This window comes from Mytilus galloprovincialis, chromosome 6 (genome assembly GCF_965363235.1).
Source record: "Mytilus galloprovincialis chromosome 6, xbMytGall1.hap1.1, whole genome shotgun sequence".
NCBI classification, from domain to species: Eukaryota; Metazoa; Mollusca; class Bivalvia; order Mytilida; family Mytilidae; genus Mytilus; species Mytilus galloprovincialis.
This window is the reverse complement of record NC_134843.1, coordinates 66,666,619-66,735,084: the sequence shown is the minus strand read 5'-3', so window position 1 is coordinate 66,735,084 and position 68,466 is coordinate 66,666,619. Positions and strand designations below refer to the sequence as shown.

At 32.8% G+C, this 68,466-nt stretch overlaps 3 protein-coding genes across 4 annotated transcripts; all 3 read left to right on the top strand.

Annotated features, from left to right (window-relative positions):
• The first annotated feature begins 5,891 nt into the window (after positions 1-5,891).
• LOC143078273 (uncharacterized) lies at positions 5,892-23,547 on the top strand. The gene is made up of 4 exons (XM_076253183.1): positions 5,892-5,973; positions 14,670-14,775; positions 20,740-20,862; positions 22,321-23,547. The coding sequence occupies exons 2-4, from the start codon at positions 14,675-14,677 to the stop codon at positions 23,513-23,515; spliced, it is 1,419 nt and encodes a 472-aa protein (XP_076109298.1). The 5' UTR covers positions 5,892-5,973; positions 14,670-14,674; the 3' UTR covers positions 23,516-23,547.
• A 5,681-nt stretch (positions 23,548-29,228) lies between these two features.
• Positions 29,229-33,943, top strand: LOC143081006 (tyrosinase-like protein 1). Its single transcript, XM_076257239.1, has 4 exons — positions 29,229-29,237; positions 30,100-30,495; positions 30,705-30,823; positions 32,278-33,943. The coding sequence occupies exons 1-4, from the start codon at positions 29,229-29,231 to the stop codon at positions 33,941-33,943; spliced, it is 2,190 nt and encodes a 729-aa protein (XP_076113354.1).
• A 4,815-nt stretch (positions 33,944-38,758) lies between these two features.
• Positions 38,759-62,441, top strand: LOC143080152 (uncharacterized). Of its 2 annotated transcripts, none has more exons than XM_076255879.1 (10): positions 38,759-38,904; positions 42,726-42,808; positions 43,522-43,549; positions 44,114-44,280; positions 49,766-49,926; positions 56,036-56,163; positions 58,068-58,152; positions 59,546-59,708; positions 60,082-60,208; positions 61,072-62,441. In XM_076255879.1, exons 2-10 carry the CDS (start codon positions 42,758-42,760, stop codon positions 61,578-61,580), a joined length of 1,419 nt encoding a protein of 472 aa, XP_076111994.1. In that variant the 5' UTR covers positions 38,759-38,904; positions 42,726-42,757; the 3' UTR covers positions 61,581-62,441. The 2 variants fall into 2 exon arrangements, with proteins under 2 accessions (XP_076111994.1, XP_076111995.1); XM_076255880.1 differs by lacking the exon at positions 38,759-38,904 and adding an exon at positions 39,349-39,486.
• The last annotated feature ends 6,025 nt before the right edge of the window (positions 62,442-68,466 follow it).

The following is a 68,466-nucleotide window of genomic DNA, read 5'->3' as shown; positions in this document are numbered from 1 at the left end:
ATATTCTAGCATACCTTCGAAAAATTAAAGTAAATCTACCAAAAATTATAATTTTATACTCAAGAGTGTGTATTGTTCATTGTTGTTCATATTATAGAATTGTTGTTATTGCATATGTTGAAGTTGTTCAGTTATTGGATTATGATTGTTGATGTTTTATGACTTATATAAAAAGATGTATTAAATTAAAGAGTATAAACATTTAATAAAATAAAAAAGGTTGTGTTGATTCCCTTTAAAAATCATAACTGTAAACCAACTAATTTTTGCGAGAGATTTATTTTCTCAAATTTCGCAAAAAGGGTAAAAAAAAGAAATAAAGTATCCGCGGAAATAAGTTGGTTTACAGTATCAGGTTCTTAGATAAAGAACATTAAACTATTTCATCAATATTAATTTTAAATTGACTAATAATAAAATATTTCAGCATGATGCCATAGGGTTTGAAAATCACCATTTGGTACGCAGAAAAAGAAATATATTTTGTAAATTTGATTTTGAGACATTTTGAGAAGTATTTATTATTTTATTCAGATTTGATTTTTTTTTAAATAGGCACTAAGTATTTAGAAAATGTAATTCATCCTGAAGCTTTGATGAAAATATTATATAAAAGTCCTTTGAATAAGATTTGTGGTAAAAAAATGTATAGTGTCATAACGCAATTGTCATTTAGAAGCAGGTATTTTTTTTTACCTATTTTCAGCAGATTAATGTATGAAGTCAAAATGTATATGGTTCAAATGTGATTTATAAATGTTTTTAAGTTTTATATTATACTTAATACAGAAACTTTGTTACTCAGTTCCTGCATGTTTTGTATAAAAGGAATTGTTATGCTTGATTTTTGAATAAATTCAAATTTATTTAATTTTGTTATAATTGTAACATGTATAAGATAGTTATCAAAGTTCCCAGGATTAAAATTAGTACGCCAGATGTGCGTTTCGTCTACATGAGACTCATCAGTGACGCTCAGATCAAAATAGTTATAAAGCCAAACAAGTACAACATTGAAGAGCATTGGGGACCCAAATTCCAAAAAATGTGTGCCAATTACGTCTAAGGTAATCTTTTCCTTGGATAAGAAAATCGTTAGTTTTTCAAAAATTCAAAGTTATGAAACAGAAAATTTATAAAACTAACCATATAATTGATATTCATGTCAACACCATAATGCTGACTACTGGGACGATCTGTGAAAGTAATATGTTTGGAAATAAATAATTTGGCTATCCGTCATCATTGATGATAATTATTTTTAGCTCACCTGGCCCAAAGGGCCAAGTGAGCTTTTCTCATCACTTGGAGTATGTCGTCCGGCTTGGTCTGTTAACTTTTACAAAAATCTTCTCCTCTGAAACTATTGGGCCAAATTTAACCAAACTTGGCCACAACAATCATTGGGGTATCTCGTTTAAAAAATGTGTCTGGTGACCTGGCCAGCCAAACAAGATGGCCGCCCTGGCTCAAAATAGAACATATGGGTAAAATGTAGATTTTGACTTATAACTGAACTCTGAAACCAAAGCATTTAGAGAAAATCTGACATGGGGTAAAATTATTTATCAAGTCAAGATCTATCTGCCCTGAAATTTTCAGATGAATCGGACAACTCGCTGTTAGGTTGCTGCCCCGGATTGGTAATTTTAAGGAAATTTTGCTGTTTTGGGTTATTATCTTGAATACTATTATAGATAGAGATAAACTGTACACAGCAATAATGTTATCTACAAATAAGTTTTACAGTGACCAAAATGGTCAGTTGACCACTTAAGGAGGTATTGCCCTTTATAGTCAAGTTTTAACACTTTTTCATAAATTTTGGCATCTTTTACAAGAATCTTCTCCTCTAAAACTTCGAAGACAAATTTAACCAAAATTGTCCTCAATCATCATCAGGGTATCTATTTTTAAAATTGTGTTCGATGACCCCGTCCGTGAACCAAGATGGCTGACATAGCTAAAATAGTACATAGGGTAAAATGCAGTTTTTGACTCATATCTCTAAAACAGAAGCATTTAGAGCAAATTTAACAGAATAGAATTGTTCATTAGGTCAAGATCTATCTGCCCTGAAATTTTCAGACCATTCAGGTAACCCGTTGTTTTGGTTGCTGCCCCTAAATTGGTAATTTTAAGAAAATTTTGCAGCTCTTGGTTTTTATCTTGAATATTATTATAGATAGAGATAAACTGTTACAGCAAAAATGTACAGCAAAGTTAGACCTAAAAATAAGTCAACATATGCAAAATGGTCAGTTGACCCCCTAGGGAGTTACTGTCCTTTATAGTAAATTTTTAACAATTTTCATCAAATTTGCTAATTTTTACAAACATTTCCCACTGTGACTACTGGGCCAAGTTCATTGTAGATAGATATAATTTGTAAGCAGCAAGAATGTTCAGTAAAGTTAGATCTACAAACACATGACCATCACCAAAACACAATTTTGTCATGAATCCATCTGTGTCCTTTGTTCAATAAGCACATAGACCAAGGTGAGCGACACTAGTTAGTTAAGTAGTAAAAGAGAGGCGGCGGATACCAAAGGGATGATCAAACTCATAGATAGAAGACAAACTGACAACCCCATGGCAAATAATGAAAAGACAAACAGCATATACAAACCAAGACTGAGCAATCTCATGTGTGACTTAGTCAAACTCAGCTTATACTTTGGTGAATGTTGTCAAGTCATCCTTTCTGTAACTAGGCAAAATCTATTAAACTAATTATATCTTTTGAACCATGTGTTTAAGTCAAACCCAACTTTGTTTTATTATGGTCTACAGGACGACGACCATTTTATTTTGAAGGAATTGCAATGGGCATACTAAAATTTGGTCTACATTTGATTTTCCAGGAGATATCTCTTAAATCATATGTCCAACTTTCAGCAAACCTGACTTGAATATGTTCCTTGGCAAATAAAAATACTCCTATCGATATTTGACAAATGCAAAGTCACTATATCTTAATATAAGAAGACTTTAAGGAAAAGATTAGTTTCATATCAATATCTTCTCAGTTTCAATCTTTGAGAATTTGTGGTGGCTACTATGCATTGATGTAAATCATCTTTGTTGGTTTCTCTTTTTTTTCTCTGAAACAACTGGAGCTAAATTTTTCTGTGAACCCCATCCATGCCTCTTTTGCACCCAATTGTCTATAAGTTTCTCCAAACAGAAGAATCCTTTACGATATCTTGCCTACATGGTAGCATTCTGGAAATAAGCTTTCCCATCACATGAAATTTTGCACCGAATTTTACCTTGAGAGTCAAAGAGTCTTAAAAGTTTTAGCTTAAAAATTATCGTTTAAAATAAAAAGAACCAGAAGGCCTTAATATACAATAGGCTTACAGTCAAAGATCTTTGTTTAAACCTACAATGGCAATTGAATGCTATTAACATTTTTATATTATTCTTTTACTATCTTGCTTTATATTTATATCCTATTAACCTCTGTGACAACAATGAAAAAAGACAAACAGGAAACAAGCTCTTGGTACAAAAAAAATACACAAAGTACTAAAGGTTAAACAATGTGAAAGCTCCTAGAATGAAGGGTGCTAGGGAAAGGTCAAGTGTTCCTTCCTGTTCTTCTTGCAACACTTGTACTGTTGGTCTCGTTTCATGAATATTAACGCCGACTAGTCTCACATTATCTCGTTTAATGTAAAAATTTGTCCAGGTATAATCCTGCTTTACATTTACATACCGACAAAACACAACTATAGGGGATCACTATAGAACCACCCTCTCCTAAAATCACAATTTGACGAGAGAAAAAAAATCCAAAACGACAGGGTTTTTAAATGTTTCTCAAGCTTTCAAAATCAAATTTCGACTATTTCCCTAATAAGAAAAGAATATCCGTACGTATTTGGTTGTTTACTAGTAGTTTCCTCGAGTGTTGGTGTTCGTTTGTGCAATCAACGAAAAGCTTGTATTGCTGCTTCTCCGCTCAGCATAACAGCATAACTAAGCCTGAAGTAGGAAGAGCAAGACGTAAAGCTCGGAGTCGGAAGCATGTGTATGGCAGGGTGACATATTTTGCAGACTGTAAGCTTGTGAACTGCACGCTTAATTTTCGTGTTGCTTTTCAGTCTTGTTCACACCAGATTCATATCAATAACACATTTACATGTTTTTGTTCTCATATGTTTGTGATATTTGCCACTGCAAATTAAACATCAATTCGTCATCATCTTTGAAATGATTGAGTGAATATATTTCTGTGAAATTTATGAATATGTTTCTTTACAGCAGCTGTCATGTTCTCTCTACTAATTAGCCTTTATTGTTACGGTGTACTTGATTCTTTTTTTATGGAAGAAAGTAAGATTTCAACAGTATGACTCTCTGACTAAGCAGAGTCTCGGCAAATTACAAAGCTTTTCAAACTAAGATGACGTACAATTAGACTAAGCAATTGAATCATAAATATTTGCGTAAAAAGATGGTAGGGCCAAATTAAACTGATTTAATTTCATACGAGAGCCTTATTCAAAAATTATATAAATTTGTATTTTTAAAATTCATAGTTTCACAGAACCCAATGTGTGCATGTAACGTTTTTTACATTATGGCTTATTTCTTAGCGGGTCATCATATTACAAACACCTGAAGATTGCCCAAATCCTTCATTTTGAGAGATTGGGACACATTTTTGGTATTTATCCCTTAATGTACACGAAATTGCGAAACAATATTTTAAATATATGAAAAAAAGTTAAACTATTTAATATTTAATTTGCAGAATATGATTGACAACGTTTTTAAATTTTACTGTTTGCCCTGTGAGTGAAACAACTAAATAGAAAATTGGCCAAATACTTTAGACTTATTTCTGTTTTTATAATTTTAACCACGAACAAAACTTGTTTTCGTTATTAAACCGTCCAAAAAACTAAGCAGCATCTCAGTAAATTGGAAAATTCGCGAAAACTTGTCGATAAAACAAGTCATTATGATATACAGTCTTATTGGGAATTTTTATTCGGATGTTTTAGGATGTGTATGCCAACAGTCGACTATAAAATCATTGCCGGATGACTGAGATTACTTAGTTGAACATAAAGGACACATATCGGTTAATTTGCTTTTATTTCTTTAATCGTGCCAAAAACAAGTCATTATGATATACAGTCTTATTGGGAATTTTTATTCGGATGTTTATGGATTTGTATGCCAACAGTCGACTATAAAATCATTGCCGGATGACTGAGATTACTTAGTTGAACATAAAGGACACATATCGGTTAATTTGCTTTTATTTCTTTAATCGTGCCATTGACAAAACATTGAATTTCAGATACCATTTAAAGAATACTATTCATGCATTTTAAAATATGAAAGGTCTCTTGGTCTCAATCCCATTTCTGCATAATTATTTGATACTGAAAAGGGAGATAATTTTTTTAAATTATTTTTTTTTAAATGTCGAAAACTATTTCCGTTATATCAATAAAATTCTTGATTTTATTATTGATCATTATTAGTTTTGTACAACGAATAAAACCTTTTAAAAATACATTTGTTAATGATTTCAAGAATTTATTTTTTTACAAATCATTGATGATTTGAATCCTAATATTTATTTTACTAAATTTATGATTCTAATTCTTTCGAAATAATTATTATTTTTTTTAATTCATTTTCCATACTTAAAATATTTAATTGTAGTCAAAACACATTGTCATCCACAAAAATCCTTTCACCTTGACTTGTCACATCTGTATAATCAGATAATGAAACCCTTAATTACTGGGACCCTACTTTACTAATACACAAATATACAATACAATATCCTGTACCTGACACGGAATATCCGACGGTTTGGCTGTAAAATATTGAAAGGTGTGGCTTCCCCCATGGTTGATGACACGGAGATAGACCATATAAACAGAATCAACCAAATTTGAGATCATTTCAATTCTAAAGACTAAAAGACTGATAAAGAAATATGTAAGTACTGCATTTTATTATTTTGATGTTGATATTTATCATTTACACTCAGTTCCTATGTAGGTTGGTTTTACCATTGAGATTGGTTTTCTATGAACATATTTATTTGAACCTTTGAATACTGTGTTCTAGGTACCTTGTATTCCTATTTTTGCTATATTTTCTTGAGAAGACAATACGAAGATAAATTCTTTCTAAATTTGATTTTTTTTTAATTTGGTGCGAGCGTACACAATATAACATCAAACGTATTTAGCATCGCCTATTTTTTTTTAATTAGCAATGCGATCTGAAGACAACAAATTAAAATGTACCGAGCGTTAAATTGTTATCAACTTGTAAGGGAAGCAAGTTAAATCGTACCACGGAATACTCGTACCACGTTAACTCGTATCAAAAAAGTTAAGACGTACCAACGTAAACTCGTGCCACTGTTAATTTGTACCATTAAAAATATATTAAAAAATATATTGTGAACTTTATGAAAATAACGTTGAATTATTGATTTTTTTTTTGTCCTGAATCGTATATTTTTAAGAAGTAAATTGTTACGGTAAAACAAACTTTGACCATACAGCGCTATGTTTTAATATAACTAAGATTAATCTAAATTATTTTTATTTTTTATCAGTACTTCTATCATTAAATTTCATATGAAATAAGTCAAATGGTACAAAAACACAGTCCTATTTTAATGCAAACAGTAGATTTGAATCAAATAAAAATTCAGTAAATATAAGGAGTTCTCCTAATACTCTAAAAATAATATCAGATATATGTTCTCCTTAATATTGTATAATATTCAGATATCTGGTATTATATATCTCTGTTAATATTAAGTCAACCACTTACTTTTCGTTTGTTTACCTGGGACTAAAACTCACGACTCTCTTGGTCCAAAATGTACTTTTTCCATTGTCAGATAAACGGATATGCAAAATTATAAAGAGATTTTTATTTTCTTATTGTTTTTAAATTTTACTGAGGATTTGTATAGTAAGATATACAAATCCTTGATTTTACAAATTTTCATTTATTTCATAATCCTAAAAAATATATTCTCTGGACTCTAATGATGTAGTCATCAATCCTTATAGTACAGTATTAGATGAGATAAAAATTATTTCAACTGAAGGGCCTGAGAAGTTTTTATTTTTTAAATTAAAAATATTCATTTTACAGTGGAAATCGTTCATAAGCCTTAAGATTTTTCAAATTCTAACCATTCCATCTGGGACTACTAATATATAATAAAACTCCAAGATTGAAAGAACATCAATTATTCTTGACACCAAGTCACAATTACATGATTATTTTTTTTTTTACAAAGTTGCTATATATATATATTGATTCAAAATGAAAACATAATATATTTTAAAATTATTGTTTTGCTTAATCAAAGAACAATTATAATCTCAAAACTGAATAGCGATTTTTTTTTGTCCTGAGACTTTCTGTTCCACATTCAATCAACAAAATCAAACGTGCATTTTATGTAATACTATATATCTTCCTATATTTTTTTATTATTTTGAATGATACGCTTAGTTCATTCTTTAAAAAAAATAATACTAGAAAATCAGGCAGAAATATTTTTTACATGTAACTCTAAATCAAATATAGGCAATTATAGTAAAACATCATTAATGTCTTCAAAACTTTAGTACAAGCATATTATAACATAGCCTATACAATTGAAAAATTAGGCGATGGCAATACACCCGAGGCCCTCAAGGGCCTCTGATGTAATAATATAGTAAATCTTCCTAATTCAGACAAAACAGCATACTTTCTGTAAATCCCGCAACTTTGTTTCATAAATTTTGTAATTATTTCTTCAATAAAATGTAATGTTGGTGGACATCCCGTTTGCATGGTTTTACATAACTATTTTTTTTTTGGGGGGGGGGGCTTTATAGCTTGCTGTTCGGTGTGAGCCAAGGCTCCATGTTAAAGGCCGTACCTTGACCAATACTGATTTACTTTTATAAATTGTTATTTGGATGGAAAGTGGTCTCATTGGCAACCATACAAAATCTTCCTATATCTAATTAGCACGGATAATTGTTTAGTAAGGTTAAGGATTTGCCTAACTATACAAATCCTTGGTAAGGTACTTCTTTTAATAATATTCTACATTTAGATTTTGTTTCAGCAGAAACATATAATATGTATTGTATCATATGTCTCGGGTTTCAGTCTGTAATACAATAAAACAGTCTTATTCTTGTTTGTTATATTATCTATCGTAGTTGAGACATGTGTGGCATCTAAATTCCATTTAAAATTCCGACATATCAATACTCTGTTCTTATTGCGTATTTTGTATTTATGATAGATAATGTAGAATTTGGAGTATCCCTATATGACACAAATCAGTACATGCACAGCGAAGGAACTGTACTTTATTGCTGACAGTCGATTAAAAAAACTCCAACTAAGTCTTAAGTTATTTGTAAATACAATTTTATTCATTTCAAGATAAGTCTTTATCAATATAGTGTAATTTTAGTTCGTAAAATGTTATGATGAAACTTCACTAATCAAATATTAGATCTAGCTTAATTTGTGTTTCCGTGTACAGCCATGCATGTATTTGCAAAATTTCAAATGTATATTTAGTCAATAAATCCCATTTGTCAATTCCTTTGATTTAAGTATAATTGTTTGCACTGTTTCAGTTTAGGCTGCGTCCCATTTTGTGATTTTAAAGACAATAGAGTAGAAAGCGCCAAATTTTCGACTCACCTATTTTTATTTCTATTTCCGGAAAATAGTGAATGTGGAGCTGAAAAATGACATTTTCAATCCTTTTTTTTTATATTTTTGGTAAAATATAGGCCCTTTAAGATTGTGTGAGAAATGTCTTGGGGATATGCATCTTTATTTACAATGTAGTTGATAAAATTAACGAATAGAAATGGACTAATAGAATTCCGTTGTTAAAAATTGTCTAAAATTATATTTCACAAATAATAATTCAAAATTTGCATTTTCGAATGATACATAGTGAAATAATATTATAATAATCGCATTATAACTTTTCGGCGAATTGAAATTGTGTAAATATTTAACTGGTTGAAAATATATTATTCGTGGTGAAAATATTTGCGCAAATTTGAATTCACTTTGTTTTGCGCTACTAAACAGTATAGCATTTGCGCGAATTTACATCTGTTAATTACCTAATGTGTTATATTTGTTTTTTAACCTGTAAAAAAAATGGGCGCAAATGAAAGAAAAATCGGCGCAAATGAAAGAAAAAATCGGCGCAAATGAAAGAAAAAATCGGCGCAAATGCAAAACGCCGGTTTTGACCATACGTATTACAGTTAACAATTTGAATCAATTATATTGATAGGTTATTTATACAAGTCTAAGCTCGTTTGTATAGACATTTAAAAAAAAAAGCACTACCAATAATATTATGTATGATTATAGCCAACGTTTTGTTTAAGATACAGCTTACCTATTAATCGCACATACATAGTCAAATAGTCTATTTGCCAATTACCAATTTGATTCTGTAATTACACACTTTTTAAACAAATTACTATAGAATAATTACTGTATGGAAAACTGACAAAATTTCATGAAATAAATCGAACATACTATTATTTCTGTCAAAATCAACACAAAAAGGCATTTCAAAAGCACACCTCCGGCACAAAATGCATAGTAATATTTAACTTATAGTTGCTTTTAAATTGAATTCAGAAATAATAGCATATTTTCGGGTATTTTAATGATGTTATCTAAAGAGAAATCTGTTCGCATAAAGAATGTATCTTCGTGGAGTATTACAACTCATATGTGCCCACATATTGTTTGCACCAGTAAAGTAAACGATTCCCCAAAAAAGAGACATCTTCGGCCTAGGTTACCCTTTGTATAATTGAAATGTTGTTAGCATAACATCCACTTTTCTTGTTTTCTCATTACAGACCCATAAATTCTGCATTTTACTGAAACATGCCCAACCAAAGTAAAGACATTTAGTAAAAATATTTTAGGACGACATGCGTTTTTTCTTCGAAAAACATCTTACTAGTAATAGTGGCAAACTTCATTATTGATTCATTCATGTTCCATGCGACTGTGTATTCATATTTTTCGACAATAACATTCCCCTTTTTTTCATTAATTATTCTTTTTAAAGGTACTGACACGAAAAGGGGATTATTATACACGATATCTAGCTTATCCGAAATGAACTCTAATTATGTATTCCGAAATAGGAATTTGGCGCGATGACATATTTTGAAAATCTTCGAATTCTAAGCAGAAGCCCGCTTACTTGATTTATGACTCTAACCTAATCCACAGACTGATATGTTGACATTCCCCTTGGTTGGAAAAAGATTTGATTTATATTTAGTATTATTAGTTACATAGTGTGCTAGTGACCTAATACGGTATATATGGGGTCAGTAAATTCCATATGGGGTGAGAGCGAAGCTCGAATCCCCATATGGAATTTACTGACCCCATATATACCGTATTACGTCACTAGCACACTATGTAACGAATTTATCTTACCGACTATCTGAACGTGTGAAATTAAGACTAGTGATTCTCAAAATGAGCAAGTCTTTAATACTGTTAGTATTAAGAAAATACTTCCATTGATCCTACAAAAACAGATGCCAACAATAACGACTTGTAAGGTTTAAATGTGTTTTATGAATTTATTTCAATCTTAGTCATCAACTTCTTCGTCTGTTGGAATTTTTAAGATTTTTTCTCTGTACCGTTTTTTTAAAGGGACATAACACCATTACTAACCGTGTATGAAATTAGCCCCGCCCCCTTCTTACCTAATATGGAATATAAAGGGACGTAACTCCACTACTAACCGTGTATGAGATAAGTCCCGCCTCCCTACTAACCTAATATCAAATATACACGGTTTGCACGCGGACGGTTTTAACCAATCATATTCCTGGAAATGTATCGGAGGTAAGATAAACTTTGTTCAAGTCCTTAATATCATGTAATATTTGTTGCTGGTCATGAGTCAATTAACACTTAGGTTTCGTTAGTATATTAAAGTTTAAATATCAAAAACTTCACAGTCATGGCGCAAGTTCAGTTATAAAAAGAACCTACACATACATTCTACAGTACTAAAAGAAATTGTTATGTGTCTTTATAAAAATGATAGATGTGGAGCGATAGAAAACTTGCCTCTCGTAACTAAATGTCAGTTTGTTTTAGATTTATGAGTTTGACTGTCCCTTTGGTATCTTTCGTCCCTCTCTTGAATGACGAACATGTACTAGTTTGCACTAACATTATTGTCCAAATACGAATTTTAACCATGAACAAAACATATACCTTAGATTCAGCTCTAAACGGCCTTGAAAAGTGAGTAAATACAAACGTTCATGTGATCAAATTTAACCAATCACAATCCCCTAAAACTATTAATCCCTTATATGAATGCTAAAAGGATACAATGATCATACATGTACGTATGTACGTGTTCTTGGATGGTGAGGCGACGAAGTATCTAACCTTTTAGCCGAATCCAAATTAAACATGATTATTTGTGATCCACATTGAACCCTGTTGCCGAGTTGTATTTCAAAACTCCGACACAACTAATCGTTGGACATTATCTCTGTCAAGAAAAAGAAAAAGACAAACATGGGTTAACGACAGACACGTTTTATTGCTACACATTCTAAATTTAAAGTTACTTTTATCTGAGTTATTTCCCCTAATGTAACAAAGTAGGGAAAAATGAATAAAACAAAATTATTCTTTTTTTTTTTGTTGCTGTAAAAGTTATCAAAGGTACCAGGATTATAATTTAGTACGCCAGACGCGCGTTTCGTCTACATAAGACTCATCAGTGACGCTCATATCAAAATATTTATAAAGCCAAACAAGTAAAAAGTTGAGAGCATTGAGGATCCAAAATTCCAAAAAGTTGTGCCAAATACGGCTAAGTTAATCTATGCCTGGGCTTTAAAATACAGTCCTAAATTTATATGACAAACACACAATCTTCTGTACTACCATGAAAAGTGTTATACTAGAATTAAATTAGTATGACATTTAATACTAGTTTATTGGTTAATGTATAGAGTACATTTGTTAATCATATAAAGTGTATATCAGGGGAAAAAATCTTCATCCTCTTGATAATTTTCATTTTGGCATGGCAAAATGTCATTGTTTTTTCTGGAATAGATTCTAACGTCTTTACCCTAGACCTTTGAATGTGTATTATTTTATTTTTTGATGCGGGTCCCATGTGAGCTTTTGCCATCACTTGGCGTCCGTCGTCGTCCTTCGTCTGTCGTGGTCGACTATCGTCGTAAACTATTTAAAAAATCTTCTCCTCTGAATCTACTGGGCCAAGTACCTTTAAAATTTAACTAAATGTTTCTTAGGATATCTAGATTATAAATTGTATCCGAAGTTTTGATCCATTGACAAACATGGACGCAATGGCTAAAAATAGAACATAAGGGTCAAATGCAATTTTTGGCTTATATCTCGAAAACTAAATCTATAAGAGCAAATCTGACACGGGTTAAAATTGTTCAATTGGTCAAGATCTATCAGCCCTCAAATTTCCAGACGAATCGAACAATCCATTGTTGTGTTGCTGCCATTAAATTGTTCGTTTTAACGAAATTTCGCAGTTTTTTGTTATTATTTTGAATATCATTATAGATAGATATAAACTGTTAACAGCAATAATGTTCAGCAAGATCTACAAAAAAGTTAATACGACCAAAATTGTCAATTGACCCTTTAAGGAGTTATTGCTCTTGAAAGACAATTTTACACAATTTGTTCATCAAGTTTGGCAACATTTAAAAATCTTCTCGTTTGAAATGCAGGTGATCGATTTATAACAGGGGTTTTCGTCGTTCCTGTTATATTTAGAATTCGGGGAGAAAGTCGCTGGATACTGATGAAACAAAATTAAGTTTAGCTTTACGATGGTTTATAAATAATTTCTTCAATAGTGCAATGCATGAATTACAATAAAAGTTCAGCGGTATATATTCCGAAAAGACAAAACAAATGGTAATTCTAATAAATGTTCTATACTAAACACAATGAATGAAAATGTAAATGCACGGCGTCCGTACAGCTCGACCGCTGTATCCAACTGCTCATTAACATAGAAACAATATAAAATGAATTACGTAATCTTACTTACCATAACTTCATGTAATTATGAAATTTGTCACGTAATGCTATAAACGAATAATACAATTAAAACATATATACGATAACAAGAAATAGACAATGCTAGGATTAAAATTGATTAACTTCTTGACGTGAAGGCTAACAATTTTGAGAACAATAGTCGCTTGCTGTTAGATAAAGTTTGAATTGATACAAAATAAAACAAAAAGGAAAATATCCCTGTCACAGATTTAGGCTCTTGATAGCCTCTTGTTTTAAATCTCTGCTCTATGGTCGGTTTGTTGTCGCTTTGACTCATTCCCCATTTCCTTTCTCAATTTTACTTTTAGATTAGAACCGGTTCTTTGTCCCTTATTAAATTTAGTCTTTTTTGTTAGTTGTTTTTTCGTCTTTTTGCCGGTCTGATGGGTCATTATTACATTTTTTTTAACATGTACTGTCCTTTGTAACGGGGGAGGGTTGAACAACGACAAACATGTCAAACACTGCCACACTCTGTTCTTGTCCAAGTCAGGAGCCAGTAATAAAGTGGTTGTCGTGTGTCGCTGTATATCCATACCGTTAGTTTTCCTGTTTGAATTGTTTTCCATTTGTCTTGTCAGTGCCCTTTATAGGTGGTATGGGTTTTACTCATAGTTGGATGCAGTACTATGACTTATTGTTACTAGTTTCCATGTCATTTTAATGATGTAACTTAAACGGAGAATATATAATGGGGCTATCAGAACACCACAAAGCGTCGTTTTCTACAAAAGATGTCTGCCTTTCATTTCGTAGTATGCAAAGTTGTTATTCATGTTTCATTATAACAAATAAATATTTTTAGATATAATTAATTTATTTTCGACCATAAATCATATAATCCAAGCAGAGATCTCGTATGATTTTAAATAAAATAATTCTCATATTATGATATCAACAGGTTTGGTACATTCATAACTATATGGTATGCATACATTTACTGAGTGAATGACAGAAAATCAACGTACAAAAAGTCACAGGACAAATATGAAGTTTAATAATTATTTTTCATTTAGGAAACACTTATTTAAAAAAAACAAAACAAAAAAAACTTTCTTTTCTTGTAATATTTCATATAGTGCGACTTTGTCAACTAAATTTATTTTAAAATATGAAAAATGATCAATTGTTGTTAAAAAAACAAAATGTCAAAGTGGCTTGGTACTTAAACAGCTTCATGGTACCAAGTTCTGTATCCTTGGCATGGTTTAAATTCAATTAACCTTTATTTATCAAGTATAATAAACAATTTCCTGGACTGTAAAATGAATGTATGTATTAAAAAGTAAATATTTCAAGATTTTTATATTCTAAAACAAGTGTATACATATTATTTGTGGCTTTTTGTCTCAACTTTGTGACTGTATTTTCTGTGAAACATTTTGTTCTGCGACTTCCCTCCTCTTTAAGTAGAATTATAAACAAAAAAGATTAACATATTCTCGTCATGAATATGCATTTAATATGATAACTTTTGACTATTTTTTTGTTTTGTTTTGTAGACATAATGCTTCGTCAAGAGATTCCAACTTTGTCCTTGTTGCCACCAGTGTCACCATTTAGTGAGTCATCCAATAGTAGTACAGATGAACTCGTCAGAATTGCAAGGTATGCGTACATTTTATATGTTAAAAGAGAAATATATGTCGTATGTCTCCATTTACATAAGGTGTTACACTTCTAGAGCAGAAGACTTTTGTAATCTTTTAGTTATACTTCAACCTGATTCACGAACCGCAAAATGTTTTGGAAATTTGTCAGTAAGTTATACAAATCGGATCAAAGAAGTCATCAGCCTATTAAAAGGAATGTGTGATATGATTGCCAATGAGAAAACTATCAACCAGATTTCCAAATGGATATAAGAAATCACAGATTACCCTCAACAAGGAATCAAATATGACGTGCTTCATCAAGTTCGTTTTGTGAATAGACCCATGCTCTAAATCTAATAAAATGTGTTTGCACATGCGTATATTGTCTACTGCAGAATAATGAATCAATCGCTCGGGCAAAAATTATCACGAATATAATGCATACCCATGTTTTAACTACAATAACGTATTATAGCATACATCAATTATTTCTTAAATTGTAAAACACTCACACTGTTGAGTCAGCTACAAAACGCGTTGACATGAAAAAATGTGAAACAATTCAACAGTTATATTTACTCGTAAAATATGAATTTGTTGCATATATGATCGAAATACTATAGTAGTGGAAAAAAATTAACAAGGAAACGGTCAGTAAGATACACACAAACTTTCAACCAATTTTTTTCAAATTATTGTGAAATTATTTTGTCTTATAATATTCACTGACAATTAAAGAGGTATGACCGTCAACTTCTACTTAATTTATATATAAAGACTAGGGACATTTTCAGAAAGTCTTAATATCTTACATAGGCTAACATCTTCTACTTAATTTATATATAAAGACTAGGGACATTTTCAGAAAGTCTTGATATCTTACATAGGCTAACATCTTCTACTTAATTTATATATAAAGACTAGGGACATTTTCAGAAAGTCTTAATATCTTACATAGGCTAACATCTTCTACTTAATTTATATATAAAGACTAGGGACATTTTCAGAAAGTCTTAATATCTTACATAGGCTAACATCTTCTACTTAATTTATATATAAAGACTAGGGACATTTTCAGAAAGTCTTGATATCTTACATAGGCTAACATCTTCTACTTAATTTATATATAAAGACTAGGGACATTTTCAGAAAGTCTTGATATCTTACATAGGCTAACATCTTCTACTTAATTTATATATAAAGACTAGGGACATTTTCAGAAAGTCTTGATATCTTACATAGGCTAACATCTTCTACTTAATTTATATATAAAGACTGGGGACATTTTCAGAAAGTCTTGATATCTTACATAGGCTAACATCTTCTACTTAATTTATATATAAAGACTGGGGACATTTTCAGAAAGTCTTGATATCTTACATAGGCTAACATCTTCTACTTAATTTATATATAAAGACTAGGGACATTTTCAGAAAGTCTTGATATCTTACATAGGCTAACATCTTCTACTTAATTTATATATAAAGACTAGGGACATTTTCAGAAAGTCTTGATATCTTACATAGGCTAACATCTTCTACTTAATTTATATATAAAGACTAGGGACATTTTCAGAAAGTCTTAATATCTTACATAGGCTAACATCTTCTACTTAATTTATATATAAAGACTAGGGACATTTTCAGAAAGTCTTAATATCTTACATAGGCTAACATCTTCTACTTAATTTATATATAAAGACTAGGGACATTTTCAGAAAGTCTTAATATCTTACATAGGCTAACATCTTCTACTTAATTTATATATAAAGACTAGGGACATTTTCAGAAAGTCTTTTCAGAAAGTCTTAATATCTTACATAGGCTAACATCTTCTACTTAATTTATATATAAAGACTAGGGACATTTTCAGAAAGTCTTAATATCTTACATAAGCTAACATCTTCTACTTAATTTATATATAAAGACTAGGGACATTTTCAGAAAGTCTTAATATCTTACATAGGCTAACATCTTCTACTTAATTTATATATAAAGGCTAGGGACATTTTCAGAAAGTCTTAATATCTTACATAGGCTAACATCTTCTACTTAATTTATATATAAAGACTAGGGACATAAAGTCTTGATATCTTACATAGGCTAACATCTTCTACTTAATTTATATATAAAGACTAGGGACATTTTCAGAAAGTCTTGATATCTTACATAGGCTAACATCTTCTACTTAATTTATATATAAAGACTAGGGACATTTTCAGAAAGTCTTAATATCTTACATAGGCTAACATCTTCTACTTAATTTATATATAAAGACTAGGGACATTTTCAGAAAGTCTTAATATCTTACATAGGCTAACATCTTCTACTTAATTTATATATAAAGACTAGGGACATTTTCAGAAAGTCTTAATATCTTACATAGGCTAACATCTTCTACTTAATTTATATATAAAGACTAGGGACATTTTCAGAAAGTCTTTTCAGAAAGTCTTAATATCTTACATAGGCTAACATCTTCTACTTAATTTATATATAAAGACTAGGGACATTTTCAGAAAGTCTTAATATCTTACATAGGCTAACATCTTCTACTTAATTTATATATAAAGGCTAGGGACATTTTCAGAAAGTCTTAATATCTTACATAGGCTAACATCTTCTACTTAATTTATATATAAAGGCTAGGGACATTTTCAGAAAGTCTTAATATCTTACATAGGCTAATATCTTCTACTTAATTTATATATAAAGACTGGGGACATTTTCAGAAAGTCTTAATATCTTACATAGGCTAACATCTTCTACTTAATTTATATATAAAGACTAGGGACATTTTCAGAAAGTCTTAATATCTTACATAGGCTAACATCTTCTACTTAATTTATATATAAAGACTAGGGACATTTTCAGAAAGTCTTAATATCTTACATAGGCTAACATCTTCTACTTAATTTATATATAAAGACTAGGGACAGAAAGTCTTAATATCTTACATAAGCTAACATCTTCTACTTAATTTATATATAAAGACTAGGGACATTTTCAGAAAGTCTTAATATCTTACATAGGCTAACATCTTCTACTTAATTTATATATAAAGGCTAGGGACATTTTCAGAAAGTCTTAATATCTTACATAGGCTAACATCTTCTACTTAATTTATATATAAAGACTAGGGACAGAAAGTCTTAATATCTTACATAGGCTAACATCTTCTACTTAATTTATATATAAAGACTAGGGACATTTTCAGAAAGTCTTAATATCTTACATAGGCTAACATCTTCTACTTAATTTATATATAAAGACTAGGGACATTTTCAGAAAGTCTTGATATCTTACATAGGCTAACATCTTCTACTTAATTTATATATAAAGACTAGGGACATTTTCAGAAAGTCTTGATATCTTACATAGGCTAACATCTTCTACTTAATTTATATATAAAGACTAGGGACATTTTCAGAAAGTCTTGATATCTTACATAGGCTAACATCTTCTACTTAATTTATATATAAAGACTAGGGACATTTTCAGAAAGTCTTGATATCTTACATAGGCTAACATCTTCTACTTAATTTATATATAAAGACTAAAGACTAGGGACATTTTCAGAAAGTCTTGATATCTTACATAGGCTAACATCTTCTACTTAATTTATATATAAAGACTAGGGACATTTTCAGAAAGTCTTGATATCTTACATAGGCTAACATCTTCTACTTAATTTATATATAAAGACTAGGGACATTTTCAGAAAGTCTTGATATCTTACATAGGCTAACATCTTCTACTTAATTTATATATAAAGACTAGGGACATTTTCAGAAAGTCTTAATATCTTACATAGGCTAACATCTTCTACTTAATTTATATATAAAGACTAGGGACATTTTCAGAAAGTCTTAATATCTTACATAGGCTAACATCTTCTACTTAATTTATATATAAAGACTAGGGACATTTTCAGAAAGTCTTAATATCTTACATAGGCTAACATCTTCTACTTAATTTATATATAAAGGCTAGGGACATTTTCAGAAAGTCTTAATATCTTACATAGGCTAACATCTTCTACTTAATTTATATATAAAGGCTAGGGACATTTTCAGAAAGTCTTAATATCTTACATAGGCTAACATCTCCTACTTAATTTATATATAAAGACTAGGGACATTTTCAGAAAGTCTTAATATCTTACATAGGCTAACATCTTCTACTTAATTTATATATAAAGACTAGGGACATTTTCAGAAAGTCTTAATATCTTACATAGGCTAACATCTTCTACTTAATTTATATATAAAGACTAGGGACATTTTCAGAAAGTCTTAGTATCTTACATAGGCTAACATCTTCTACTTAATTTATATATAAAGACTAGGGACATTTTCAGAAAGTCTTGATATCTTACATAGGCTAACATCTTCTACTTAATTTATATATAGAGACTAGGGACATTTTCAGAAAGTCTTGATATCTTACATAGGCTAACATCTTCTACTTAATTTATATATAGAGACTAGGGACATTTTTAGAAAGTCTTGATATCTTACATAGGCTAACATCTTCTACTTAATTTATATATAGAGACTAGGGACATTTTCAGAAAGTCTTGATATCTTACATAGGCTAACATCTTCTACTTAATTTATATATAAAGACTAGGGACATTTTCAGAAAGTCTTGATATCTTACATAGGCTAACATCTTCTACTTAATTTATATATAAAGACTAGGGACATTTTCAGAAAGTCTTGATATCTTACATAGGCTAACATCTTCTACTTAATTTATATATAAAGACTAGGGACATTTTCAGAAAGTCTTAATATCTTACATAGGCTAACATCTTCTACTTAATTTATATATAAAGACTAGGGACATTTTCAGAAAGTCTTAATATCTTACATAGGCTAACATCTTCTACTTAATTTATATATAAAGACTAGGGACATTTTCAGAAAGTCTTAATATCTTACATAGGCTAACATCTTCTACTTAATTTATATATAAAGACTAGGGACATTTTCAGAAAGTCTTAATATCTTACATAGGCTAACATCTTCTACTTAATTTATATATAAAGACTAGGGACATTTTCAGAAAGTCTTAATATCTTACATAGGCTAACATCTTCTACTTAATTTATATATAAAGACTAGGGACATTTTCAGAAAGTCTTGATATCTTACATAGGCTAACAAAATCAACGCTCCATGTTTGTACTTTTGTTTCAATAATATGACTTATCATAAACGCAAAAAGAATGAAACCGATTTTGAGTGTTTTCAAAATGAGGGACATTCTTAACTAAAACCACTGTTGTGTTCAGATTATCTATAAGTCGTGAGTTTAACAGATGTTTAACGTTCGTTCTGTTGGTTGATATATAATTTTATTTTCACAGCAACGATATGAACATATAATAAATAATTGTTGAAAACTGTTATAATGAATATTCTGTAGTCCGTTTTGATGTCAAAATGCTAGATTTCGACATTTTCGGATGAAATATACTTTATAGCTTGTTGTTCGGTGTGAGCCAAGGCTCCGTGTTGAAGGCCGTACTTTAACCTATAATGGTTTACTTTTTAAATTGTTATTTGGATGGAGAGTTGTCTCATTGGCACTCACACCACATCTTCCTTTATCTATAAACAAAATTGGACCTGTATTTCCTTCTTTATGAGTAGTAAATTTTCAACATCTTAATAAGAAAATAAACATTCTTCAATCAGACATGTCCTCACTTAGGTTTTTTTCTCTTTTCTGTTTTATACATCGATTGATCTAAAAATTAACTAACCTATAACAAATGTATATTTGATTCTTTATATGGAATCTTTCAAACTTGCAACATTATTCGCGTTTGATTACAGATACTTTTTTAGTAAAAAGATAACTACATGTACGTTGTGATATTCATTTTTTTTTTAATCTCTAATGCTGATACCATGTCCGTTCTTACATTGTTAACCTGCTTAATTTTAATTATATATTCTTTTTTACAGTCAAAGGGTTATAGCATCACAGCATCAATACATGGCTATAGTATCTGATGGAAGCCAATCTGACAACTCTGACATCTCTGCTACAACTGCATCAACTACCCAAAGTATAGAAAGTGTAAACAGGTAAGTTATCTTAGTTTTACATACATGAATCAATTCATAGGGGATAATTGTTAAGGAGGCTGCAATAAACAAAAATATACAGTCGTACATTTGCCCAACTTTACTCTGGTATATAATCGACCGTTTCGCTAATATAAAGGGAACTTGTGATTGGTCGATGTCTATCTAACGGGTTTTTCGATTGTTGTTTAGTATTTGCAATATAAATCAGGCCGATGTTGTTTTTTTTTTTTGTTTTGTTTTTTTTCATCAATTTTTCGTTGTTTTTATATATATATTACTTTTGGGGTGGGGGGGTATTTATTATACGTTTGAAATAAAATATTTGTTTGAGAAAAAATATGTGCTACAAAAGATAGATCTTCGGTTATTTAACTAATAGTCTTGTGTTGATAAAGTTGATAAAGTATCACATGAAAGAAACGACAATTATTTTTAAAAATTATATTCGTAAATGAAAATTACAAATCTAGCGATATAGTATGTGACACATTCTTCACCAACCTATGCACATGATGCTTAACTCCGTTGCAAGATATTAGAAATTGAGACCCTGATTAAAAAATCAATTACAGAGGGTTTTTTTCAAATTTTTTTTCAATAGAAAGCATTTCTACACATGAGAATATTACCTTTTGAAAAAAGTAGTACAAAAAGTCAGAAAAACTTTATCTGTATTAAATTAAAATTGTTTTTCTTTACTAGATCTAAGTAAAACTGAGTAACAGTGGCACTTTATGTCTTTTGTCGTAGTTAAGTTTGTTCTTCAAACCAATCTTATGAGTAAAGATATTTCAAATTGACCTTTAGTTTGGTCTTATGTTATACTGTTAAACACCCCTGTAACAAGTGACGGTTGATCCCGCTCGTCCGTCTCAAAGTATTCAGTATGGAACTCAGTTGTTGACGTTGGTTGTTGTCTTTCATGTTTTTCGTTTAGTACATACCGTTTCGTGTATATATACCAGGTCCGTTAACAATGCGGTATGGGTTTTGTTTATGTTTATTATTATTTTTTTTTATATACATCCACGGCATTCTGATTCAGGTTGTTTCAATAAAAAACATACCACATCTTCTTATTCTCTATAAGTGTCACCGAATGACATTATCAAATTACTTTCGCCATTTGAAGCTTACAGCTGTCATTTCGTTTAAAAAGTAGAATGAATTTGAGAAAAAATTTAAGACCGATATTGCCGATAGCGAGAATTAAATGGAATTCAAATGAGTATATGGCATACAAAAAGTAGCATGACAGTTTTAAACAACAAAGATTTCCATCTTATGATTTACCCTGCATGATTGAAGTTACAAAAAAGATTTACGTTTTGCTAGATATCATTTTTAAGACAAACGTGAATAGATTTAAATATGAAAAAAATCAGTGTTTTCCTATTCAAATTGTAGTTATAAAAATTAGTCCTTACTTTAAACATTTTTGTTTTATTTTTTCAGCAATCAGACGTCAACTACTACGAAACCTAGCTATCAGCGTCACCCTAAGCCGCCTTACTCCTATCTTGGCATGATCATCATGGCTATCGAGATGTCTCCTGATAAAGCACTTTCGTTGTCCGAGATCCATCTCTCTCTTGCCAGCATGTTTCCATTCTTCCGAGGCACGTACCGTGGTTGGAAAGATTCAGTTCGTCACACTCTTTCTTCAGGTGCTTGCTTCTTTAAGTGTCTACGTGGCCGTATCAACAAATGGGCTGTTCACCTTCACCTAGCACCTTACAACGCCCTTCTCCGACAAGACACAGCCGTCTCTAGATCCTCATACTGGCCGCCAACCATATATGACTATCTTGGTGTACCCGAAGTAATGTTGCCTGTAAAGTACAACACTGTCTCTTCGTCAGCTATCACTTCTGACAATATCCCGCAGACCAAACGTCCTACAGACTTCAGCATAGATCGTATTCTCACTCCTGAAATAGTAGATGACTCCAGACCACTTCTGACAGATGATACCTCACCAACATTCAACAAGATGACGCTTAAACTAAAGACCCGAAAGACAACTACAAGACGTCACCAAAGCTCACCACTTACAAAACTAGTTTCAGACTCAGCTTCCAAATGGGGTGTTACAGAAGAAATCGCAGTTGACCAACTACGTTCCTTGTGTAAGATTATGGACACTACTAGTGCTCTACAGCAACATCAATCATCCGAACTATCAGTAAAGTCCGAGATACCATCACCAAGTCCTACCGATACGTCTTACCATTCACATCATAGTGACCTACAAGAGTCTTCGTCTAACCGTTACCAGCTACCATCTGCATCTGATCCAAGTTATTGTACCACTACGCCATCTTTCGATTACCAGTCACAAACCTACCAGCAAACTCTACCATTCTCTACTGTACCGTCTTACACTGCTAACCATCATCATCAATCTTATGCTACGGAGTACCTACAACAACTCTATGCAGCTCATCAATACCAACAACTATATGCAGCTCATCAACAGTATGCACAACAGCAACAACTTTATACTCAGCAACTATACCAACAACAACTAGTGGCCCAGCAATGTGTTTACCAGCCTAGTTTCCAAAGTTACCAACAGAATGCTTTCTTCCAAGTACCAGCTGATTTCAACACATCTGCAGTTGACCTGTCATCCCCTTCCTGTCAGTAGTTTATCAAATATGAACACACAACTGAAAAGTTTATCAAATATGAACAATTATATAACTGAAAGTTTATCAAATATGAACAATTATATAACTGAAAGTTTATCAAATATGAACAATAACTGAAAGTTTATCAAATATGAACAATTATATAACTGAAAGTTTATCAAATATGAACAATAACTGAAAGTTTATCAAATATGAACTATAACTGAAAGTTTATCAAATATGAACAAACAACTGAAAGTTTATCAAATATGAACAATAACTGAAAAGTTTATCAAATATGAACAAACTACTGAAAAGTTTATCAAATATGAACAAGCAACTGAAAAGTTTATCAAATATGAACAAATGACTGAAATATTTATCAACTACATGTATGAACAAATAATTGAAATGTTTATCAAATATGAACAAGTATTACTGAAAAGTTTTATCAAATATGAACAAACTAAAAGCTTAATCTTGGTGCCTTGTTCAAATTAATTTTTTAACCCAAATTTACATCAAATGTAAGCAATTAGTATTATTATTGTTGAAGTAAAATTTATAGACTGAAGTTAATGAAGTAATACTATAATGTTTTAGACAGTTAAGATAATATTGTGATTTGTATATTTATTTATCAATTAAAACGAATGTATATATATGTATATGATATGAACATAATAAATAATTTATTTTGATTATGATTACTGGTTCTTCTCAAACCCCAAGTCAAAAAAAGTCAGTTGACGATTCAAACTACTCAACGAGTGGGCCTGGTGGCTTAAAATATTTATTTATTATTAAGTTATAGCCCTTAACCTAGCCATCAAGTATAAACCAGGTCTATCATCGACTTGTTTTTTAACCTATAAATGTATTATAAACTATGGAGAAAGAATTATGATATTATGTATTGAAGTACAATAACATAACAAAAGAATGTCGCAATAAAACATGCTGACCATGTGCATGTTATCATTGCAGTAAAAGTGCATTATCAAAATATAAGATCACTACTTCAAAAGATGTGTTGATTGATGGCGATGTAAAGTATCGTCAGAAGACACGAGGTGTGTCGCAGTGATCCTTTACTTGACAAATTAAAGCAAATACGTGTATTGATGTTTAGATTTATTTTACTTTTCACAATTACTAGTACATACAAAGGAAGCCTATAATGAACCATTTTATGTATAAAAAAGAAGATGTGGTATGATTACCAATGAGATAACTCTCCACAAAAGACCAATGACACAACAATTAACCAATATAGGTCACCGTACGGCCTTCATTAATGAGCAAAGCCCATTTAAGGGATGTGTAACGGTATACCGTTGTCTATCAGTCCGCCCCTCGCAGACACGTCGGATGACAACTTGGAAACGATTTCACCAATTTTCCTGAAACTCCGGTAACATGTTTCAAAACTACTGACGTGAGTTTTCTTTCGATTTAAAACAAATCTGTTTGGGTATTTGGACTTTATTTATAAAATAAGTAATTTTCTAATTGGTTTAAAAATACTTCAAAATATTCTCTTTAAAGAAGGTTGTGTGCTACGTAGCGATCTGATCTGATCAGTCAAACCATTACAAATGATTTTATAGATTAGTTAAAAGTTGAGCTTTTATGCCACTGTCTCATGTTATGATGAGAATTGAACTCTCACAAATATGTTTTACTCTGTCGCATTCTTAATGTGACTGTCCTATTTCGCGGTTGATTGCTGTCCATCAAACACATGTATTTGGTTTTTTTTTTCTCGTTTATTGTATTGTCATAAATCAGGCAGATGGTGTTCTTGTTTTTTTTTTACATTTTGCCATGGTTATTTTTTATCTTACAAATAATTGGATGTTGCACGTTGTTAAGGTCATACACTTCATTTTGACATGGTGGGTAGTGTTCTCAGTGGCAATTATGACACATCTCCTTAGATCTCAGTTATCCCCCTTTGTATCATCCATTAGAATAAGGTACTAGTATTAAAATACATAAAATAATGTTCAGAAAAAACCAACACTTATATTCATCAAACGGTATAATAGAAATAAACGAATATAGGTACATGCAACACACTATATACCTTTTAATAATTTAAGCAACCGATGTATGTAATAATCTTTTGAGGGGAAATGTTCTCGACTTGGAAAAACATTCTGATATCGGCATCTGTAGTCCGAAGATTTTTTACAGCACCATATCATGGTTGAAATTGCCGACTTCAAAAAAGACATACCTAAGTGGTTAAAAGAGAACCCGTCAAAACAGACAAAAACAAGAATGTGTCCATAGTACACTCGCACTATCATTTTACATGTTCAGTGGACCGTGAAATTGGGGTCAATACTTTAATTTGGCATTGAAATTAGAAAGATCATATCATAGAGAACATGCGTAATAATTTTCAAGTTGATTGGACTTCAACTTCATCAAAAACTACTTTGACCAAAAACTTTAACCTGATGCGGGACGAACGGACGCACGGACGAACGAACAGACGAACGAACGGACGAACGTAGACACAGACCAAAAAACATAATGCTCCTCGACTATCGTAGGTGGGGCATAAAAACCACCTTGCATAACATGCACCAAATCTTTGAACGTTTGTTTTCGATAGGAATTTCCCATACTTACTTGGTAGATAAACATTTGAACTATGAAAAGAAATAAAAGGAACAGTATATTGCATTCAAACAGCAACCAGCCAACATAACTAAACAAGAATTGTACATTATGTCTTCAATAAAACGGCTAACACTTAAAACTAAGAACCCTTTTTAACAAAACTAGAGGTGGTCTCAGCTTATTTTTTTCATAATTAAATCCCTAAAGTTTTTAGCCAAAAATACTATGGCCGTCCTCGGACACCTAGATATGTTTGTGTGTAAAGGGCTTCAATATAACCGTTGGTCCCTCATTGTTACATAATACTTATTGTACCTTGCTGTCAAAGTTTTTTTTAAAGATTCTAGTTATGCACACAAACACACACAATTTAATACAGCCTACTTTGACAAGATCTTCAAAATGTGCTTACCGTGGAGCCTACATGTACAATGATTTATGATGTATTAAATGACAAGGTTAAAATTCAATGACATATTTAGCAAAAAGTGAAACTTTGACAGAACAGTGTTTATCCTGAAAACAGCAAGCTATTATACAAATAATAGGTACACACATATGTCTTTGTTTAACATTTGTACTTGTACTTGTTCAAATTAATAAAGTTTCCTGTAACTCTCCTAACTCTCAATTATGAGTATGAGTATTTTCGGTTCGCTTTTGGGTCCTCTTCGTAGTCCGCGTTTAAATCATACTGATTTCTTTCAAACCACAAAGACAACTATTTGGATTTAAACAACTAAGCTTTAATATCCGGGTGTACACTACAGGATAAAAACAATGACATACAAAGTCAGAAAAATTAATTTAGTACTCGCTACAAAACAGGAGAAAAGCTCGACAAACCTTGCTTTTTCTTCCATTTCTAAAGCTTAAATACAAATCTATTTAGTTTTTTCCAGCAAGGGACAGAAATTATATACTATTAAGGCGCGGTTGTATAATGGCCTACTCATATAATAGAATTGAGTTGTTTGGGCGATGAACAGTACAAAACATGGATATTTCTATTATGTCGCCTCGAAAATCTTCTAACAAAATACAATGGATTAAAAAAAGAGAAGCAAAGACTAAATTGATTCTTAATGGAATTTACTCTTAAATAATTTACATTCTCCACAAAAGAAGAAAGAAATATCCATGTTCTTGATGTTCTGTAGATGTGTTTCAGACTATTGTTCCGGGGTCAACAACACAATGCCGCGTATGAGCACCGAACTACAATGTACAAAAATCAGCTATTACTAAGAAACAATGAAGACACTTATCTTGTATGTACATCATTTACACGTTCAATTCTTTTTAGTCATATTATGCGTCATAAATAATAATTATGATTACATATTTCGAAGTATGTCAAAGCAAAAATATGATGATAAGGCAGTTTTAAGGTCAATCATAAAATTATATATCACTGCTTAGTACAACTATATAGAATATTTCATTATGCCTCTTGCACATGCATGTTAAATGTTCCACCAAGGAATTCAATACTACGGAGCAACTTAAGTGACATATAAATATAAATATTTTCATTTGCCAAGAAAAAATGGTACGCACAACACTGGCACTTGCGACTTTCAAATACTGATGATTGCAATTTTCAAAAACATGTTTGCGACTTTGAAAAATGGTACTCACGAGTTTCAAAAATGGAGCTCACCAATTTTAAACTCCTGAGCACCAGTTTTTAAACTTCGCACCACGACTTCAACACTGTTGCGGTGAACTCGACTTTTTAGAAGATGTGCAGGACTTTCAAAATGATGCACACCAGTTCTGATACTAGTGTGTACCATTTTTTACCTTCGTGAGCACCATTTTCGAAAGTCGTGCTAACCGGGTTTTGCAAGTCATGCACCAGCGTCGAAATGCGCACGACTTTCAAAACTAGTTTGCACGAAATTTTAATACTGGTGCAAACAACTTTCAAAATCTGGTGCGCACGGCTTTCAAAATGGCGCGCAGGAATTTCAAAACTGACAAACACGACTTTCGAAATCGTGCTCTCAGCTTTTAGAAAAAATTTGACTGCCTCTATACGAACGTCAGCGCGAGTTTGATAATCATACGCACTATTTTAAAAATCATTGATTAACATCATTTTTAAAGTCCTGCGCTCCAGTTTTTGAAAGTCGTGTGCACGATTTTTAAACTGATGCGCACCATTGTCTGGCAACAACAAAGTTTGATAAACAATTTTCTTGCAAATTACCAGTCTAGTTGAAATTCGACAAGAATAAACACATATTTTATTTTTGAATATAACTGACTAAGTTAAAGACCATTGGTAAACGCGTACGTAGTTTCTGTTATAAAAACATTGATTTTAAACGCAGTTTGTTGGAATCTAACAAATTAATATTATCTTTTTTTTCTTTAAATATTCTTTGATTTTTTTTTCTCGGTATATACATTGTAGTAATATTCCTACGTGAACTGGTGGTTTGTAACACAGGATTGTATACTCGACTAGTTTGGTTGGAGTCATAGACACTTTTACCATTACTGGCTAGCATGCTCTGGCAAATAAAGAAAGCTAAGTGTGTAAATATGCCTCTACATTATTCAAGACTCATACAAAGCCTCATTGCGGCAGCACATTGTGATTACAGTCTAGCGTCTTATGTTTAATTGTAGAGGATATCGGAGCAGCAAGGGTCTCAATCATTCATTGCATAGGCCAACCAGGCGTGTGAACATGTCCATGCACTCGTCAACATGCCTAAGCTATGGACAAATAGCACCACAGGGAATGTAACCCATACAGCAAATCTCGCCTAGCTAGTCGTCAGACAAAGAAACAAAAGTAGTAGCAGCTGATTATACTGAAAAACAAGATACTTCAAGAAATTAGCATGAGGTTAAGATTTTGGAGAATTTAAATCGTAAGAACAATGTATGCTACAGGTACTGAAACCAAATCTTGGAAAACTAAAGGTGAACGTCCCAAAACCACATGGAGACGTACTGTCGTGAATGAGAGAACAACGCTTGGAGGGAAAAAGTTGGGTTACAACAAGGACAACAGCTAAAGACCGTGCAAAACAGAAAGCATTATCCCTTAGGCCTTAAATACCGGTTGGATTTTAGAGGATGGGTGAAGTGAGGTGAATATTTCTCCATAATTTCAATACTATTTATGTTTACATATAACCGAGCATATAACACAACATATAACCAATCGGAACGTCTCGGCAGTATTTTTTTTTTTTTAAATCAGATGATATACATATTGATGACTGAATATTAGTAAAACATTGCAAATTAAAGTTTAAAACTTGAAATAAAGGTTAATAAGTTCAGATCGTGTCGTTGACAGTTCACAGCTTTCGTTTGAAAAACTCTTTTTTACCGTACAATATAAAAACAGTCAATTGGGTCGCAACCATCAAAGTTCCTTATCCTTGTAAAAATTTCAGCAAACTAAAGATGGTTTATGTTTTTATGTACGAACAAGATAATTCTTTGTATGAACATAAGTTGTATATTAACTGCGGTATTTTTCGTGTAAAAGCTTTTTTTCTACTATATCTTGATGAAAGTAAACAATATGTAAATCATATATCATTTCAGCATTATATATTGACTAACGACTTTGTTCTGCTGTCGTCGAGGCACTTAAAAGACGGAAACCATGGTAGGTATATTGTAATATTCGAAACAATTAAATTCTTATCATTATATGTGCTATTTTAAGTTTGCGTCTGATTAGCATTAATAAAACCATATTTTAATTTTATCTATTGTCATTAAATATTTACAATGTTTGTGGCAATACAAGTTTAAACAAACAATAAACAACCAAATAATAACAAAACAGTTTACGAATTATTAATCAAAAACATACAAAAACATAAGTGATAAATTTAAAATATTACAATATTCATTATAGTAAGTATATTTTGCTATTGACAGATTTTAAGGCGGTTAAATGTAAATAACCTTTTATTCGTTATTTTTTCAGGACATTCTACCAATATTTCTGTTCATACAGACTTTGTACACATTACACACTGATGGACTGGTGACACAGATACCTTTACCAAAGAATTTGTACGATTGTCTAGATCAGAAGTCGGACAATACGTCAACAATTCCATCTAGAACTATTCAAAGTTTCTGTATATCCAACTTCGTAGAGACAACCGCTACATGGTCTACAAATATTACAGACCCAAATGTTAGGAATTATATCACGTCTTTGTTACGGGGAGTGGTGAGGGAAGCAGAGCTGGACGACCCGTCAAGACAAAAGCGACAAGTATTCGGAGGACCTGTCAGGAGGGAAGTGAGAGCGGCGCCTTATCAGTACAACTGGCGTCAATATGCATTAGCCGTGCGCAGACTGAAAAACTCGTTCGTAAGTAGATCAGAAATAAAGCATCTCGTTCGTACGTATACGTATGTCCGAAATAAATTAGCATACAACTGAAAAAAGAAATATATTTTAAAACGATAATTAGACTATTTGTATTTGTTCTGATTGTTTTGAATTCAGAAAAATTATAAAAAGAATAATTATTTTATTTTGAATTCGCTTCATTTTATTTTTGAGTTATTTATTTCCAGAGCGTTAGACAAGACACCAACAACTACGATGTTATAGCTGGTATCCATTCAGGGAGTACCCTAGGCCCAGCACATCAAGGCCCAAACTTTCTAGGCTGGCACAGAATATATCTCTTAATGTAAGCTTATGTTATTTTAACCACTTTTGGTCTTTCATAAAGACTGCCTATTTCAAATTTTATTAGACTTAACGAGACCGGAAAGGGATACTGTTTTATGAAACTATTTGTTATTTGAGTAAAAGTACCAAACGAACAGCTAGATATTCCTTGTAATTTGCTTCCAGAAGAATTTACGACAGTTTGATCCTGATTGTACTTCTTTTTTATATTCTTGGTATCTTGTTGACAGCTATTGCGTTTAAGTTATAAAAAATACGGTCTGGATACGCAAATATGAGGTTTGAGCCCACGTAAAACTGTTGCAATCGTATAACCATGCGTTGGTTTTATTTATGGTTAGTCTTTGTTTATGTGTCTGTTTTTTTAGGTGGAGTTGGGGATTATGTTTGATTTGGTCACTAATTATAATTCGAAACTTTAGTGTTTCCACGTTAGATTTGTATTTTGTTTTAATTTTTGGTTCTTGATAATATAGAATTATTATTAGTTATATAAGCAAATGATATGTTTGTTGTAAAAAAAATCACTTAAGGGGGCTCGCGGGTCTAAATCAATTTTTTTATTTAATATAGGATTTCTCTTTATTTTTCTATAAATTAACTTTATCTTATACCCAATAGAAAAATAAAATAAAATAATGGGGTCACCGTTCATTTACGCTCACAATCTGCCTTCGAAAGAAGCATACACTTTTGTTAATGTCCCTTTTTTTTGTTGAATTAATAGCAGAAATAGCGGTAATATCGAAATAAAAAAATAACTAAATTACAGAAATCGCTTAAATTTTACAATTATTTAGTTTATGTACAGCTTCATCGAAAACAACAATAAAAAATATAGGTCACCGATGAGTATATTAAAAAGATATTTCAATTTTAATGCCAAAAAATGGCATTTTTGCACCAAAGGGAGATAATTTAGAGCATTTTCAATTATATATACATTTTAAAAGTCACCTGGGGCCAACACGAATTGATTTTTTTGAATGATTTTTGTACCATATGATAAAATCACAACTACTAAAGGTAATAAATAAAATTTGTAATGAAAAATAAATGTTTAAATTTTTTCTGAAAATCTTATATACCCGTGAGCCTCCTTAAATCATGATCACATTCGAATTTTTCGGTTCTATTTCGCGTTTTGAACGAGTATGTCATATTTTTAAAAAACTTGTCTTTGCTCTATCCTTCTGACTTGAACAGATTCTTGGAAAACTGTTCTATTCTAGAGATATCAAGCAAACAACATCAATTACCATTCCTTAAATTCATTAACTACCTTATCATGCGTTATACAACCCGTTAGTTTAAAAGATATTTATTTATTCATGTTGGATTACAAAAAATATGGTATCGACAGAAAACATAGATATTATGTGACGCTTATTTTATCTAGACAGTCCTCATCTCTGTGTCATATTAGAATATACACTTGTGTTTATCTTTCAGATTAGAACAGGCTCTTGGAACAACTATTCCTTACTGGGACTCGTCTCTGGACTTTGCAATGGACGACCCGGTTAACACAATTTTGTTTACAGCCAGGTATTTTGGAAATGGTTTCGGTTTTATTACTAATGGACCGTTTGCAAATTTACCGGGAAGGCCAATTTTGCGCAACATTGGAAGTGATGGTACGCTTATTTCAAAACAGGCTATTGCATCTGTTCTCAGTAGAACGCGCCATGCCGAAATTGTTGAACCAAGCACAGCCGGTACAGTACAGTACAGTTTAGAAGCACACCACAACGGTCCGCATGTATGGGTCGACGGAACACTAGCGTCGTTAGCATCGGCTGCATATGACCCGATATTTTTTTGTCATCATGCTTTTATAGATTATATATGGGAACAATTTAGGAGGCGTATACCAAATGCAGAAGCAGACTATCCACCGACAAATGTTGCAGGACATGAACCTTTCAGGTTCATGAACTTCGGAGAATTTCCATTTGCTCCAAGGGTAAGGACATCGGAAGCATATTCAGCGAGATATGCTCGATTGCGATCATATCAACCTGCACCATCATGTCCACGATGCGCAGACAGTCCTGATCTTGTTTGTAATACGGATACCGGAATTTGTGAATCTCGAGTTGCACCGCCCCAAATGAGAATGCAAGCTCCAGCGGCAAGAGGTGCTGCCGGGGCAGCTTCGATAGCAGGATTTACTGCACAAGTTGTATCAGCACCGGACGAGGTGGAGGCAGACACTCCTGAAAGAGCTCAAAATGCTGTTGCGCAGACTGGACCTCTAGCAGCAGGACCAAAGTTTGTATCTCCTTTCCGAGACGGAAGAACAAGAGGTGGGTCTATCCCTGTGGCCCCAGCGGATCCCTCATTAATAAGGGGTAAGAGGAGCGTAGCTGGTGAAATAAACAAGAATCAGTTAAATTCCGTAAAAACAAACCAACAAACTGTTCATTCTGTTAATAATTTTGTCGGTCAAAATAAGAGAGAAATACCTTATCAAAACTCGTTTATTATAAATGGAAAGAGTGATATAAATCAATGGGTTTTTATGCCAGTTAAAGTTGTCTACATGCAATCCTCGGGAGCCAGTATAGATCCCATTAAAAGTTTAAACCTGCATATTGATCATGATACACACATGTCGAATTCTACTGTCTATAAAAGTCTGGAAAAAATTCCAAACAAGCCCAATCCTGCCGTATATGATAGATGTTCACACATTACAGCAGGTCCAGACAGAGTTTTTGTTGAGTCGGATGGGATAAATTACTCTGGTCGATATAAAGATTATGCAAAAATCGACCCTTTTCGGCCAGTATCGTCTTCGTTTACCTATATCGGAATAAAAAAGCCTTCAAACGAATCCAGCATTGAAGCATTGATTACAGCGTATGATACATGTGGGCGAGTTTGTAAAGCGAAGTGCCTAGTATTTGGTTCGCGGCCTCCTGTCTATAAGTCATGCGCAGGCTCGATAATGGCTGATACACGGTTTCCGCTTATGTATGGAAGAACTTATAATGAGGCAATGAGGGATTTGTGGATTTTATGGGAATCAACATCGCGAGGAATTAATAACAGAAATATTCCTGTAATGTTTGTTTGCGATCGTGACACATCTTTGCCATGGTACCATGTCTAAAATATTAGGGAATAAAATTTCCATATTATAGTCATAACATATTGTCTTAGTTCTGTTATCATGAATAATATACTTGAAGTCAGGAACATGATGTCCAGCAGCTGTCGATTATTGATGTGGTTCATAAGTGTTTCTCGTTTCTCGTTTTTTATATAGATTAGACCGTTGGTTCTCCCATTTGAATGATTTTACACTAGTCATTTGTGGGCCCTTTATAGCTTGGTGTCCAAAGAGAGCCAAGGCTCCGTGTTGAAGATCGTACTTTGGCTTATAATGGTTTACTTTTATAAATTGTGAGATGGATGGAGAGTTGTCTCATTGGAACTCATACCACAACTTCTGATATCTATATTGAATCTATGTACTAGTATATGATAATTGATGTTCATATAACCGGTCAAATGTTGTATTGTTCATCGCATCTTGAAGTTTATGTTTTTGATAACTAGTTTGTTCTAGAAATACTTCAGAGAATTAAGAAGATGTGGTTGGATTGCCATTGTTTAAAAGCTCCATCCAACTCTCACCGTCTTAAAAGTAAACAATTAAAATTAGAGTATGGCCTTCAAAATGGAGCCTTGGAGTCATGTATATCATTTGATGAAATACATCATGGGGATAACTTCGATTAAAAAACTACTTAAACTTTTTTGTACAAAATTTGCTTGAAATATTTGCAACTGGACTTCGATAAACTAAGTATCAATCTAGAGATCTCCACAATTCCTCTGTTTTTATAATTAAACAACTTGTATAGGTCTGTGTGTGAGGTCAAAATCTGATTTAGGTAATGTGTGGCCATCTTTGATTTTAAAACTATCGGTATAGATTTTCACTGAAATTGGCTGTCTATGTTATATAACCTTCTTTTGGAGATTTATTCGTATATTGAGTTCCTATTTAATCTTAATAATATTAACCAAATTAAGTATATGAGACTTTATCATAAAAATATGTTAAGAGCAAACAACTTAATACTATATTTTCCGAAATTGTGCATAGCGGGCTAGTTTGAAAATGTATTGAGTGCTGCCGGTGAATATGCTTGCCTGGTCATAACATGTTATTCACAGTGTTGCTGTTAGTGAACGTTGTAGAGGAGGTTTCAAATTTCGCATTTGTTTGTGTATTGCAATAAACTACCTAAACTATATAGATTTTACCGCAGACCTACTCTCAAAACAGTAAATATAAGTTTTGAATTGAAAAAAAAAACAGTAAAACATACATTTTATTTCATCAAATATTGCCAATAGTTGAATATCACTTTCTTCTAACGACTGGCGCATTCTAATATCATAATATATGATGGGTTTTTAAGTCTACAATTAACAAAAGTATTGAAAAGCGTATCCATACAAGTGGCAAAAGTGACGCAAGAGTTCGACTAATAAAAAAGTAACTCTTCGTATCTTAACTTCTGCGTATGAAAAAGCCGACAGAATCTTGTGTAGTAAAACATAACGATTGTTTTTTCTGCTGTTGTTGCTTCGCATCACGGTGGGGAGCTATTAGTTTCAGTCATGTCGACATCTTGAAATAGTAACTTATCTACGATTTAATCAATTTTTAAAAAATACCACATTTCCAATACTAAATCAAGAGCCACATGCACACATATTACCTTTAATTATGACAGAACGAAGCAGTCCTCAGCTTTTTAGAAAGCTCAAACTTGTGTGCCAGTTATGATCGAATTAAATACTCAGTGCTTCACCTCTATTCCAAGAAAAACGTTTGGTTGCATATATCGTTTTTTTATTATTTGATATGTTCATATTTACATGCAAAATGTTTTTGTTACCAAATTCTGAAGCGTGATATGAGTTCAAGCTTTTCATCTAGCAACTTGTTATTCTTTCAAGTGTCTCACTGCAAATCTATGCTGCATATAGATCAAATAAATAGGAAATCATGTACTGTACATATACAAAATCTTAAGATCTTTCGAGTCATCAATTTTCGAAGTGTTTCGCAAAGTCTTTATCATGTTACTATTATCAAAATTCTTTTGCTACATCTTAGTTTATGAGACCGTCCGGGTTTTTTCTTCAATATAGTATAATATTGTCTTTTTTACGGTGGCAGAATGCGGCCATGAAAGAAAAAAAAATTATGTTGTTCCCTCAAGATACTATGTCGTTCCCTCAAGATGCTATGTCGTTCCCATAAGATAGTTAGCTCGTTCCCTCAAGATACTATGTCGTTCCCTCAAGATAGTTATCTCGTTCCCTCAAGATAGTTATCCCGTTCCCTCAAGATAGTTATCTCGTTCCCTCAAGATAGTTATCTCGTTCCCTCAAGATACTATGTCGTTCCCTCAAGATGTTATGGTGTTCCCTCAAGATAGTTATCTCGTTCCCTCAAGATACTATGTCGTTCCCTCAAGATAGTTATCTTGTTCCCTCAAGATAGTTATCTCGTTCCCTCAAGATACTATGTCGTTCCCTCAAGATGTTATGTTGTTCCTTCAAGATAGTTATCTCGTTCCCTCAAGATGCTATGTCGTTCCCTCAAGATGTTATGTTGTTCCCTCAAGATGCTATGTCGTTCCCTCAAGATACTATGTTGTTTCCTCAAGATAGTTATCTCGTTCCCTCAAGATTTTAAAATTGTATTGATATATGATTCATTTCGCCCTTCGAAGCGGAACTGTAGACGTGGCCAGATCCCAAAAGTAGAATATTTGCATAATAATAATGATATAATAATTCTGTATTTAAAGAGAATAACTGAGAGGGGATAGGAGGGGTCCTGATCCAGAAATCCCGGGCTTAAAAATCTCGAAATCCCAAATTTAAATAAAGTAAATCCCGACGTCCCGTAATCCAAAAAAAAAGAATTCCCCGATCGGAAAGGGTCAATCCCGAAATCCCGAGCTTAAAAACACCCGATCCCGGAGTCCCAGTAAAGGTAGCAATCCACAGTTAGATGTGTAGTTTCGCATTTTGGCCCCTGAGGATTTTTCAAATATAAGAGCTAGTGTGCAATAAAATTAATTTTGGATAGCCGAGTATTAAAATAGCCTTCGTATTGGGTTCATATGAACATCAAGATCATATAATGTATGTAATATAGGCTGTTTTCTGTATGACAGTCCGTATTTGTATGTCCATACCATACATTGGTCCGGCAATTTTTGTAATGTTTTTTTCCAACTTTTTGTCGCACGAACTTTGTGATTAGATTTTACGAAAAAATTAGGCGAAAGACACCCATTTTTTATTTGATCATTAGGAAGATTTATGAAAACAGTGTCTAAAAAGGTATCACTCAAAAGCATTGAAATTCTAGTTTGATCCAAATTTTGGGGGGATATGTGACATGCATGTTTACCCCCTTTTTGCAATATTTTATGGTAAATAAATGCAGAATGTTGCCATGGATACACAGAAAAGGAATTATTTTTCACCCTTTAACATTTGAAAATTAAATCTAAGGAAGATACTGATTACATACATATGCACATGTACAACACAAACAGTTAGGTTAATGTATTAGAAATCCAGGAATAGGAGATGATAAAACATTTTGTGGCTCATTTTTAATTTTATTTTCTAAGAGGGTGGTAAAGGGTTATTTTCGTGCAACGTTTTCGGCCTTTTCATTTTACGTGTTTTCGTGATTTGGTGTTTTATTTCTCGTTTTCTCGTGTTTGGTTCGATGTGCGTGCTTAGTATTTTCCCTTATTTATTTTCCGTGTTTCGTGTCGGTGGTCTTAATTTCTCGTTCTTGTATTGTTCCGCATTTGATTAAAAAGTGAATTGGAAGTAACTCCACGTCTTTACTCCACCGTTTCGAAGTTGGAAATAAAGAATAAATCAATATAATTGTATTGCTATGTTGAGGGAACGAGATAACTATCTTGAGGGAACGACATAGTATCTTGAGGGAACGAGATAACTATCTTGAGGGAACGACATAGTATCTTGAGGGAACGAGATAACTATCTTGTGGGAACGACATATCATCTTGAGGGAACGACATAGTATCTTGAGGGAACAACATAACATCTTGAGGGAACGACATAGTATCTTGAGGGAACGAGATAACTATCTTGAGGGAACGACATAGTATCTTGAGGGAACGAGATAACTATCTTGAGGGAACGACATAGTATCTTGAGGGAACGAGATAACTATCTTGTGGGAACGACATAGCATCTTGAGGGAACGACATAGTATCTTGAGGGAACAACATATTTTTTTTTTCTTTCATGGCCGCATTCTGCCACCGTACTTTTTGTGACTTAAACGATTTAAAATGTGTGTCTGTCTTTTATGGGTAAAAAAATAAAGATACATATTTGTACAAAAAAAGGTTTATCTGTCAAACTTGTTTTACTAGTTTTGTTTTACAATTGAACAGTAGGCCGTCTCGATTAATATAGATGTATTTTGCGGTCTTCTCGATGAATTAACATTCAATGTTCGAATTTGATTTGTAACTCAATTTCAAAAGTGTTAATCTTTGCCGCAGACCAAACGATTGTGCGTGTACTTTACCTTGAAGTTCTCCGATCTAGTTGCATACCGTGATATATGGATAATTTTCATAGTCTAGAGATGTAGACAGCCACTTTTAGTTGGTATTAAATTGACTCGCATAGCAACATATTTCACATAGGTCCTATAGCCTGCTGTACTCTTTGTTTATTTTTGGAGAGAAATGATAACACTATATGTATTTTTTTTTAAATCTTAATTCAATTTTATTGACAATCTGATCAGAATGTTTGGTGAGGAATTCATAGCGTTCTTGCTAAACGGGACACAAAATCGAGATGGTCAAGTTTTCGGAGTTTGCAGGGGGAGGTAATTTATGACACTAGGTGGCTCAATGATACTTGATACAATGGTGATTTTCAGTGAGGTCGGCGATTCAAGGGGTTGAATTTGGAATTATATCCAATGTCCATACTTCAGGAATTATCCCAGTACCACAAGTTTATAAAAGATTAGGTATGTAAGACCATAAGAGCAAATAATAAATGAACGCATGGTGTATCTATTACTATCGTCATAATGAAATGTCCCTAAAACTTGATATTTTCATAAAACGTATAAATATTGTTATGAAACAAATAGTTCGCTTCAAAATGATCACATCGAACAATTAAAACGGTGGACACTCATATCAGCATCTGTGTAGAGAAAGGCTTCACTCGTCATTGATCGGCATACCGTGAAAAAAAGAAAAAGGGAAAGTCCCAATCCAATGTAAGCATTATTCCCTGATAGTAAGTAATTTCAATGTTCTTCAGAGAATGACCATTGCAATGATTATTTCGATTACAAAACTATTCACAGAATATGTTTACAAGTTAAAATCATTAATGTATTTAAATTTGATACTTCGTCTTGTGGGATTAGCAACTTAATCGAGTGCACCAATCATAGTTGTCAATTAGTTTTGTTTACAAGTACGTCCGATGACAGTCAACCCCTCAGGCGACTGACTTACCACTATTCATACAAAAACTCATCAGATTCTTATGAAATTGAACAGACGTTAGAGACCAGATTAACAGTAAACAAATTGTGGTAAGTCACATTTTTGTCGAGCCTTCGACTTTAGTCGAAAAAGCGAGACTAAGCGATCCTACATTCCGTCGTCGTCGGCGTCGTCGGCGGCGTCAACAAATATTCACTCTGTGGTTAAAGTTTTTGAAATTTTAATAACTTTCTTAAACTATACTGGATTTCTACCAAACTTTGACAGAAGCTTGTTTATGATCATAAGATAGTATCCAGAAGTAAATTTTGTAAAAATAAAATTCCATTTTTTCCGTATTTTACTATAAATGGACTTAGTTTTTTCTGCGGGGAAACAAAACATTCACTCTGTGGTTAAAGTTTTTAGAATTTTAATAACTTTCTCAAACTATCCTGGGTTTGTACCAAACTTGGACAGAAGCTTGTTTATGATCATAAGATAATATCCAGAAGTAAATTTTGTAAAAATAAAATTCCATTTTTTCCGTATTTTACTTATAAATGGACTTAGTTTTTTTTGCGGGGAAACATTACATTCACTCTGTGGTTAAAGTTTTTAGAATTTTAATAACTTTCTTTAACTATCCTGGGTTTGTACCAAACTTGGACAGAAGCTTGTTTATGATCATAAGATAGTATCCAGAAGAAAATTTTGTAAAAATAAAATTCAATTTTTTCCGTATTTTACTTATAAATGGACTTAGTTTTTTCTGCAGGGAACCATTACATTCACTCTGTGGTTAAAGTTTTTAAAATTTAAATAACTTTCTTAAACTATCCTGGGTTTGTACCAAACTTGGAAATAACCTTATTTATGATCATAAGAGTGTATCCAGAAGTAAAGTTTGTAAAAAGATTACTCTGTTTTTTTCTGTAATTTACTTTCAAATGGACTTAGATTTTCTTACAATCATAAAATAGTAACAAGAGGAATATTTTTATTGATTTTTTTCCTCATTGTTGTTGATTTACAGCAAAAATAGGCGAGACACTGGGTTCCGCGGAACCCTTACAAATTTTTTATATTATAATTCTCCTGAACGAAGTCCTGTATTAAACATTATATATGACCTCGTTATTCATTTAATTATTTACTACTAGTATTTCTATTTATTTCTGATATTTTCTTTTTACTTGGTTGGTTATTTTATTTATTCATGTTAAGCATATAAAGCCTCGTTTGTAGTAGAGTAGAGATAAACAAGAAGTATGTATCTTACAAAAAGATACTTTACAGCATTGCACATCTCAATACTACTAAGCTGCTGACCTTATATGAAATAATTCTGTTCAGTTGTGTACCAGATATTATCAGCCGCATGGCTCGAGGGCTGATATTGACCGAGGGCTGATAATACATGCGATATGAAAAAGGACATGTTATGATCTTTTTATCATATGCTTCAACAATGGAGGAAAATAACAGATCATATATTGATCCTTTTACGTGGTTCTCAAATAGAAGTTCAAAGATTGAAAAGTTCACGGACGTCGGACCCAAATTTAGTACATTCGATATCAAATCTTTCTACCATATGCCTCAACAGAGGAGAAAACATTTTTAATATGGACGACTCGACAAACCCCTAAAAAAAAAAACAATATACATAGTAAACACTGTTTGGAAAAGTCAACCTTTTCAAAGTAACTTTCTAAATTATGTTTGAAACTTATAAAGAATGCATTTATTTAATAATTTGTTTGTTTGTTTTTTATTTTTATTTTTTTTGTTATTATTTTACACAATATACTTTTCAGTATCTAAATAATTGTTTTGTACACTATTTCGTACTGTTTTTCACTGAAAACGTAGCATTGAGGTGTATTTTCCGGAATTTGCCGAGTATCACCGGAATGCCATGTGATAACGTTACGGAAAGGCATGTGATAACAGACAGACAGACAGACAGAATATTTTTATTATAGTGTCACATACCAATACAGAACAATATCATACATCATAATATTAGTATAAAAATACAAATAAAAATTTAAATCGAAGTTAAAATATCGGTATCCAGCCATAACTGACTTATGAGACACTTTTGCTTTAAAACTTATTCTAACATTCATTACAAATGAATAAAAAAAAAACTTTTAAATTACATTAAAAAAAAACACAAAAAACATACTGTTATACACAATATTTTCTGCGATTATACATAAAATATAAGGATTTTGCTAAAAAGGGTTGTATACAGTCATGTGACATCAGAAAAATAAATTTGTCGTCATGATAACAATCGTTTGCTATGTTTGCAATCGAAGCATGTGATAAACTTTTCATATCAGCCCGCTAAGCACCAATTCGAAAAATATGGAATTTACGTTAATTTAATGCTATTATCATACAGTAAAAATCATATGTTATTTAGTCTAAGTATATGATAAATATATTTATTATATATCTTCAATTTCTTGATTATGAAAAGCAAACAATGTTATGGATATCAGCTTTTTGGAATTTTTATATTTTTAAATAATTATTAAACTCACTTAATAAATATAAAAATTATTCAACATCAGGTGCCTAATTTTTTTATTGATGAATATGCATGTATGTTTTTTTTCTTAAAAAACGTTTCTTTGATTTATATATAATTTATTTATCAGCAGTCATTGTTTTCTTTGGCACAATATTATATATATGCTAAAGTCTGGTATAAAATTTAAAAGCCTTGGTCCTGAAATATTTTAAAGTGAATCATTACCGAGTATAACCTATACTTACGTATACTACATATACAGAATTATATTTACTGAGCTTTGTTTACAATAAAATAATGCTACGAAATTGTATGATAAAAGTTTAGAAATTAAATAGAACTCGAAATTCAAAAAAGGAAAAGGGTATATGAGCTCTGAAAAGACCAAGTATTTTTCTTCAAACTGATTAATTATTCAATTTGTAAAATAGTCTTGTATCAATTATCTTCAATGCATCATCGGCAGTTTCATTATCTTCATCTCAAATGGATCATTTCGTTTCTTAGGTGTTTAGTATAAGGCAGTCATGTTATATTTACTCGATAACATATGTGAATATATGTGCATAGTATGATAGTAGCTTTTAGCTCTCCTGGCCAAAATGTGAGCTAATAAGAAATCACGTGGCGTCCGACATCCGGCATCGCTGTAACTTTTTTCAATATATTCTCTTTTGAAATCACTAAATAATTCTATATAAAAAATATAAAAAAATAAAGTAAAATCAATATTTAGTCCAGTTCAGTGTGCACTTACATTTTATATACATTTTTTGCATACTAGTATATATTTTTTAATAGGACGCAGGAAACATTCTTTGCCGTCGCCAGACATGAGAGAACAGATCTTTCTACTATGGATCTTTATACTGCTATATTTTATGGTAAATATTTCAATTTATCAGGCCATGCCAAACTAATTGCCAGTTCTTTGGATTTGCTGATACCAATTTTGACTGATTTAGGAATATGACAGTTGTTGTCCAAGGGACTTTCCAATTTGATTTTCCTCTGAGTTCAGTATTTTTGTGATTTTACTTTTTAGTATTTAATTAAAACATTCCACCGAAGTCCGCTGAAAAAAAACCTACCACTATTTTTAAATAACCCTTTCAAGCACGTGACGTACAAAAACCTTCATACAAAATAATCTCTATGGAAAACAACTGTGCTTGTTCCTTCATTTTGACAGAGACAAACTTCATACAGGATAATTTCATTAACAACTTGAAGAAGCTTGCTTTATCTCTTCAAGTTCATCCAGCATATTCCTACTAGAGTTGGATTACGAAATTTCCTTGTATCACAATGCAGAACGTAAAATATTATTGTATTGCATGGTTATTAAAGAAAACATATTAGAAAAAATATATATACTTCATGAATTATACCCTTTAGAAATAAAATTCTTTTAACTATTTTTGACTGTCGGATTTTGAACGTATTGCTCAAACAATTCAAGACAAATTATCTATCTCTCGCTGCATAGGACGTTGGGGTTGTATTATCCAGAGAATAAGAGGATTCAGAACAAAACTGAAACTATAAATTTTATCATAGGCAACATTGAATTTGTAATACTTGTTTTTCCCTTCAGATACCATACAACAGATGTGCTGAACCAGGTAAGTGCATTAAGTGTCTTTACAGTTGTATTCAATTAAAGCCTCTGTATGAGGTCGATAAGAACTAGAGAAGTATGGTGATACGAGTATAAATCGACTGAGAACGAAGTCCGAGATCGATATACTTTTTAAAGCTCAATATATTCTCTTATCGACCTCATACTTATGATACAATTGTTATTATTTTCAAAACGCCGAAAATATAATCAAAAGCTGGACTCTGCCAACGTTTTATCCGTAGTAAAGTGAATACACGTTTTGTATCTTCAGCTGATATTAAACCCCTTATATTAATTAAACGAAATGCACTCAGAATCGTGACCATTTAATGCCACTATGCACCACCAAATTGGTAGTTTGTTCTTATGGTCTATTTTAATGTTTAGAAGTGTTCACGCAGAATCATTTGATTGATCTTTTATAAAGGGGGAGGGGGGGGGGTAAATTATATACCACACCCATTAAAGGGGACAACTTCACATATCAAGCCATTATTAAGATACAGCACTTTGCACAGTTGTATTGCATCATTTTATTTAACTTTTGTTGTTACATTTATAACAGTAACTGTTGAATGTGGTAGTACAAGGAATGACACTATCAATGTTACGTATATTGGAGAAGCCACGGCTGTATATTCCACTGCTAACGAGGCGGGTTGTGCGGCAGTGCAAGCTCAGACTGCAGTGTGGACAATCGAAGGGGCGAACGATAAACCGTGTGGATTAAAGGTACTATATTTGTCATTTCATTTTCGCCTACGTTGCTTTTTGTTTTTGCGTTGTCCTTGCAAATTCAAGCATTATGGATGTTTGTCAATGAAACAAAAACTAATTCTATAACAAAAACTGACTGTCAGATTATCATTATTCTTTGTGAATCATAGCTATGTGCTTTGAACATAACACAAGATAGACCAATCATTCAACGAAAATAATCGTGTCCGTTAAACCGTCTACATTTTAAAACAATGGAAGAGAGGAGGTGTCTATTATGTTAACTTAAGCACCTTTCGTAGATCACTTATGGTGTACTAGTATCGTTTGACAAAAAAATGATGCTTAAACTTAGATGTGTATGCAGGACCTTGGAGGTCATATGGGCTACAGGCTAACAGCCATAATTTGGTCATCATATTGTCTGTTGTATGTTTAGCTGTGGTCACACCTTACCGGATAGCACGAACGGACGCCTAACGGATGAAAATAAAAGTTGTCCGTTGACAAAATTGTTATTCGTTGGGAGTCCGTTGATGTACTGACCAAATAAGACGGAAGCGTAACGAATGCATAACGGACACACACCGGATATGCAACGTACGAGAAACGGAAACGTACCGGACAGAACGGATGTCAAACGTACATTCAACGGACGAGTACCGCTTAAGACGGACACCTAACGGAAGCGTACCGGATAAAACGGATGAACAAATATATGAAAAAAATTAAAGGCGACAATAATAAAACATGTAAATCGCATAAATATTAAAATATTTCTTTGTAACTGGTTTTGGTTTGTTCTTCAAAATACCACCAAAGGGCAGTCTGGCTTGAATAAGAGCTGCTTGATAGTGAAGACGTGCCCTTACTCTAAGATCGAGTATGAATAATAATAATTCATGAACATCAAGAAATCTGACATACCAATAATTGGTATTCCTGACGCGAAATTTTCAATTGGCATTTATCCGTTTCAGATCCGTTCATCGTCCGTTTTATCCATTATACGTCCGGTAGAAGTCTGTTTCACGTTCGTTCAACATCCGTTTTATCCGTTCGTCCGGTAGAGGTCCGTTGGTGAATTTGTCTACCAAACCCCCAAGGGATGTATAGGTAGCAATAAACAGTTAGGAAAAAGTATTAAAATTTGCCCTCATAAATTTTACCATCCCCTTTTAGTTGCTTTCTGGCAATATTAAGCTTACTGTTTGTGTCATATATGTGCATATGTATGTAATCAGAATCTTCCATAGATTTTATATCCAGTATATAAAATGGTAAAATATCATTTCTTTTGGGTGTATCCGTGGCAACAATCTGCATTTATTTGTTATAAAATATTGTAAAAACTTTGAAAAAGGGGGGGGGGGGAAAAGATATCACAAATTTCCCCAAAATTTGGCTAAAAGTAGAATTTCAATCGCTTGAAGTAATACCTTTTCTGAAACTGTGTACATATATCATTCAGTAAATCCAATGAAAATCATATGTCTTTCATCTAATTTTTTGTAAAATTGCCTCAAAAACTTCGTGTAGAAAAAAAGTGTTTGTAAACATTATATTAATTTCTGGACCGATGACCGGTCTAGCTATAAAAATACGGATTGTCAAACAGAAAATGGCCCGTAAAACATAAAAAAAAAAATAATCTTGATGCTCTTATAAATCATCTTTGAAGGCTAAATTAGTATTTAGCTGTCTAAAAATGAATTTTATTACACAATAACTTTCCTATTTGAAAAATCCACTGGGGCCAAAATGCAAAACTAAACTCCTTACTGTGTATTGCTACCATAACTGATAAGTAACGGATACAAAACGGAAACGAAACGGACGAGTATCGTACAAAACGGACGCCTACCGGACGTTCAACGGACACTTCATCCGTTGGACGTCCGTTCAAAGTTTTGAACATGCTCACATTTTTCCACCAGACAGAACGGACGTCGACGGATAAATTGTAACCCAAACGGACATGACACGGATATGGACAGGCGTCTAACGGATTAGAACAGACTTCTAACGGACATGAACGGATTGACAAAAAGTTATCCGTTAGGCGTCCGTTCGAGCTATCCGTTAAGGTGTGACCGAGGCTTTAAAAATTGTCTGTCGTCCGTCGTTCACATTTCAAAGATATTACCCGAAGACCTTATTGATTCAGTATATTAGTATTCCGCTCGACAAAAGAGCCTTATCCATGATTGGACAAGCTGTGTTTGGAAAATATCAGTGCAGGCCTTTTCCCCTCTATACTAGTAATTGAATTTTGGAACGTTTTTAGCTCACCTGGCCCTTTAAGTGAGCTTTTCTCATCACTTGGCGTCCGTCGTCGTTAACTTTTACAAAAATCGTCTCCTGTGAAACTACTGGGCCAAATTGAACCAAACTTGGCCACAATCATCATTTGGGTATCTAGTTTTAAAAAATGTGTCCAGTGACCCGACCAACCAACCAAGATGGCCGCCATGGCTAAAAATAGAACATAGGGGTAAAATGTAGATTTTGGCTTATATCTCTGAAACCAAAGCATTAAGAGCAAGTCTGACAGAATAAAATTGTTTATCAGGTCAATATCTATCTGCCCTGAAATTTTCAGATGAATCGGAAAACCCGTTGCTAGGTTGCTGCCCTGAATTGGTAATTTTAAGGACATTTTGTCGTTTTTGGTTATTATCTTGAATATGATTATAGATAGAGATAAACTGTAAACAGCAATTATGTTCAGCAAAGTAAGATCTACAAATAAGTTAACATGACCAAAATGGTCATTTGACCCTTTATGGACTAATTGTCCTTTATAGTCTATTTTTAACATTTTTTTTCGGAAATTTTTTGTAATCTTTTACAAAAATCATTTCCTCTGAAACTACTAAGACAAATTTAACCTAACTTATCCACAATCATCATTAGGTATCTATTTTAAAAACTGTCCGATGACCCTGCCCGCAAACCAAGATGGCCGACATGGCTAAAAATAGTGCAAAGTGTAAAATGCTGTTTTTTGGCTACATTTTCTGAAGTCAAAGCATTTAGAGCAAATCTGACGAGAATAAAAGTGTTCATTAGGTCAAGATCTATCTGTCCTGAAATTTTCAGACCAATCATGCAACCAGTTGGGTTGCTACCCCTGAATTGATAATTTTAAGAAATTTTTGCAGCTTTTGATTATTATCTTGAATATTATTATAGAAAGAAACTGCAAACAGCAATAATGTACAGCAATAGAAGACCTACAAATAAGTTAACATGACCAAAATGGTCAATAAACCTTTTAAGGAGTTATTCCCCTTATAGGCAATTTTTAACAATTTTCATAAATTTTGTAATTGTTTTGTAAATTTTTACAAAATACTTTCCTCTGTAACTACAGTCTGGGTCAAGTTTATTATAGATAGAGAAAATTGTAAGTAGCAAGAATGTTCAGTAAAGTAAGATCTACAGACACATCACCATCACCATAACACAATTTTGTCATGAATCCATTTGTGTCCTTTGTTTAATATGCACATAGACCCAGGTAAGTCACAGGCTCTTTAGAGCCTCTAGTTTTTGTCGAGCCTGCAACTTTTGTAGCAGAAAGCTCGACACAGGGATAGTGATCCGGCGGCGGCGGTGTTAGCTCACTTCTTAAAAGCTATATATTTTAGAAGGTGGAAGACCTGGATGCTTCATATTTTGTATATAGATGCCTCATGTTACGAAGTTTCCGTCAGTCACATGTCCATTGTCCTTGACCTCATTTTCATGGATCAGTGACCACTTGAAAAAAAAGTTCAGATTTTTTGCAATGTTAAATCCTCTCTTACTGTAAGTAATAGGATAACTATATTTAGTATGTGCGTACTTTGCAAGGTCCTCATGCCCGTCAGACAGTTTTCACTTGACCTCAACCTCATTTCATGGATCAGTGAACAAGGTTAAGTTTTGGTGGTCAAGTCCATATCTCAGATACTATAAGCAATAGGTCTAGTATATTCGGTGTATGGAAGGACTGTAAGGTGTACATGTCCAACTGGCAGGTGTCATCTGACCTTGACCTCACTTTCATGGTTCAGTGGTTATAGTGAAGTTTTTGTGTTTTGGTCTGTTTTTCTCATACTTTATGCAATAGGTCAACTATATTTGTTGTATGGAATGATTGTAAGGTGTACATTTCTAGCGGGCAGGTGTCATCTGACCATGACCTCATTTTCATGGTTCAGTGGTTATAGTTAAGTTTTTGTGTTTTGGTCTGTTTTTCTCATACTTTATGCAATAGGTTTACTATATGTGTTGTATGGAATGATTGTAAGGTGTACATGTCTAGCGGGCAGATGTCATGTGACCTTGACCTCATTTTCACGGTTCAGTGGTCAAAGTTAAGTTTTTGAGTTTTGGTCTTTTTATCTAATACTATATGTCATAGGTCAACTATATTTTGTGTATGGAACTATTTTATGATCTATATGTCAGTCGTGCAGGTTTTATTTGACCTTGACCTGGTTTTCAAGGTTCATTGCTCAGTATTAAGTTTTTGTGTTTTGGTCTATTTTCTTAAACTATAAGCAATAGGTCAACTATATTTGTTGTATGGAAGCATTGTTAGCTGTACATGTCTGCCTGGCATATGGTTCAACTGACCTTGACCTCATTTTCATGGTTCATGTTAAGTCTATGTGACAGTCGTAATAAAGCTTTAGATTTAGGAGTATCAACATAATATCAATGATTAGTAAAGAAGGCGAGACATTTCTGTGTGTGCACTCTTGTTTAATTTATCAACACAATCCAATCCATTTCCTATTTGTCCGTTGTTACGTCTATTTTATTTAGAAAGGTACTTGGGGTTCGATTTGTAAGCCGACATGACGTTAAAGGACGCCTCAAAGAATTCAACTTTATATATAACTTATATAGGGTAATATGTTTTTGGTTGTATTTAATTACTTACATCCACTTCATGTGTACTTTCGTTGATAGTTGTCTCATTGGCAACCATACCACAACTCCTTATTTTTATATCCAAGGTTTTGTATCATAAACACAAATAGTATGTGTGATGTCATGATGTTAAATGTTTTTGTCGAGCCTACACTTTTGTCTCAAAAGCGAGACATAGCGATCCTACAAATATTCACCTGGCTGTCAAAGCTTTTACTTAAACTAGCCTGGATTTCGAACAAACTTGGACAGACGCTTGTTTGTGATCATAAAATAGTATTCAAAAGTAAGTTTTGTAAAACTGTATTTCCTGTTTTAGTGTATGTTACTTATAAAACGACTTAGTTTTTCTTTTAGTTAACATTACATACAAAACATTCATTAGAGTCTTAGACCATCCTGGATTATTACCAAACTTGGACAGATGCTTCTTACAATCAAAAGATAGTATCTTGAGGAAAATGTTCAATATTTTCCTTCCATTTTTGTTGAGCCTACGACTTGCAGCAACAGTTGGCAAGCCCTGGGTTCCGCAGAATTCTTACACATTTTTTATTTAAAAAATTCTTTTTAGTGGGACCAACAGCTTGAAGTTTACGAATTCAGTATTAGAGTCCAGATCGATGTTGTATTATCTAACGGCGACCCAGTTTATGATATTTCTTGTGTCTATGGAAATACAACAAGTGACAACCTTTTGATAACAGTGCAGGATCCTAACTTTAAATTACTAGCGTAAGTTTAAATTAATAGTGTAAATTTAAATTATTAGTGTACGTTTAAGTTACTAGTGCAAATTTAATTTACTAGCATAAGTTTAAATTACTAGTGTAAGTTTAAATTACTAGCGTAAGTTTAAATTAGTAGCGTAAGTTTGAATTACTAGCATAAGTTTAAATTACTAGTGTAAGTTTAAATTACTAGTGTAAGTTTTAATTGAGAGTAGTAATAAAAGTACTGAAACGTTTATAGTTTGTTTGATCATTATGTGCACGTGCGTTTACATAAACTCATAAGAGGTACCAACCTTGAAACTTTGTACGCTAATTGTTCGTTTCGTCTATACAAAATAGATAGTTTAGTCTTAGATGCATCATTTTTTTTTATTAGTTGTTAGTGGCTTTGACCTAGCTTTCAGATAACTGCGAGTACTCTCAGATCTGTTCCTAGTGTCTTTTTGTTGTCGGGATTGTCCATCTAATGAGTTAAGCCTTTTTCAACTGATTTTTAAAGTTCGTTCTTATGTTGTGATGTTATCCCACTGTCCCAGGTTAAGGGAAGGGTTGTGATCCCGCTTATATGTTTAACCCCGCTACATTATTTATGTATGTGCCTGTCCAAAGTCAAGAGCCTGTAATTCAGTGGTTGTCGTTTGTTTATATGTTACATATTTGTTTTTCGTTCAAAGGCTGTTAGTTTTCTCGTATGAATTGTTTTATATTGTTATGTCGGGGCATTTTGTAGCTGACTATGCGGTTTGGGCTTTGCTCATTGTTGAAGGCCGTACGGTGACCTATATCTGTTAATGTCTGTGTCATTTTGGTCTCTTCTGGATAGTTGTCTCATTGGCATTCATTCCAAATCTTTTTTATATGTATATGAAATTATGAATTATTTATATTAGAATATAGCAAAAGTTAAAACTGTCATAAATACACGCCATAGTGCCCCAACACGTTAATATCGGGGAGAAAAATTCTAAACCGTGAAAATTGTATCCCAAGTATAAATTTCAAGCTCAGAAGTTTATTTATAAAACAAAAAGTATAACTATAGGTCACTGTACGACCTTCAACAATGAGCAAAGACCAAATCGCATAGTCAGATATAAAAGGCCCCGAAATGAAAATGTAAAACAATTCAAATGAAAAAACTAACGGCCTTATTTGTATAAAAAAATGAACGCAAGACAAATATGCAACACATAAAGAAACAACAACCACTGAATTACAGGCTCCTGACTTGGGACAGGCACATACATACATAATGTGGAGGGGTTAAACATGTTTGTGGGATCCCAACCCTCCCCTAACCTGGGACAGTGGTATAACAGTACAACATAATAACGAACTATAAAAATCAGTTGAAATAGGCTTAACTCATCAGATGGACGTGGTCGGATACTTGTACATCTCAACAGCAAAACGACAATAGGGACAGATCTGAGAGTACTCGCAGTTAACTTCAAAATATGATGTTTCTGTTATTTTGCATGGTCGTATACCTTACAAGAGTACAGCACTACAGTGTATTTTTGAACCAACTATTAGTATAATGACTAAACTAAGACATTTCTGTGTTGTGAGAGTTGGTTGCAACAAAATTACTGCATTACTATTTAGGTTTGAATTTTAAATTATACTTGTTTAATATCTGCCTTATCGTTCGTTCGACATCAGTGGTGGATCCAGGGGGAGGGTTCCGGGAGTTGGACCCCCTTTTTTTAGGACGATCAATGCATTTGAATGGGGACATATAGTTGGAACCCTCCCCCCCCCCAACTTTGTCCTGGGTTGGGACCCCCCTTTTTAAAATGGGTGGATCCGCCCCTGTACATTAACGGTCGGGTCAATACCAACAACTTGGAATTTGTAATTTCAGCTTCTCCCCTAAGCACACGACGTTTAAAAGTAAGAACAAAGACTGGTTGTTTCAAAGTCGGAATAATGTGACCTTATAGGATGACTTGACTTACTGCGGATCTACCATGTGGACTAACAAGTTAAAAATCTCAGAGCGTGTCGATCCAGTACAAAGCAGGGTTATTATTCATTTCCCATTATCATGTTCTCGACCTGATTTTGCCTTTCTACTTCTACTTCTACTACTTAGTGTTGACTATCCTGTCACTCTTTGGTGTGCGCTTGCAAACTTAACAAGTCCAAAAAAATAATTTTAACAAAAAGGAAATAATTTGTCCTGTACATAACATTTATACATGTTGCAAATAAAAACATGGGACTTGAAATTTAATGTGCTTGCAGTAGTCTCTTGAACGAGTCAAGACTTTCTGCAGCGGTCACCGAGGCAGGTAAGGTGTTCCAATCTCGGATTGTACGCGGATAGAAGGACTCTTTTCTGATGCTGGTCTGGCAAGATAGTATTTGGAAAGAGTGAACGTTGGTTTGTCTTGACAATCTATCTGGTGGTATCAGTTTATCGCCAGCATCAATCTTTACTTCCTCGAAATCTTATATAAGAGGGTTAGTCTAGCATTCTTTCTTCTCTTTTAAGTGTTGGCCATTCCAGTTTTGAAGCATGGATTGAACTGATGACGTGTAATTATGGCAAGCCGTTCTCGTCAAAACTATGTTTAAACCCTTTTTTCTAAAAAAAATACACACTGAGAATTAAAAATCTAAAATAACACACTGAGAAATCGAAATTACACACTGAGATTTAAAAAAATAAAAAAACACACACTGAGAATTCAAAATTACACACTGAGATTTTAAAAAGACACACTGAGATGAAATAAATTGAAAAACACACACTGAGAATTGTTAATTACACACCGAGATTTCAAAAACACGCACTAAGATTAAAATGCAAATTACTAATGAATATTCATGAGATGAATAATTCAACAGATTTATATCTTGATCTCAAGAACTCTTGTCATTATAATGAAATGCGATTCCTTCAACCAACATTCGTAATAAATTTCAAGACTTAACATCGCTCATATTCATAAGTTTGTTGCCTATAATTCAGATCATTACTACCAGTAATTAAACATGTGTCCCTTTTCAAAGTCTTCCAACTGTTTCCCTGATTTCGCTAGTTAATCTTTTATATTTTTGTTACGTTTATATGCTATAATAGACACTTGAGTAAAAATTTCACTGCATTCTTTTGCAGATTGTTCCAATGTTTTCTTATAATTTTAATAAAGTTTTTCACCATTTGATTATATTTTGTAATAAGAGTAAGTGGGTATTTTTCTTGTTCTTGTATTTCTAAAGTTTTTTTTTATTAATAATTTGGAACCAAATTAACTCGAATAATTCAAGCCCTTTCCGTGTCCGATTTTCTCCCACACGAGGGAGCCTTCGTAGATCAGCGGAATATAACGACTGAATTATTCGGGTTAGAACCAAATCGAAGGACTAACGAGTTTTGTCCCCTTGTTGTTTGAAGCTTGTAATAGATTCAGATTAAGTATGCTAATTAGATATGTGCGCATAAAAAGTGCGCACAAATCTCAGTGTGTAATTTTAAATTCTCAGTGTGTAATTTTAAATTCTCAGTGTGTAATTTCAAATTCTCACTGTGTGTTTTCAGTTTATTTATTCTCAGTGTGTCTTTTTGAAATCTCAGTGTGTAATTTTCAATTCTCAGTGTGTAATTTTCAATTCTCAGTGTGCGTTTTTCATTTTTGTAATCTCAGTGCGTCTTTATGAAATCTCTGTGTGAAATTTTTAATTCTCAGTGTGTAATTCTCAATTCCCAATGTGCGTTTTGAAGTTTTTAAATCTCAGTGTGCTTTGTTGTAATTCTCAGTGTGTAAATTTTTCGAAAAATGGTTTAAACATAGTTTTGACGAGAACGGCTTGCCATATGTAATGGTACCTGTTTTTAACGTACCTAGCCGATCTTCGTTGTACCATATCTAGTTTATGCTCGTCTTTTTGTAAATGAGGATCCCATACTGAACTTGTATATATGCCTTTTCCTTGATTTCACTATTTGCTTTGTTTAAGTTTCGTTTAAGGAATCCTATTGTCCTATTTGCTTTCTGACAGATGTTGCTTATATGCGCACCCACTTTAAATCAGATGTTATGGTGACGCCTAGATATTTGGCTGATAAAACATGTTCCAGCATGTGGAGGATGTAGTTATTGTGTATTGGTTCCTTCTTTTTGGTAATTGGAAGAACTACACTTTTGTCCGGATGGAACTGCATCATTCATTTTCTTCCCATGTGGCTAGATTGTTTAAGTCATCCTGTAGAATGTTGCTTTCTGATGAAACAGTGAGGTATGCAATGGTGTCATCTGCAAATAGCCTCACTGTTGACGAAATGTCTTCCAGCATGTCATTGATGCAAAACAGGAAGAGGCTAGGTCCCAGTACTGATCCTTGCGGAACTTCCAACTCTACATTTATGATATCGGACTTCTCCCCTTCTATGACAACGTATTGTGCTCTATCAGAGAGAAAGCTTTCTATCCAAGCATTTGTTTTCCCTCTGATTCCATAATGGTCGAGTTTATTGATTAAGAGACTGCGGCTTACTTTGTCGAATGCTTTCGAGAAATCCATGATGAGACAGTTTGTCTGTTGTCCATTGTCAAGTTCTTCGTGATGTCGTCGATGACTTCAACTAGTTGTGTCTCGCATGACAATTGTTTTCTAAATCCATGCTGCATTTTGTAGAGGATGTTATGTTTATCTGCGTGCTTCATGATGTGGCTGGTGACAATATGCTCCATGATTTTGCAGCAGATGCAGGTAAGAGATACGGGTCTATAATTTATTGCTTCAAATCTTTTGCCTTTCTTAAAAACTGGGCATACATTTGCTGTTTTCCATATCTTTGGTACTATTCCAGTGTCATAGGATCTTCTATATATCAATGTTAGGATTGGTGTTAGTTGTACAGCCATCTCTTTTAGTACATTTTCTGTTATGATAATGTCTTTTGCCGTTTCATAGTTCCCAGTCATTTTACATCTCTGATTGTATTGGTAGCTTGTAAATTCATCTTTACTGAAAAACGCATCTTTGAATTGCTGATTTAATATATTTGCTTTATCAAATGAATCTTCGTGAAGTAGGCCTTCTGATTTTAATGGTGGTATGTTATTGCAATCAGATTTTTTGTGTTTAATATATGACCAGAAGCGTTTCATACAAATTGTTTTTTCATTGCTTTCAGTGCTTGGTGTGACGATGTCTTCTATATATCCCCAGTAAGCCTTGCGAATTTGTTTCTGTGTCTCATGTTTGAGTTCTTTATACTTGGAGTTGGTATTGGGGTTGTTTGATTTCTTCTTCCTTTTATAAGCTCTATCTTTCTTTCTTATTAGTCTCCGGATATCTGTTGTTATCCATGGACAACCATTTTTTGTGCGAGCTGTTTTGTGTGGGATATTTCTTTTGAGACTGTCTTCAGTTGCTTTACAGAAGAGGTCCCAAATGACTTCAACGCTGGCATTTTCCTTATATAATATTTCAATTTCAGCTTGTACATTTTTCATTTCTTTTTCTACATTTTCCCATTTTGCTTTCTTATAGAGCCTAAGAGGGATATCTCTCTTGATTTTTGGTGGATATTTGCTGGTATTTTACTGACATAGTATATGCAATGTCATGATCAGATGTTCCTGGTAGGATCTCAGTTTTCCTAAAACTTTCTGGGTAGTTGGTAAGTATGAGGTCTAGGATGTTTGTTCCTCTTTTTGGTTCTTCAACTAGTTTTGTTAGGCCATGATCATCTAGTATGTCTGTGAATTTCTGGTGAATATTCACATGTTGGGTGTTTGGTTTCAGTTGTTTTGTTTTCCAATCCCAGCCAGGTAAGTTGAAATCTCCTGCTGCTATAATAAATGAGTTTTTTTTTATACTTAGTCTAGTAGCTCTAACAATACTGCGTTCAAATTAGGCATTGGACATTTAACAGTCATTCTTCCATTTATCTATTTTACCGCCTTTTTATTTAAAATAAAAGTATATATAGTCGATATGAAATTATGAACGTTTTCTGATTGTTCTGGTGCATGATTTGAATTATTTCGTAAGCATTTACATTTGATGATTAAATACTGTCCTTGGTGAATTTCTTAAGAAGAAAAAAACGTACATTCTTTTTAATTATTTTTCTTTTTTCTTTATTGCAGACAAGCATCCACAGTTGATATAACTAATTTACAGTTGACTGTTCTTGACGAAAACGGTCATAATATTTCAACGGTGGAGTATGGAAAACAAATTAAACTCTTTGTTGACGCTAACAATGTTACTTCAGGTAAGTTTGAACATGGACAAAATTGATCCAGATGTTAATAAGTACTGTAAATTCAGAAATATTTGCGATAGTTATATTGTTTTGATAATTTTTACGCAATAAATGTTTCAAAAATAAAAACTCGCATTTATATTTTGAAACTTTAATTTAATTGAATGCAGTATTTTCTGAAATCGTAATAATTTAACTCGCAGTTCTTTCGATTGTCCAACAATCGCAAAAAAAGATGCATGCAATATTTTTAGAAGATGCATTACGTACGTCTAATAAAACCGGAGATGTATTGAAAAGATGATTGCTGATCTTTATCTTTCATCTTAGCAGTTGGTTAAAGATTGTCAAATGTGATATGACAATAAGATCCAGTCCTGGATCCAGCCATTTTTATGCCTAACTTAGGGTAGGGGCATTATGTTTTTCGGTCTGTGTTTCCGTTCGTTCGTTTGTTCGTTTGCTCGTTTTTGTGTCTGTCCGCTTAAGGTTAAACATTTTTGTCAAGGTAGTTTTTGATGAAATGAAACGCTAATCAACTTGAAACTTAATACAGATGTTCCCTGTGATATAATCTTTCTAATTTAAATGCCAAATTAGAGTTTTGACCCCTAAATTATGGTCCACTGAACATAGAAAATAATAGTGCGAGTGGGGCATCTGTGTACTTGTTTGAGTTTATTTATATGTTTTTAAGTTTAGTGTGACGTCCATTTTCATTGATCATGAACTAGTACACATTTAATGTTTAGGGGCCAGCTGAAGCCCGCTTCTGGTAGAGGGATTTTCTCGCTGTGTTGACCCATTGGTGACCTGTGGCTTGCTTTCTGCCCTTTGGTCGTGTTGTTATCTCTTTGACATATTTACCATCTCCTTTTTCAGTTTTATATGCGTATGTGATTGGCATGATTATATGACCGAGTTTTCCCAGAATTCATGACCTTTAAAATATATAACATCAGGTGTAACATTTTAGAATTTCAAATGATGCCAAATTCAGTAAGCAGGATACTTATTATAAAATACGTGTTTCTGGACCGGAAATAAAGCTTAAAAGCTAGAGTTAAATCATTCACGAAATACACGTTAATATAACTATAAAATTGTCAGTTGCAATAAGGGAGCCTGGATATATGAAATATTTTATGGCTTAGGTATTGTAAAATTTCATCGGTTAAACTCATAAAAGAAGTATTGGAAAGTTGTGAAATGTTATGTATTTAACTGCGGTAATTTGTACGTTGTGGATATTCCGAATATGGTATTATTAAGCATCTGCTATACTGTGCTGTTTCTCATTCTGGATCTATATGAAATATTTGCCACTTGATCGGAAGCAACCATCAATTAACGGATCCCTTTTCTCTTTTCTTACTTACGTACTTTACCAAAATGAAACGTGTGGTTTCCTTTGGATTGTTCTTAGTATTGTTACTTTATCATTGATTGCTAATTAAAATGTGATGTCATACAAATGTTCATGAATGTGACAGACATCCTTTTCTTGGAGGGACCTCTTTGGCGGAGTGGTCTGAGCAGTGGAACAACTATACAGAGGCGGATCCAGGTAGGCTGATTATATAGGGAATCACTAAAGCGTGACTGGAGCGCCCCTCGCCCCCCTTTTAGGTCTGTCAGCGGGCCTCCTTACAAAAAGTACTGGATCCGCCACTGAGATGTATCACTATATTGTCAACACTGAGGTTGCGAGTTCAAAACCAAAAGGTGGCAGGTGCATCCGACTCCCATCTTAAAATTGAAAAGAGTTGTCAGTTGTTATATTGAATGTCCGAGCACTCCGGAATCCTCTGACACAAAATAACACAATGTTACTGAAAGAGGCGTACAACACCAATCAAGCAATCCTTTTGTAAAAACTTTTAAGTGATGATGCCAACATTTCTGTTTTGTAGATACTGTTGATGTGACGTCATGTTCCATTGTTGACACTATAAACGAAGATGATCCAAGTTATAAAACTAGAATTCTGTATCAAAGGTATATAATATACTAAAGTATGGAATGGGGAATGTCCTATTTTTTATTTAATACTTTTTAGATTTTCTCCTTCATTCTTTTTATTTTCAATGTCATTTCAGTTTATCATTTTTCCCAATTCTTTATATTTTTTCGAGATTGTTAACTATAACCTATTCATACCTTTTTCGTGCATTACAATTACATTACAAACATAAGTTCCTTGATTAAGTATAGTATAATTTCGCTATGAATAAACTTTTATCAAATATAAAAAAAAAGAAGATGTGATATGATTGCCAATGAGACAACTGTCCACAAGAGACCAACATGACACAGACATTTACAACTATAGGTCACTGTACGGCCTTCAACAATGAGCAATAATAATAGTCAGTTATAAAAGGCCCCAATATGACAATGTAAAACAATTCAAACGAGAAAACAAACGGCCTCATTTAAATAAAAAAAATGAACGAAAAACAAATATGTAACGACCATCCCTGAATTACAGGCTCCTGACTTGGGACAGGCACATACACAAAGCCTGTATAATTTCTCTTACAAAGTCCATTCAACCATAAGGTAATTAGCTTCCATCTTGAAATACAACCAAGACGACCCATAGGCGTCAACAAATGCAGTGCTCCTCATATTCATTGACATTTGGCGCTTAAGGTATTAAAGGACTTTGCCTTTACAACTTCAGAAGCACATGCAGTGCTCCTCGTATGCATTGACATTTGGCGCTAAAGGTATGAAAGGACTATACCTTTACAACTTAAGAAGAGCGTTATTATGGCTCTTGTTCCAAACAATTGCTTGACGTTGTTGAATGATAATCAGATGAAATAACATCAAAGTCCATTATAGAATATTCGTTATCCAGATGATATCGAATACGTTCCTTATGTCGTAACTACAACCTCCTTCCCTTATTACGAATGTAACCTACGGAATTAAAACTATTTACCGGCTTTGTAACCACAAGAACAACACTACAGGTGCCACATGTAGAGCAGGATCTTTTTCCTTTCCGGAGCATATAAAATCACCTCTAGTTTTTGCTTAGGTCCGTGTTGTTTTGTACCCCTTTTTGTGACATTTTGTTAACGCATCTTTGTAAATATAATGAAAATTGATGAGACTGTCGTACAAGTGAGATGTTTAGCGTTATAAAACAAGGTTCAATCCTTCATTTTCTACATTTGAAAATGCTTGTATCAAGTCAGGAATATGACATTGCTGTCTATTCGTTTGATGTGTTTTGCCTTAGATTAGGGACTTGACAAATGAAATTTCCTTGGAGTTCAGTAATTTTGTGATTTTACTTTTTTCTGAAGTTCCCATTCTTCTTGATAACGACGGGATCAGAAATGATTTTTTAAACACTTAACATGTACTTTTCTTTCAGTTGTGGAACTGGTTACCTTTTGACTTCTAACCAAGGATTTCGTGTAACTAATCAGAACACTTTCCAAACAGACTTATTCACTCTGAAGAATACATTTACTGGGACTCGCTTCATTGTTTGTTATTTAACTGTATGCTTTTCAAACACCACAACATGCAGTCAGGTATATTATTATAGACTTATTAGGACTGAATTATGATTTAAGAAAACATTAAAGATTAGGACATTTTTGACTTGGTGTGGATTCCCATTGGTTATACATGCATATATTAAGAGAAGGTAACCTTGTCGACACATCGGTATCACTCATTTTTGAGATCATGCGATGCCTTCGTGTTTTGTCTGTAACCTTGATAGTTTCTCTTGTTTTGGCCAAAGTATTTTTATCTTCTCAACTTTCCATTCGAAAATTAATTATTAAAGGTAACCGTTGAGAGTCTATTTCATCAGAAAAAACAAATTGTTTTAGAATCTTTTTTTAATCTCGTATACTGTAAACAATTTCAAGCATTAAAGGTATGATTTAATCATTTCAGGGTTGTGTTATCCCGTATCAACCTCAAAGTGGTGCAGTACAAAGTATAATAGCTACTGCACAATTAGAAGTACAAGAGCCTCCTCCAGTCACCACTACGACAACCACTACAACTAAAGCGCCGACGGGTATGTAAAGACAAAAACACGTTCCATTACTTTTAAGTTATATAATGTTAACAGACGAGGTCCAGGATTTTGAAAAAGGGTGAGGGCTTTGCAGGCCAACGTTTGGAATGATACTTGTAAAGAGTCACGACATTCAGTATATACGAAGCTCCATAAGTAAATCCAATTCTGACGGAGACTTTTCTAATCTTCAAACTTTTTTTCTATAAATAAAAAAAAATAGCGTATTGTTGTTTTACCTGATTGACTATTAGAATGAAATTCAAAACAGTGTGGCTGTGGCCATTGATTGACACATTAAATTCATCCATTGACTGGGACAATTTACGTGAACGTTTGTCTATAACGACCACTGTTCACGACCTACGATAGACATTTAAACTGTGGGGTTACCAAAGGTTTCTTAACGTCTTTAATTATAAAATAATTGAAAAAATAATCAGGAATAACCTTTATGTTTTGATTTATATAATTGATATAAATCAAAACATCGTGTTATTTCTGATTAATTTTTCGAATAACTTTATTAAGGTGTTGAGAACCTTTGGTGGCCCCATAGTTTAAGTGTCTTTAAGAAGTACATAGTGAGCAGTGGTCGTTACATACAAACGTTCACCTAAATTGTCCCAGTCAATGGATGATTTTAATGTGTCAATCAATGGCCACAGCCACACTGTTTTGAATTTCATTCTATTATATCAAATGAAGGTAAAGTTCAAAGAAATCTATTTTCAGAATAACTGTTTTATTTATTGAAATACATATTTATCAATATACATTGTATTTTGTTTTTTAAATATTTGAAAGCACCAATGGTCTACGTATTTAGATACTTTATTGCATTTATTTCTCGTCTGTTTCAGTGATTTGTAATCCATCAACTATCCTGACGTCATCTGATGATTTTGCAGTACAAGTTCCTTACATCGTTTCTTTGTCGGTTCTCCTGTTCATATTAATTATTTTTGCCGCTCTTCTGGTAGCAGTAAGCAGACATTATATTTTCAGACGTTGCGAGAACAGAGCCGCTCCCTTTTCCCCTCCCCCGATATCATTCATTCCCGTACCACATTTAAAACCCAACTACCCAGTAGATGCTTATCGTCACCAGTATGATCACAGATCGAACCTACCACGATATATGGGATATTCCGATTATTCTTCGGAATCCTCCGGCAGCCACCGATCGAGCAGATCTCTGTTACGTCGTAAGAGGAAAAACAAGTCAAAGTCGAAGTCGTCTTTACGTTTTACCCATGAAATGGATAATTCGCCAGACGAAAGATTTCGTTTTTACTGTGGCAGAGGAACGACGTACTCTAGACGGGTAGACACTGACCCGACTATGCTTACTAGAGTACCAAGATATTAATGGTGTCCATGACAGATATTAATATTTCGGTATAGACATCGAAATCTTTAGGGTTGAAGGTTATTGTTTGTTTACGAGATGAAACAATTTGAAATGAAATGTCTACATATATATAACAAGGCTGTTAAAAGTAAATGATTATTTAATACAACATGCAAGTCTTCAAATTTTAGACGATGAAGTATCAGTATTATTGATGCCTCAGTTTTCAAATGTTTGTATGATATATTCACTTCTATTTTCTCAATTTATGAGTTTACTATGGTTTTAAAATTTAAAAACGTTTTTGTGTTCAAAATAAATAATTACATGCAAAAAAAATATTGACTCGTGAATAGGGAAAGCACTTACCCTTTATAAAGTAGTCAATTATTGTACAAATCAATATCAATACAAAATATGATATAATTCAGTCAACATTTTTATAGTTTTTGTTGTACAGCTATTAGGACATGAACTTATATGAATATGAGATAGTAAGCTATATAACTTCCGGTGAGAGCGACACTAATTTCAAAAATATCATTGGAAATCAATTTTCCAACCATTATTTTGTATTTTATGTTTTCATGAAATTTTGCTTTCAGTTATTTGACTAGAAACTCTGTTTGGTCCCATAATCTATATGTTACACATATTTATCGTATACGTAGTAACCCAATTGAAAAGGGCAATTTAACAAACAAACAAATAAATAGTGAATCTGAGAAAACATTTAGCTTAATTTTATCATTAAACTAAATCAATACATGGTGTTATCCACACTTGGCAAAATACAGCATGTTGCAACTGTTAAATATGTGTAGGTCGTTCGTTCATGTTGTTTTGTATTTATCTGAATGAATAAATGTGTATATTCTTGTTTGTTTCATTCTGTTATTAGAGTATTCTATGCACAATAATCAACGAAGAATGCATCAGTTGTTGATGACCCCGAGTGTCTGTTGATATTTAATTACACCACCTGTTGATATTTAATTACACCACCGTACACTTTGGATAACTAAACCTGTTGTTTACGCTTTCTACAATTGTGTTTCAACAGAGGCAATTGAACTATCAGAGTTCAAAATACCAGATATGTTGTTTCTCAAAAAGAGCTAAAATAATCGGAGTGCATTCTTCTAAAATGTACATATCATGGCTGATGAAGTTTATGTTATGCTTGTACAATTTGACATCTTTCTGTTTGAATGCAATAAAAGCAACAGTAGTATACCACTGATCAAAGGAATAAATCGATTGAGAGAAAACAAATCCGAGAAAAACACACAACTATAAGAGGAAACCAACGAAACAACAGAATTACTGAAGGGCAACAAAACACAAACGACAATGCAACATACATAGAAACAAACAACTAGACAAAAAACTGTCGTATTCCTGACTTTGGGCAATTTAAAGAGATATGGATACTAATCTGAAAAGTCTTATAGATATAAGAAGATGTGGTACTAGTGCAAATGAGACATTTTTCTATCCAACACATTTTATAAAAGTAAACCATTATAAGTCAAAGTACGGTCTTAAAAACGGAGCCTTTGCTAACATCGAATAGCAAGCAGTAAAGGGCACCAAAACCATTCAAACGGAAAAACCAACGGTAAAAAAAAAACGAGAAACACTTATGAACCACACCAACAAACGACTTAACATCAGATTCCTGACTTAGGACATGTGCAAACAATTGCAGCGGGTTTAAACGTTTTAATGGTACCAAACCTTCACCCTTATCTGAAACAATAGTGTAACATCACAACATAGAAAGACACACTATGAAATATGAATTAAGATGGCTGAACTGAATCAAAAGACGTAGTAACACAAATGAACATACACTGAACGAATAAAATTTATGTATGATACAATGCAAATACAAAGTTGATAAAAATTAGGGATGAATAATTAAAGTAAAAGTATTATACCGCTGTGAAATGTTAAACAATTTCAGAAATAAACATCAACCCTGACAAAAAATGTATGTATGCTAAGGTTTATGTTACACACTTCGACATATTTCTGCTTGAATGCAAAAAAATATAGATATTGATCTGACAGCAGCCTAATGCTTTATAAGGTTCATGTGATATATAAACACTTCCTTCTGTTGGAATGCAAACATGTGGATAATATTCCGACAACAGCCTTATGCATGATAAGGTTTATGTTATTTTTCTGTTTGGGTGGGTTTTTTTTCATAATAATGTTAAAATACAGTATTGTTATCAATTTTGTAATGACAATTGACGTAAGCAACGGCTCGAATGTACCCATGTTCACTAACAATATGGAGATGAAGTATGGTTGCAGATGAAACAACTTTTCACCAAGATATTAAGTTGAATTATAGGCAAACGTACGTCCTTCAAAAAGGAGAAAACCCATACCGTAAAACGTCCTTTACAAACAGCTGTTATATACAAAATATGAAGCAATTCAATTGAGAAATCTAACGCAAGTGTAGTTTTATTTTTTATTAAATAAAATATCTTGTGACGCAAATTGAAGGTTGTATTTTAAACAAATGACACACATTGTACGATGACGATAAGCAAAATGGAACAAAGGAGGAGATATAATAAGTCCCATTAATTGATCCTTGAAAATAACTAAAGGATACACTTATTTAATGTGGTTCGTGTTGTTCAGTCTAATTTTCTACGTGCATGTTGTATTTCGTATATTGTTGCATGTCTTTTGGTCATTTAACGTTGGTTTTTTTTTCAATGGAGGTATCTGTTTGTTATCGTGTTATGAGTTTTAAATATCCCTTTCAAATCAACTTTTCTTTCCTCTCATTTCATCAATTATTTCAAACATTTTACTAGCGTGAAATTATTTCAGGCGAATTCGGTACTAGCGCGTTGTAACGTTTCTTGTCATTTTTGGAGTCTATACATATTGGAATACACTGTGATGTTCAGTATCAGCGTAAGGTTGTATAACAATTGTTCTTAAGTAAAGCGATGATAACAAGGTTGGCTGGAACAGACACAAAATACGTTATAAAATATATGAATTCACTTTTAAGCCTAGTTATATCTGTGTACTACAGTGTGTAAAGTGTAGCATGAAGATAAAAAAAAAAACACCAGCAAATATATCGTATTCACACAAAGTTTTGATGGAACTGTTTCTTATAATTTATAAAATGTGTTTTATCATACATATTTTTATGAATCCGTTACAAAAGTAATACATGTATTATCATTGATGACTCCAGGAATTAAATCAATATTCAGCAGCATGCTATTGAATGTAGTTGATTGGCATTTAACACATTGCAACATCCAAACTACATCTGCATACATTTTAGTGGACTGTATATATATGGTGATCAAACTTGCCACCCAGTAGTCAGCACTTCTGTTGTTGACTTGAGTTATCAATGATATGTTCATAATTATAAATTGACTCTTAACCAACCATTGAATTTTTGAAATACAAAGGCTTTTCTACCTCAGTAATAGATAACATTAGCTGTATTTGGCAAAACTTTTAGGATTTTTTTTTGTCCTCAATGCTTTTTAGCTTGTTTAACATTTTTTATTCGAGCGTCACTGATGAGTCTTTTGTAAACCAAACGCGCGTCTGGGTAAATACAAATAGTAATCAAAGGTACCAGGATTATAATGAAGTACGACAGACGCGCGTTTCGTCTACATAAGACTCATCAGTGACGCTCATATCAAAATTTCAATCCTGATATCGATGATGAGTTTATTACTAACAGTGGAGACAGAAGACGTATTCGAATCAGGGTCTGAAAAAAGCACTTAAGAAGTTAATCATTTTTATGGTGGCCTTTCCAATACTGAACAAAAACACAGTCATACGATTACAAATAATGCCTGTCTTCAATATATATTTCTCACCCCTCCATTTCCTATTCGGGAGGGGGGTCAAAAGAAATGTTCCGATAAAGTTGATTTTCAACGAGAATGTTAAAATTACTGCATTAATCCGGTTTTACCACGTGACTTGTGTTTGATAAATGACATCGGACACTGAAATACCAACTATCATGGAACTTAACTTCATCAACACATCTAACGCAATATCTTGCTTTAATTTTACTTTCAGATATATTGATGATGTCCTATCACTATTTCTGTCAGTACTTGCATCTCATATATCCCAGTGAACTAGAAATTTAGGATACTATTGATACAAGAAGTACTTCTTCGAGATCATACTTAAGTTTGATCTTTCCTCAGTATTGACACAGATGTACGACTTCACATCAGAATCTTTGTAATTGAGATGATTTTAGCTTCCCAATTATCGATTTTGATTTTTTTTTGCATCATCATACCTTCTGCTCCGTCGTATGACGTGTACACTTCCCAAGTGATACATTATGCTCGTGCATGTTCACACTTTACTGACTTCATATAAAGGAGTGTTCTTCTTATGCAGAAACTGCAACGACAGAGCTATGAGGTGGTTGAAAATGATTCTGCGTAAATGTTATGGAATCCATCACGAATTCGTTAATCTATACGATGTGTCTGTGTATAAACTAACGAATGACATTTTTACCACGTCTTAATTAAAGGGGCAATAGCTACAAGATATATAAAAAATCTAAAATATGAATCATAAATGAAAATTAAATAGTGAAATAATAATAATACGCTATTAGCGGCCAGTATGGTTCAAATTTGTCGAAATAACATGATTTACCTTTGCTTCACTTTCAATGTTAAGATTGTTTTCCTTTAAAGCGGCACTAGCTGTCAAATTCATGGTCACCGATTTGACTTAAATTCTCATATTTGATTTATAACAATATAATTTAATTTTGGTTGTTACATGTTTTCTGATTGGCTGAAGTTATTTTTTTTATCAGCCCATAGACATAATTTAGTCATATGACCGTGACGTCCTCAACGCTTTTTCATGGTTTTCTACGGTTTAAAATGGAATTTAGAATTAAATTATAAGAAATGACTGTAATATTTTTTTCTGTCTATTCGAAATAACATAAAAATGTGGTGCACACTGTTAAATAACCCGCTACGCGCGTTATTCAGTGTGCACCAAATTTTTTATGTTATTTCTTCAAAGACAGAAAAAATATTACGTTCATTCCTTAAGTAAAACATTTACCCAAACTATCAAAAGTCTAAAATAAACAGTTCACAGAGCATGGGATAGATCATATATAGGTTCGTTTCGTGTGTATTTTAGTCCAGACGCCATCTAATTAACTATCAATTCAACCTCAGATGACCATATAAGCGATGTAAACATAAACAAAGATATGAATATATTAAACCAATACGTGCAATTGGATTTTTATAGGTCTGTTTGATTTTATTTTATAGATTAAAAATAGATGTTTCTCATTGCTTTTTACCGTATAAGAATGATTTTATGTACATCGATTTTTTTAGTAATCAAATGATTTACCGTAGTTTCAATTTCATTGTTGACATTCTTTTTCTTTAAATAGAGGTCGGTCGTTCAAAGACGTATCAACCGTATCATATACGTTGACGTATCCGCATCTGCAGATATACCAAAAAACAGTATGTAATCTCGAGCTTTAATTTTATGTACTTTCAATAATGCAAATGGGCAACTGATTAATTTCTAATGCAAAAAATAACAAAACAAGTAGGAAATATCGAATTTTGTGGAACATGTAATCCGACTTTTAAAGATATTCCGGATAGTTGGAACAGTTTACAGGCGTGATAGGAGTAAATACGGTAAAATCGTTTATTTGTGTGCTAACTTGTGCTCACGTAGAACCAAATTGTTATTTGACAAATAGAGTGATACTCAGTACTGTTTTATTAAATGTACATGTATTTATATGACATGTGAAGACAACTCGTGTTTCTGTTACCTCTTATGTTAACATCGCAAATGAACAATATTCAAAGTTCCTTACATTTATAAGTAGTACATTTGATTTTTTGTGTGTGTTTATTTATGTAAGATCTTGAAGTATTTTTTAACTAGATTATTAAAGGATTGTGTACGATATTCATGTACCTGCCCTACATTGGCTACTTTTTAAGGGCATGTAAAGGTAGTTGATAGACCCTCTTATTATTATTTTTACAAAACACCACTATTGCAAAATTTTGAAAGTGAATGTTTGATTGATTCGAACGTAGGTGTTCTTAAACTCGGGATCACATAATAATTTTTGATAAATCTGCAGATGCGGATACGTCATTGTATACGATACGGTTGATACGTTTTTAAATGACCGACCTCTATTAATAACCAGTACACGTACAATGCATGCGTTGTCAATCTCTAGCTAGGGGTTAAATTGAAGTTCACATGAATACGGATTTAAAGAGGTCGGCTCATTCACTCACAAGTGAATAACTAATTATCTATGTTTCTTAGCGTAATTTGACAAAATTGAACCTTTTTGACTGCAAAAAACGAATTGTTATTTCACTATTTCACTTTCATTATTGATTGAACCAAAAAAAGTCAAACTTTAGATTTTTTATATACCTCGTAGCTAGTGCCCTTTAAATAACCTTGAAATAATTGACTGATTCGATCAAAGTCTTACATGTCTTACATTGTTAAAATTCAAATATGAGAATTAAGGCCAAATCGGTGAACATGACTTTGACAGCTAGTACCCATTTGAATTGTGGTATAACATCTATGTCGTCTGTCTGCTAAGTACCGACTGTTATACCGAGAGTGAATTTACATTGCTATACGACATGTCTCAGTATTTTTGTACTTCCAACATCCATGTATTTATTTGTTATGCTTTTGTTATTGTTTCGGTTGATTTATGTGTTATGCCGTATCGATTGTTGTCCAAACAATTCCAAAAAATACCATTACTGTCTTATTCCAGACGAGATGTGTCTCGGTGTTTTGTACATCCACCATTCAT

What these genes read in the sequence shown, in the direction of transcription:
- LOC143081006 (XM_076257239.1), top strand. An exon ending in GCAGACTGAAAAACTCGTTC is followed by an intron (nt 30,496 to 30,704) that starts GTAAGTAGATCA and finishes ATTTATTTCCAG; the next exon opens with AGCGTTAGACAAGACACCAA. An exon ending in CACAGAATATATCTCTTAAT is followed by an intron (nt 30,824 to 32,277) that starts GTAAGCTTATGT and finishes TTTATCTTTCAG; the next exon opens with ATTAGAACAGGCTCTTGGAA.
- LOC143080152 (XM_076255879.1), top strand. Translation starts at nt 42,758, where the DNA reads ATGAGAGAACAGATCTTTCTACTATGGATCTTTATACTGCTATATTTT. An exon ending in CAACAGATGTGCTGAACCAG is followed by an intron (nt 43,550 to 44,113) that starts GTAAGTGCATTA and finishes CATTTATAACAG; the next exon opens with TAACTGTTGAATGTGGTAGT. An exon ending in ACACCACAACATGCAGTCAG is followed by an intron (nt 59,709 to 60,081) that starts GTATATTATTAT and finishes TAATCATTTCAG; the next exon opens with GGTTGTGTTATCCCGTATCA.
- LOC143078273 (XM_076253183.1), top strand. Translation starts at nt 14,675, where the DNA reads ATGCTTCGTCAAGAGATTCCAACTTTGTCCTTGTTGCCACCAGTGTCA. An exon ending in GAACTCGTCAGAATTGCAAG is followed by an intron (nt 14,776 to 20,739) that starts GTATGCGTACAT and finishes TCTTTTTTACAG; the next exon opens with TCAAAGGGTTATAGCATCAC. An exon ending in AGTATAGAAAGTGTAAACAG is followed by an intron (nt 20,863 to 22,320) that starts GTAAGTTATCTT and finishes TTATTTTTTCAG; the next exon opens with CAATCAGACGTCAACTACTA.